The sequence below is a fragment of the Amblyomma mixtum genome, chromosome 9 (genome assembly GCF_055824585.1).
Source record: "Amblyomma mixtum isolate Tamu chromosome 9, ASM5582458v1, whole genome shotgun sequence".
NCBI lineage: Eukaryota > Metazoa > Arthropoda > Arachnida > Ixodida > Ixodidae > Amblyomma > Amblyomma mixtum.
The window spans coordinates 1,296,513-1,360,000 of record NC_143020.1 but is presented as its reverse complement, the minus strand read 5'-3'; the positions used below and the strand labels follow the sequence as shown (position 1 = coordinate 1,360,000).

Sequence of the window (63,488 nt, the reverse complement as noted above, 5' to 3'; positions counted from 1 at the left end):
CTATGATATCGTACATCGTTAGGCTATGATGTCATACATCATTAGGCTATGATGTCATAGATCGTTAAGCTACGATGACATAGATGGCCTATGACAAATCATCGTTAGCATGCTCACTCAACTGAAGTATAGCGTACATAACTGTGCAACTATACATTAATATACCATGATGTGATGTATTGTGTGCATGTCAGCTAATAATGTACAGTCATGGACAAAATATTGCTAGATGCAAGATTGCGAAAAAAAATTATTTCAGTGCAGGCAGAGAAAGGCAAGGAAAAGAATTGAGCATGAGGGTGCACATGCAAATTCCATCTTCCAGAAAAATAGCAGCCAACTGACCAGTGAGGAAGCAACACAAATTTTTTTCAGTGAATCCACATCCTGCAAAGTTTGGTCCACGACTGTACATGCACAATCAGCTTCCAAATGAACATAGAATTTGCAACTGCAGCACTTTATTAGATTAGCTGACATCACGCAACAAGCACGCAACATACTTATTTATGTTTCGCAGCCTGTCAGCAGCTGCCAGGTTTGCAGTTGGGTGCAGCCGGATATATTCGCCCAGACCATCTGCAAAGTTTAAAAGAAAACAACATTCAAATGACATGAATAGCCTGTTTGTTTTCCATGAATCGAACTGAATATTCATGGTTCTTAGACGAGTATAACCATTTGCAGTATGTACCTGCAGCAGTACTGAAGATTTCACAAATAAGCACTCATCAACTAATGAGAATAAGAACACTGTCTGAAATACAGACCCTAGCTTTCCCGCATAGCGAAAACCCTTTTGCCACAGTGCATCCAGTCGGTGCTTAAGTCTAGCTTCATCGAAGGGGACGTGCTGTAGTGATTCGAGCACAGGTGGAGAGGAAAATAAAGAGGGAGAGAGAAATGTAGCTGCTCAAATAAATTGGCCAAAGAAAAGCTTCACTGATACTATTTGTCAGTGTCAAAGTAGAGACTAAAATGCATTGAGAGTAAGAAAACAAGTATATTTGCTACATTTCACAATAATAAGACAAAAGCGCAAATTTTCAGCAGAAAAATCATCTACGAGGAACTTTAGCGGCTAAAGTGCTGAAAGGCGAAAGCCTGAGTGCTGCATTCTGCTACGTGATTGTTCACTGCACATTTTGTTGGTGCATTAATTAACTGCCAATTAATGACGCTTAAGCTTCGCCTTTAGAAGTGGAACGCGACAGCGTGTTGTAGCGCTGCCACGGAGTCCAAGGAACGCCACCACCCGTTCGGCGCGATGCGTTGCCCTTTGAACGCAACGCTTTTTGAGGAAAGGAAATGGGGCTGTAATTCTCTGTCATCTCGGTGGACACCTGAGCCGCACCGTACAGGAAGGGAGGAAGTGTGAGTGAAAGAAGAAAGAGGGGCCGTAATGAAGAAAATGAAAATTGTATTTGAGGAAAGGAAATTACGCATTAACTGTCTCACATATCTGAGTAGACACTAGTCGAAAATTGTATTTGAGGAAAGGAAGTTGCGCAGTAACTGTCTCACATATTTCGGTGGACACCCGTCAAAATTCGCGCGCGGTGACATCACGACAATTTGGACCAATCTGAAACGCGGACAATTACGCCTTGCTCGTTGGTAAATTGGTTTCTGAGGAAAGGAAATGTATCTGTCTCTCATATCTCAGTGGACACCTAAACCTCACCGTAACGGGAAGGGAGGAAGATGGGAGTGAACGAAGACACCGTATTCACTAGACGCACCTTTGTTCATTCCAAACCATCGTGCTGGCATGGCGGAGTGGAAGCGTGCTCGACTCGCACTCCGGAGACCGGGGTTCGATTCCCAAGCTCGGCAAATTTCTTACTTGGTTTTATTTATTTATCTGGTCGGACTAGAAAGGTTAATTAGACTAATTAGTTAAGTAAGCAATTAACTAAACTGAAACTTACTTGGAGCATCACTATACGACCCCTTTAATTGGTTGCATGGTTAGTAGCCAAAGTACAATTGGCCCCGATTGAAATTCGCGCGCTGTGACGTGACGACCGTTTCGACCAACTGAAAAGCGTGACATTCTCTGTCGACAGCTCCTGCTTACAACGATGAGGCATTAAAGGCTTCCGCCTTAAAAAAAACCGATTAAGACAACCCACACATCTGATTACGTCACACTAGAGCAGCCAGCAGCATTCACTATGGCAAGAATTCTTCTGCTTGCATCTTCACAGCAGAAGAGTAGCCAAGTTTTTCTGCTACAACTGCATTCAGCTGTTAGGGTTCTTTAATATGCTACCACTGCCAACATGGGCCACCATACACTGATATGCAGTTTTATTTTTCATTCACTTGTGACACTGGCTGCTACTGGCTAAAAAAAATAATCCTGGAGCTGTAATGTTTCTCTCTGAACTGAGACACTAGTCACAGCTGAGGGAGGATAAATTAGGTTTTCCTAACGACTGCAGTAAGCAGTATTGCAGCCATTACAGAGGAAAAAACTTCTCTCAGTCCACTAGACATCAAAGACCTCACCTGTGATCCAGCTACATTACATGAAAGGTATACTAAATGATATGTGAAATCTAATAAATCCCACAGCTGCACACGAGCTATAACAGATAGCATATTCAATTCCCAATTAAGCTGAACAATCTGGAATCCGCTAACATCTGTTGATAGTGCACAAGCATTTTTGCTTTCTGTCACCAGAAAATGCGACCTCTGTCGCATCATGGTATTAACTCCAGTGACCATGGGCTTGGCAGGTGAGCTCCCGTGCCTCTGACGCACTGCACGAAATGATTTTAAAAAACTGTATAGACTACTCACCCCGGACTGCGCCCAACTTCTCTGGAGTCAGAGCAGGCTTCGCTTCAGCTCCGGCGTGGACTTTCCTCGGGCACGCCCTCCCTGTCACACTCCGGTTTTTTAGTTCTTTTTCTTCCCACAGTGTTCTCATCAGCTGCCGAGTAAACATGTTGTCAGATTTGGACTGCTGCAGCCAGGCCCAGCGTTCTTCATCAATGAAACATCTACCGCCAAGGTAGACCTAAAAAAAGATAAAAGCATGCATATAATCAATGTGAATTAAACCATTCACTATGATTATCAGCCCCGTTTGCATCCACTACTGGACAAAGGGCTCTCCTACTGGCCTACAAACATCCCTACCATGTGTCACCTCTGCCTGCCACCATACACCAGAAAATTATCTCTCCTGCTCACCAGGCAGAAGACAGCTGTTAAACAAAATTTTGAAAGATACTACTCAGCCACTGTCAGTCACATACTTCAGTAAAATGATGAATGCTCACTCACAAAAGTTTAGTCAACTTATGGGCTCACTCACTCATGAACTCAACTCATCTAAGCAGCACAACTCATGTGGACTGACTTAACTGATGACTCATCCGGGGTCCCAACTCAATTGGGCTCAGCCTCTCATTTTGAGTCACGACTCATGAATTCACTCGCTCATTTGCCTCACGACTCATTTGGGCTCGCTCGCCTGTTTCAATTCAAGACACAGTAGGCTCTGTGTGGTGCCTAAGTGGCGCACCCCTGATCCGACTGAGACTCACAAAAAAGGGCCACTACCCCCCGTGCAGCTGCATGCTGAAACTCTGACAAAGCTTTCGATACATCCCCATGCGGCTCGTTACTACACCTGCACCCGCTTAAACTAGCAACGAGGTAAGAACAAAACGCCGTCCTCCTTGCTTCCACAGAATCCTCTGCGGTCCCTCGCCGACATCACCAAGCTGCCTCACCCTCAAACATGCTTGGTTGCGGCAGTAAATCACTCCTCCACTCCACAGCCAGCAAACAAGGAAAAAATAAAAAACTATGTGCATGCCGTCATCGCGAAAACACAGACCATTATCTGAACATCAGCCCAGACACACTCACGACTCAGATTATAATCTGAATGTGCACCTAGTGAGCCCTAGTGAGTCAACTCATGAGTTCACCAGTCTATGGTCAGTTATGAGGTATATTATGACCAAAGCTGCAGGCGTTCCTAGCACAAAATACATTGGCTGATGTTCAGAAATCTAGTTACTTTATCCTCTCCGGCTTGCTTTCCTTCAGCACTGCTTACCCTTATTCTCTTTGGTAGTAGCTGGCATTTCCTTTCCCTGGTGCCTCCAGTATTACCACTACTTCTATAATTACCTACTGTGCAAATCAGCACTGAAGTCTTCTCTTCTTGTTTGGTTTAGGTTTGGATTATGGGTGTGTACTGCCCCAAAGCGACTCAGGCTATCAGGTAGTGGAGGGCTCCGGAAATTTCCACCACCTGGGGTTCTTTAACGCGCATTGACATCGCACAGTACACGGGCCTCCAGAATTTCGCCTCGCAGTGGTCACAATAATGCTATAATCAAGCAGTACAAGTAAAACTCCACGAATGCAGCCTACCTTTCCATCAACGGCACCAAACAGCTCCACACTTGAGCTCGCAGCTAAAACGGGCATTACAGCTGGAGCAGGCTTCTGAAATTGATTGCAAAAGCTCATTTAACACTAACTGCATTTTAAATCAACAAGCCTCCAAGTGTAAACAGTGTATTAGCATGCTGACTATGTGCATACAACTCTAAAGCTAAACTTTTGAAAAAAGAGAATGCAGTCTTGGAAGCAAATTGTAAAAGTAAATGCACTGCATACTAGGCCAAAGAGGCTGATATAAACTTCAGCAGCTGAGAAAGCTGCAAATTGTTTGGCTAAGCTGATGACCACAAGCAAACACTTATGTACAGATAAGTGCACTAAGGTAAAAAATAAAAATCTGTTTGCAGGGACCGAAACAAAGGAACTTTAATAGCCACCACAGCTACTCAAGTACTGTGGCTTGATGAGTAGCACAAGTGCTGTAAACTCATTTTCTTGTTTTAAATTTTATTCATCTGTGCAAAATGTAAATGCTTGCTGCACCTATAACCAAATGCTCGTTAAGGCGGCGGTACCACGCTAGCGGCGGTCAGCAGCCGTTTTTTGTCATGTTTGTGTGAGCGGTGTGGCTCATCCGTTTGCGCTAGAAAAATGATATTGAGCGCATTGTAAAGATAATTGCATCTTCTTTGCGATGGTATGTGTCGCTAAAAGCTATTCACGTTAGTGTAATAGCAGTGAGCAAAAGAGCGAGGGGCATAAAACGATATTTTTGCTCGACTTGCCTTCGTTTGCTTTGCTGTTTACGAAAACTACTGCTCCGAAAAGAAAACTGTTTCTGCAGCTTTTAGATGAAGTGTGACTCGAGAACCTCACAGGCAAGTTATTGAGTTATATTGGGTAGTTATTTAGAACTGGTGCCATAAATAAGTGTGAAATTTAAAAGAATGACGCATTAATAACTCCTAGTCCAATTCATAAATCACAAACATATTTAGCAGGATTGTAGATAGTACCCATGTTGTTAATTCTTGAAAATTTGATTGAGCTACATGTCATAATTTTTTAGTTTTCATTGTTCAAAGTTGGTCGTAACCTAGAAACTGCGCTTTTTTTATCTGAGTTGTAGAAGCAAGTAAACGTCGTATAGGGAACAAATTCGGCACACGAAATATTTATGAAATATTCCAAATCCTCTCAAGTCGGCATTTCGCTATCACAAACAGAACGGTAGTACTGCGCCATTCAATTGCGCCACTTTTTGTGCGCCGTAACCTCCGCAAAATACATCCAGCGAGAAAGATCGCTGCTATATTCCAGGCTTTTTTGACAGGAACTGAAGTCGCTGGTCTTAATACTACCAGTGATGTAAATTTGGGTATGATAAATGACTCATGTTAGCTCGCACTCGCCCGCTTTGTTGGTCGACGGGGCTGCTGCATTTGAATCTCGCGGGCGTTTTGACTCAACAATGGAGTTCCGCCGGTCAACGACAGTGGCGCTGTCAAACATTTTGAAGCAAGGCGGTCGTTTCTTCGGCTGCTCAGCAGGCTCTCATCGGCGTATCGTGCTGTTTTGCTTGTTGGTGTTTTTTTTACTGTGCTTTTGTATTTATGTGCAGCGCCGTTTTTAGAGCGCAGCTCTTTGGCGTCCGTTCCTGGGTTTCGCGTCGTCGTCGGCCTTGTCGTCGGCCTCGTAACCAGCTCCGCCCCCCTTTCATCCGCAGCTGGGGTTGACTCACTATCGGCGTCAGCGGCATCAGTCAGTCGCTGCTATCTCTTCCCTCCTCCCTTTATCGTGTTGTCCGCTTGCTGCGCGCGCTTCTGCCCCCATCGTTTGCCGCTGGGTGTACACGCCGCCCCCCTCCCCCCTCTTCCTGCGAGTCTCCGGTTGTCAAAGCGCCGGCTCGAACTTAATTCCTTTCTTCGCTCCTCCTCCAATGCAACCCCTGTGCGGTGGCAATCAGAGAGCCAGATCGGTGGCGGCGGATCTGTATATGTGCACCGCCCGAGCCGAAATTGCCGCTGCCGTTCGCCCTGTGCGGTGGCAATCAGAGAGCCAGATCGGTGGCGGCGGATCTGTATATGTGCACCGCCCGAGCCGAAATTGCCGCTGCCGTTCGCCACTGCGAAATTATCTGCCAGTTCTTTCTGAGCCATGAGCGAGACGACCGATGGAAGTCCTCCGTCTGCTAAAAAAAAAAATTCTGTGATAGTGCATACATGTGTTGCTCGATTTCTTTGCCTTAATCTATCGAAAAGGTGAAACAGCTTATTTGCTGCGCTCAAATTTCGCATTAGGAAGTAACGTAATCGTCGGTAATTTTTTATCACGTTATCTTGCCAGCTTTTTTGTGTGTAAAAAGTGTCAAATGGGGAATCGGCGGCGATACCTTCAGTGCAAAAGGTCGACAATGACAAAGCTTCGTACGCGCATGGCTAATGTCAGGGCCGAACGCAGGTGAGTCATTCGGACCGCAATTTTGTTATTAGTATGTGCATTGAAGTCCCAACTGTACCTGTGTCGCATGCGTGAGCTACCTCGTAGTGTGTGTTATCGAGTGCGGTTTTTCATGAACACGTGTGCAAGATTACGAGTGTCACGGCACTGTGACATTTCGTAAGGCGAGTGCAGAAATCTGCTGCATAATTCTTTGTTCCTTAGCTGGGGTCCTTTAGAAGTGGCTCTAAATTGGAGAGTTGAGGGGCTTGTGTTAAGAAATAGGCGATGAGTTTTAAAAGTCACAGAGGGCATTGAGGGATATTTTATGTACCTATATGACGACTCTCGTCCTGAGCATGCGCACGTCGCGGGTTGTATCCCAGATGTGGCAGATGGAATTTTTTTCTTCACTCCGCTCTGAAGTAAGTCTATAAACTGTTGGCATTTCTAAAAATATACTACAGCTTATACAGGGCGATAAAATCACCTGCTGATTCTGTATTGCGCAAAACATTTCGCGTTTGCGTTTTGCATTCCTCCTGAGCTCCTTAGGAGCTCGCAGTGTGTGGAAGCGGCAGTTTACGTTGTGGGGGGATGGACACCTTTCTATGCGAGTGGCATTAGGCAGCACGGGGAGCCTAATTTGACAGGGAGCCTAATTTTTATACGCACCACATCTAGCGCTGGAAAAAAAGCTGGTACTGTATTTTCAAAATGGCATGCAACATGTCTGCACTCCCTGAAGACTTGCCGCTGCAGACCATCAGACCTCGCCTAGTCGTTTGCTCTTTTGCAACAATATAGTTTTTCTTTACGCCCTCCTGTTATGGCCTCGTAGGTGAGTATATGTTAGGTGAAATAATTATAGAGGGTATTTTTGCTATAAACTTATCACTTGTTTCATACAAATGCTTGAAAGCTACACAGCCCTCCTTGAGTTGGGTGTTTTCCTTAGCTGAAAAGGCGCTGAAGCACATTTGTGGATGAATGCACTCTAAATATGTTTCTAATTGACTTTCAAATATAACCATTGAGATCGCTGCTATATGAAACATGAAACAGTGTGTTTTCATTTTTTTCCGCTTTATATTTTCAAAAATGTGGGGCTTTTATATGTGCGTTGCAACGGCACTGTTGAGTTGTTTCTTTTTCCCAAGTATAGCTTAGTTGGACATGTTGTACTTCTTATGCCTGCCCATTACTTTCCTTTCTTCTGTTCTATAGCTGCGTCTTTTCTTTTGCTACTAGCCCGCTTGTGGCGTTCACTTTCCTTGGAAGCACAGTATCAATATACACTTTCAAATGATATTCAACCTCACAGCTCACATTTTTCTGCTTGTGTGTAATGGATACAGCCTTCTGCTGGTAAGCTTTTTCTTCGTGAACTGCTGGTGACATCAAAACAAGCAGTGTATCATTGTTCCAGCAGCTTTCTATCACCCTGTATGGCGTAAGCAGAATATGTTTCTGTCGTGCTCAGCAGGCTTTTATCCTAACATATCTGCTCTCATTGTTACAGTGGCAGCAAATTACTTAGAGGTATGTAAGGACTTTTCAGTCCACTTGCTATGTTTAGGCGCATATTTTCTTTCCTTTTCCATTACTGCCCTCACATTTTTGTATGACGGGAGGTAAGCATATGTCTTTGTGTGTTACTGAAACACTAAGTCAATGGAAAGTAACTGCAATGGTTGAGCAGTAAAGAACAAGCTAATACCCACTTTTGAGCATTGACATTTCCTGTCACTTCCTGGAAATAGACTCACATATGACATTGGTATGGACTTGTTTGCTTGCAGGCAGCCACCATGATGTGTGGGGGAGTTGTGCAAGGCATCTGAGCGTGCTTAGCAGATGTTGCAATAAAATGGTCCTGTTTTTATAAGGAACATGCGTTTGTCTTTTGAAAATGCACATCAATGGAAGTGAATGAAGCCTTCTGCTTCTGCCTCTACCACTGGCGAAGTGCATGTGTGGACAGTGCGATTTCACTAGCATTGTAGTGAATGAAAAGCATGCCCCCAAAATTATATGTCAATCACACAGTGCAAGAAAAAAAGAATGCACGGATAACATTCTTGAAAGGTATATGGGAGCGTAGCTGGTGATATGCATGCGCACAATGCAGCAAAAACAATGCCAGCATCTCTTGCCATTGTTTGCACTGCATAAAATACCAGTACTTTTCCTCAGCGGTGTGCAAACCACGGATACCAAAATCGCTAGAAATGCAATCAGTTGTCAGTCTCGGCTACAGGGTATTACGATTCAAAACTAGCTCTTGTAAATGGTGCGGTTTCGGGAAGAGCTGCTCCGCAATAGTACAGCGACATTTGCTGCGCATGGCGCTGCACGAATGCGCGTGTAGTGTCTAGATACGAGTAGGTGAGTTGCATAAATATGGAAGTCTGCTATGGTGGGCTTGCTGCTCGCACCGCTGGCACTTCCTCTATGTGCACGTGCCAATCTGCTCGCGGGTGCTCAAAAGGGGTGGTGTCCCTCATTGTTAGTCATGGCTGGAATTCCGCTCCGGTCAAGAATGGAGAAAATTGTGCTGCGGGCGTGCGGGGCAGCTTGGTGCATGCGAGTGAGAGGGGAGCTTGCGGAGCGGGCGAGCGTAGTGTAAGTGTGTGTGAGAGAGAGAGAGCGCGGTCGCCCTCTCCCGAAGTGCACGCCTCACGTGTCAGGTCGCCGGCAACGCGAGGCTGCTGAAACTTTTCGCGGTCCTTCCCACTGGCTGTATAGCCTCGCGTAATGGAAATACAAGCAGGTGGGAAGGTATTCCCTCTTTCCCTCTCTCTCTACCCTTTGTTTTCCCCTTCACTGTCATCTCGCTTTCCATTTCCATCCCCCAGCCCCAGCTCAGGTGCTTCTAGACATGATAGCAGATGCCGGGGCTGGCAAGAATCCTTTTACCTTCTTTTGCATTTGCAATAAAAGCCACTTACTACTACTACTCAGGATAGTTCCGTGAACACGAGGGGCCGAGAGCTTCCGGTGAAATTTCTTGGAAACCGGTATGAAGTCCTTTGGCTGCGTGGTCTGTGGATGACATTGGTGAAAACATTTCGTCTAAGAGCTATTTTTAAGCAGATTTCGAAGCCTTCTCACCAACACCATCAAGGACTTCAGGATAATTCAGCAAGGTTATGTGGGAAGCAGGTTTTACATCGCAAATTGTTTTTCGACCTGGTTTACAAAGCGGGGAACATAAAATGACGTTAGTGTCGATCCGTATTCACAAATTAGAAGAAAGACCATAAATATTTTCAAAATTGTGCTCGTCTAGCTGATAAACATTTACGACCAGATTTTCATTAGCGTGGTTATGAAAACCTAATTGGAAGGGGCCGGAACTCTACATTTTACCAGACTGACGAACGCTTCAGCCTCTTGCTCAGGACGGTTCCTCATGCTTGTTTACAAAAAAGCATACAGCAGCAGCATGCTTGCATTGTCTTCGCATTCCGGCCTTGAAATAGCATTTGCCACAGCGGTTGCTTTTGTGTGCATGGTCATGAAACGTGAAAAAAATCTGCCATCATTTACACACACATCTATTTTCCTCAATATTTCATGAAATTCTAAGATATTACGGGAGTAGGCATTGCTCTGGCTGAATGTAACTTCTAAGTCAAAATGTTTGTTTGCACATGAATGAGCACATATAGCTATGGCTCTGCAAATAAAGTGTTTCCGCATGCGCGGTAATCTCCTCAGCTTCGCATATCTGTTTAGAGGCACTTCATTTTATGCTCGCATAAAGATTGTGTTTATTATTATTAGCGCAAAACGTAACAAAACCCCATTGTATTGGCCTCGAATTTCAAGTTGATTCACTTAGGACACACACTTCTCCATTGAGGTAACAGCGTTTCATTGACAATCTGCTCCACTGAGTGCACGTGATCAATTAGCAATTTTCGCTCCTTCAAGTTGGCAGGAAAAAAATGTTTTCACTATTTTCTGGGATACACATCTTAGACTTTGCATTTTTCTCACCTGAAAAAGAAAAAAAAACGCGACTGCGCATACAGATTTGCATACAGGCCAACACGTGCAAAGAAAACTGACTTCCTTCAAGACACACGTCATCAACGCACGTGTTTCTGGTCCGATGGGCAAAACATGCGCCGTACCGAGAAGGCTCACACTGGGAGAAGAAAGGCTGCCAGGCGTTTCGAATCAGGGAACAAAGCTGGTGGGGGAATGCTCGGCACCTGAAAAACCGGTTCAGAACCGAAAGTCGACGATTTTGCCCATCGGGGCACACCTTTTTGACGTCACACTGTTTACATCAGGGAGAGGTCTATTATGAGGCACCGGCCGGATTCACTGGCGCCTGGAGCGCGCTCCTGCCACCTGCCCTAAGTCATTCAGCGCAAGCGTTCCCCTCTTCTATCCTGTGAGGGCAGGCGAGGCGTCTCGAATCGGGATAGAAAGGCGGCGAAGGAGCCCTCGGGACCAACAACACCTGCTCAGAACCAAAAGTTGTCAGTTCTGCCAACCGGGCCACAACTTTTTGACGTCACGCTGCTTACAATAGGGAGGGGGTTTCACAGTTCTGCGAAGCTGATGTTTTGCAAAGGCGATTGACATGCGGCCGTTCCAATCCAAGGTTCTTCTGCAGCCAAGGCCAGGCTAGAAAGAGGAGACAGACCTGTGTGCCTCTGCTGCGGGGAGTGGGTACAAGTTGTCAGGGCGCACCCGCCCTGGGCGCAGTGGGGTTTGTAATAAAAATCTTTAGCGCGGCACCCAACCCTTGCTCTCACCGTCGTGGTGAAGCGTTGCGTTGCGCGTTTCTTTCCAGGAACGACGCTTGCTCCGTCAACAACTGCGGGGGGTTGACGCGGAGCACGGTACAGTGGAGCACGGCTGCTGAGACTACACACTCGCCTTGCCGGACCAAGTGTAGTGTCACGGCCGCTCAATGGAAGCCTCCATTGAGCGGCCGTGGTAGTGTGTTCGCCAAACTCACTGCTGGGCAAATGCGTTTTGGTACGAGGCTTTTGTCGCAAGCTTTCTGGCACGGGGTTTTTGACACACGAGGTTTATGTAGTACGGGACATACACTGCAAGGGCGTTTGTCACGCAGGGCTAACAAGGCAGAGCTTTGGAAACGGGTGTTCTCCACTCGAATCAATCATGCTGTATCGTGCACATCGTACAAAAAATGAGGGTGCCAACAGGGGTGCCCTAACAGTGCTCATTTCTTCAGAAGGCATTATCTGGAGGGTACTGACAAACTATGCCCCTCGTGTGCCTCTGGAGTGGATGCCATTATCAAATTTTCTTTGCAAGTGGCTTATCACGCTTTTGTCACGTGAATAACCTTTATAACAACTATACAGTCAGGTGTGGCTGAAGAAGCAGGTTCGACATCCGTGCGCGTGGTTGGTAGATGATATTTTTTCAAAATGTTGATATGATCTGTTTAGATTTATGCCTTCGTTCCACTGTTGTTTCTTTTGGAACAGACATGTTTCTTCAGAAAAATAGTTGTCGCTACGGATATCGAGTATGCTGTTGTGCCGGGCCAAGATGGCTCGCACTTGACATTAGAGACTCCGGCGTACCGCGTGTCGCTGCCAAGGTGCAGGGGTTAGCGCATCAGGTGACGAAACACTTCGCGAAAAAGTAAAAAAAGAAAACCGTACTGCCAGTTGGCGTATTTATTTCTCGCTTCCTGGGTATTTTTCCGCGCAGTTTTTTGAACACGACCGACGAAATAAGTGTTACTGCAAAATTTGCAGTTGGACCCTTGAGGCCTCTTACTCAAGCGCTTTTTTGAACGTACTATCACGATCAAAAGAAATGCGGTCAGGGTGCAGGTCGAGCTCAGTATTCGAAAGAGCAACTTTTGAGAAGGAAAATCGAGACTCCTCTACTCTCTTCCTCGATTTTTTTTCGCATTCCCTCAAAATGCGGACTGAACTCGACTTCTGTCGGGCTTATGTATCCACGGGACGAATGCCCTGTGTTGGCTGACGCTCTGACAACCGGTGTCGTTGCGCAGTTTCCACAGCTATTCTAAAAGATTTTTTTTTTTCAGCGAGAGAGCTACCGGGCGCTCCGTGTTTGAAGGAGCACAGGGAACGCTGTGAGTAGCGAGACAGGAGGCGGCCAGAGATGATTATCCTAGGGCGAAGACAGGATCTTGCACCCCTGCCTCGCGCTATGGCTCATCGGTTGAGAAGCGCTGTCTTGAAACGCCGCCATATATTTCGCATCGGCTCCTGGACAATGCAGACCACTGGGAGGCCAGATCTGCGAATTTCCGCTACCTATCGCCGAAATTCACTAATTGTGCAAGGATCGATTCGCCCCAGACCTCAGGGTGAGCACAAAATGTTTTCTTATGCTAGGGCAAACACCAAACAGAGCAAACGAAACAGAGCAGCAGAAGCGATTTCAGTTGAAAAGTGACGTGAAAGCAAAAGTCCACTGATTTTGCGGACATCAGCTAGAGGACTACCACGGTGCGTATAGTTTTGACTTCCCGCATTCCCCGGAATGGAGAAAAAATGAGCCTTTTACTATACAAATTTACTGCACAAACAGTGCCAGTACAAGAAGATGGGAGGGGGGGGGGGGGGTAGTGCAATATCCACATTCGATCGCTTATTTTCTAGACAGATGCTGCCGCACGCTCACATCCGTGTTCACAAGACAGCAGGGAATTAGAACTGTTGGAATATCACAATTTCGTGCTGATCACTAACGATATCACAAAAGCAGGAACGTTGCCTCGTGTGGCTACAAAATGCAGTTCCAATGAATGGATGGAAATGCTATGCTAAGGCCACAGTAGGGAGAAACTCGACGCGATTGTAATGAGTACTTATTAGCTCTTTCCAGCTATGTCCCGCAGTCTCCAGTCGAAGTTTCACAGCCAGTGTTTCCTTTTCGTTTTTCGAACCTTGGTGGTGGTAGCAGTTTATTTGACAATAAAAAGTGAACGAAAAGAATGTTGCCGGCTGCGGCCGTAAGCGCTTTCGGGATTTTTGTTATCATGCATGGATGCGCGGACGGAAAAAAAGAAAATCAGCATTATTTCCAACGTATCTCAACGTCACAGACTACCTCTCCCAAGCTATTATCGGGAACGGGTGGGAGATGAAGGGAGCTAACACACTGTGACATTGCTTTCTTTTCCTCTCCGCAGCTACTAACCCAACAACATTAGTACTTGAACGCAATATGTTTGTACCATTCTGATATGCCTTATTCTGCCCATTTTCTCTTATTTACTGTTACCATATCAGCTTTCTCTTAGAATTCTACATAGCACTGGCAGTGTGTGAGTAAACAATAAAAACACTCGCCATGCATCGAAATCCCGGGTTGATGTTTCACTGCAGGTGTTTTTCCTGGAATTGCGAAATAAACGTCTGCATGGCGAACGGTAATCAATAGCACACAAGCTACGCACCACGCGCCTTTAACAGCAGAAAAGGCTGTGACAACACACATGGAAACCGCCCTTTGAAACCAAGAGGTCATCTACTATTCCGCTGCATCCATCTCGACATCATCCATATTGTTTTACGAAGGCCATAGCCCATAGATGTCTTGTGGCCCTTTGTTTTGGATTCCAGTGGAACCTACGAAGCTTTATTTTGTTATATTGCTTGCCGTGGCTGCCGCTGCTAGTCATCAAATTATTCAGGGTCGTGAGAAAAGAATAACTATAAAACAATGTGTACATCTCTGGAAAAAAGGGAAACAAAATATAATTTCTGTAAATGTCAAAGATATGGAGACTTTCCACATTCGAAATAGTGCCTCCTAAAAAAGAATCGCCAGGCACCATGGCAGGGCCGCCAAGGGGTGCGTAGGGGCGAAAGAAGCAGTACGGGTGTGCCAAACACGTTCGAGCGCGGTCGTCATTGTTGTGGCGTTTATCCCCCCTCCGTGACTAACCGCCTCCTTCTGCCACAACGCGAGGGAGAGGAGGTCAAGGTAGCGCAGAGAGGAGGACCAGACCGTCTCGGAGGAGCGCTTTTTCGCTTCCACGGACAAGTGGAGCCGCCCTGGTGGTTGAACTAACGTCTTGTCCAAGATGGCCGCCGTGGTACCCCCGCCTTAAAGGTCCAGTCAGAAAAACATGTTCACCATGCAGCATGCATGCGGCTGAAAACATGAAGAGTTGCGACTCAGATTCAACCTCAGTGTGACATATTTTGTGCAATCCGACTTCTCAGTCATATTTCAGCACTAAAGGATGGAAAACAAGAGAACTCTGGTGACACGCCAGCAAAATTTTAGAGTAGCGGTCTGTGTACCTTCTCATGGTTCCCCTTACTCCATTAAAATGTTTCCCAAAATTCACTCCAATTAGCCACCCTCACTAACAGTTTCTTGATCCCTACAGCTAGCTATCAACATGATGTTGATGACTTGGGGAAACTAAGAGCTTCCCAATGAGAACTGTATTAAAAAACGTTATGACTAACAGCAGCACCGCACTGGTTAAAACACTTTGCTGCCGAGCACACGGTTGAGATTTGGCCTAGCCACAAGGTGTGCGTTGCATTATGTTCTACAACGCTTACACACAAGGCATATGATGCATAGAGAGACACCACAGCAGGAATACTCATTGTGTTGTCCCTTGTGAAGAATATCCAATAACAATGAACTGACACCCACAGCCTACTGACAGCACTTCAATGAAGAAAAATGAAAACATCCTTGCGTGCAAGGAGATGAAAAATGGCCGTCTGCTGTGCGTCTGCCCTACCCAAGATGCAAGAAACATTAACCCTCACATTCCACTTGAATGCGTGCGATGCTACAGTAAACAAAAGTGAAGCATTTTTTCAGTCTCATCCTCTGCAGTCTATGCTGCAGTACCCATCATTCAGCAAAAAAAAAATAAGCTTGGCATTTTGAGCATGCCCACAACACTATAAGAAAAGGAACTGGAGCAATTCTAAAACTGCACAAATCAAGTTTGTAGTACCTGGGGCTGCACAATGCCGCCTGGACGCTGGACACATGCTGAAGGGTGTGGCACCCCGGACGGCCCAGCTGTGGCCGCTTCGTTCACAGCGGCTTGAGGGCTCTGTGCCAAAATTAAGCCCTGAAAATAACCCAGCAAACTGATTGCTACACATGCAAAACAATGAGCCGGCAATTAGGATTCTTGGTAATGCAATTTTTTAGCGCAGCTGCTCTACTATTTGAACCATCAGCGATCGCAGAACATGCAATGCCAAACAGGGGTGGGTAGTGTGCACAGTGGTCCACTGCCGCTGAGCCTCTCGTTGGACAGTGCATTTCTCAGAAGCTGCCGCTGCAGATGCTACAGAGGGTAGGCTTTTACCTATTCTCACTGTAACCTCCTCCTCAAAATTTATGCTCTCGCACTAGCCTCCTCTTTCTCTGTCCTTCTCACAATCTCTTTGCCATCACCACACTTTCATCCCAAGCTGTGCTCCTAATTCACTCAGTGAGTTGCAATGATGCCAGCTGCAATGCTGACACACAAACCAGGAACGGGTGCCTTCAAGAGGTGCACTCCGAAACAAAATGACAGAACCGCAACAAAGCATGCTACAGGTGCACCCACAGTAAACAATGCTGCTGGCATATTTATGAATGAGTCATGCAGTTAACAGGAAAGGAAGCATGTCACCTGCTGTCAAAATACTTTTGACTTCCATCTCTCATGGCAACAAACTGAACAATTAGTGCACGTGCCAATGCTTGGCAAATGACTGAAAATGCTTGCAGACCAGCAGTGCACAAGATGATGGTTATGCACAGCACTAAAGGGACACTAAACGGAGCCCTCCACTACGGCGTCTCTCATAGCCTGAGTCGCTTTGGGACGTTAAACCCCAATAAACCAAACCAACCAACCGGAAACATCAAGCTAATTAGCAAGACTGATAATTATTCCATGGATACACTACTGATGTTTTTCTGATCGGAAATGTGGGTGCTGAGGTATGCTTAAAAGAGATGATAATGTAAAGGAACTGAAGAAATTCTACAAGTGCGTAAATAAGGTCTGTGATACCTGAGGCTGTTTGATGCTGCCTGGATGCTGGGCCAGAATAGAGGAAACCACCCAGCCAGGCTGCAACACGCTTGATGGCGAAACAGCTAAGACAAGCTTGCTGGGAGTGGCCTCTGGACTTGGTGGGACAAAAATGTCCTGTACAGAATGCCCCAACAAAATGTTTATTACACACAGCAAGAACAAACTGACATAACCAAACTAAAGTGTGCTCCAGGTGCACCCACAGCAGACACACTGCTTCAACATAAGGTATGAATGAGCCATGCAGTTAACTCTTTCCTTACCATGCCACATGCCACCGGTCATATATGACTGATGTTTTGAACCTGCGCCCAAGAATTCAAGTAGGCGCTCTTGGACAAGCTGCGGCATCGAGTTTGCTTCTGTATTACCATTTCTTAGGTTTGAGTCTTGTTTTTCATTTTCTAATGCAAATAGGCGACACGAGACACAAAACTTTGCCGAGACGTAGTCCACCAGTCGCCGATCATGGCGTGTTTCACCACGGGCTCCTCAAAGGCTAAAGGCTGCACTGACCACTTCATTGGTTCTTATGCTGTCTTTTTTTTACCCAGTGGAGAACTGCACATCAGTGGGGTTCAAACTCCACTCCGCTTGCACGCGAGGCAGATGCTCTAGCTGTATGCCATCACTGCATTTTCTACATTGTACAATATGTACCTATTAAACAATGACAGCAGTACAGCTCTTGCATTTCTCAAGTAATGCAATGCAGAACAGTCCTCACCCATATTGGTCGCATGGTGCCAGTTTAATTCAAACCACATGTCAATTTAGTCACAACCCTGAAGCAATGTGACACTTAACAATAATGAACTGCAATGGTCATCAATACCAAACACACAAGCCTAAATCGGCTGTGGTAGAAAAATGGTTAAGCAGCTCAATATACACATACCTCATCCTCATACAGCAACGGTGATGGACTCCGGTCCATGCCACCATGTCGACCGCCATCATTCTGCAAAATATGAGACTACTGTGTTATTGGAACTGTGACTACTTTCAACACATGGCTAACATGTGGCTAACACGTCAGCAGGCTCAGTGCTACGACAGCCATTTTACGAATCATTTGGCTGCCACATGCACTTTGTGGCATGCCTCAAATGTCGCACCCAGTACTACGACCAGCTCATTTCGCATATGAGCTCCTCCACCTCCGAGTACAGAGCCTTTACAAGAGTGCTTCAACATGCTGCTTACTGGATGAGCACATGTTTATTGCGAGGAAAAGGTACAGCAGTGCAAACAGCATCAACTGCTCATGATGTGCTGGTGAACCCACAAGCGCTGGTGTTGGCCGGTTTCTGAACATTTCCAGCAAACTTGGTGACCCTAAAATTAAGGTGTACATAACTGCATTCATTTCACAAGTGTGTGGGGGCTTGCTAGCAGAACAGTTTGAAGTCTCTAGTACTGCTACATGGAGGGATCAGCCCAACATTTTTTTTCTTCATTTTCGGGCTTTCTGAGCTGGTAGAATATAATCGGAGGCATTAACGTAGCTCAGCTTATGTGTGCTTATTTATTCCCATCTTTCTCGATGGTGGAGCATAGTTCATGAAAGCATCGATTCCTTCAGTCAGCTGCAGTATCACGAGAACACTGACAAGCAGTATCAGTCTTAGCATTCTGTTCCTGGGCCTCAGCTGACCACATATTCTACACAGCCTTTTGTTGCATGTTGCCTGCATGCACAATCTTTATATTTTGTACTGCAGGCAAGGAGAAGCAATACGGGCATCAGGATTCGTCTCCTTGAACTACATAGGTTTTCTCCATTTCAGTAACCAAGTATCACATGCATGTACTATACTGAAACAACACAGCTAGCGTGAGGATTCCTTCCATACATAAGTGCAGTAAAGTCAGCACATCTGCCACGGGTGAAAAACAACACAGGCAAGCACTTAAAAACTAGCAAGCAAATTTATTAATTTAGATTGCCTAGCTTGTCATGGAAGTTTTGCGCCTAAAATGTAATGTGGCAAGTTCGCTGGTGTTAATTGTAACAGAGCACGAATAAGACTACATTCAGGGTCCAAAGTCTCCGACCCCGACTGTAATTCTGCTACTCAGGTTACTTACATATTCATTAGAGATTGCAAAAAAAACTATGTCGTCTTGTTTCCACTATGTAATAGTTAATACATACCAACCTGCCTGTCACCTGCCAACTGTGCATGCGCATGGCTGCACTTTGTAAACCACTGACTTTCAAGGTGGAAGCAACCAGGTAGTTCATGCCAAAAGGTCAAAGCCCAAGTTGTTTGCTTCTCGGCCATGCCATGTAGCTTGTTATGCATCGCCAGTGTTGCAAATTTCGTGAGGTAAGAGGAAATCTCGTCCTTACTCCCCCAAAGGCAGCACTTCCAAGGATGCCCCACTGCATGGTTACACCTACAGCTACAAACTTTTGACCAAGGCTGTATACATTTCAGGGAATTCCTTCCTAACACACGTCCCTGGCAATCTATGCAGTTCAAGACACCTAACCACCACTGCAAATGACAACCAGATACTACAGTACAATAATTAGTTTACCTTCTCCCATTACACTGTAGTGCCAATAAACGCACATAAATGCTTATGACAAGAAAACCTATGCAAAGAAAAAAATGAAGCATACCTATAACCTGCAAACACTGTATTCCTGTGCTTTGTGTCTTCAGCACTTTAACATTAGTACAAGGTGTTGGCAAGCAGCATCTTGATCTTATTTTTCAACACAATAACTAACAGCAAAAAGCCACCTAAACATTCCGCACAGGACACTACATACTTTGACAGGCCGCCTCGGACTTCCTGGCTCCTTGACATACACCAAGGCCTTCTCGACGGTCGCCTCCAACGCTTCTGCAGAAATGATGGGCACATATCAAGGACGCACCAATTTTAATAGAAATGTGACAAGCAATAGAATTTGCGTATACGCATATGAAGCATGCAGTATTTGGAATCAAATTTAAAGGAAATAAAAATGCTGGTGGCAAACTTTGGTACAGTCATGGCGCCAGTGCTCTGATTAAAAATAAACACCTTAGCAAATGGAAATAAGACTAACTGCTATGCAGAAGACAGGAACCTTCCCCCTGATTTAAGATGTGTACAATACAACTACACTTGAAGTTATACCAGGACGCAGGCTGTATATGACGTCAGCCCATTGATCTGCCTACCCACAGCAAGTGTGAGGCTGACGTTTGCATCTTTTCTATATCATACTTCTCCCACACTGCAACTGAATACCGCGGAGACCTGCCACTACCCTCCATTAATTACCACCCTCAACGTGGTAATTCATCCCTACTCCCTTGGTAACGTGGTAATTCATCCCTTGCCATGTTCGTGCTCCTGAACAACGTTTTACACATGCAATATGTGGCCTGGCAGCAGTGAGGTCTTGCTCATTGCTCCACACCTATGCTCGACTGTCCTCTAACAGCTCCATGATGCTCCAACGGCAGGTCATGCTAGCATATCCCTGATATATGACTGCGTGCCCCAGCGCTTCTGGCCAGGTGCCTACTTCTCTGTCCGGAGCTATGTGGACAACTGCAAGCTTTGTCAGTACTGCAAAAAGCCCCCAGTCCTGCCTTCCAGATACCGTCAGCAGACTGCCATCCTGGAAAGCCCATTTGCACGTGATGATCTCAGTCTGCTTAAGCATCTTCTAGAGTTTTAGTGGCCTAGCGGTTTGGAACCCGCTTTGCATGCAAGAGGTGCAGGGTTCAATCTTTAAGGCCCCGCGCACCACCAGTGACACAATGGGCACGAGCTTTCCCCTGGCCTGCTGATAGCGCTTTCGCACTATAAGCAGGCAGGTAATTTATAGTGCTTTCACACTATAAATTACCTTGTGCCAAGGCACTCTTAGGCCAGAGCTGCCCTTGCGCCATAACCATTCAGCACTATCATCACGCTGTGTTCACCTTGGAGGAACAACTGGATTGCAAATGTATTCAGCCGCTGAAGGATGACGGAGTGGCTGAGTCAGCGAGGGACATTTCTTTAGTCTCAAAGAGTGCCTCCTTCTGTAAACTGTTCCATGCAATACCATTGCACATTATCTCACTCACTCATTCGGCTGTCCAGGAGGTCCTGCAACCTGCTGTTGCGTTGCCGCTCCTCCTGCCAGAGTCTTTCAACTGACTCTAGCTCTTTCTCATGGGCCTTGACCCTTTGCTCTGCATCATGCAGCAGCCTCTTAGGCACAAGCTCGCAGTCATCATCACTATCCGTGTCGGACTCAGAATACTGGGCTTTGCGCTTTTTTTTCATTATTCTGGCCATCGCAGCCTTTTTTGCAGCTGCTAATTTTTGTTTTTTTCTTTGGGGCCAACCTAATGAGTTGGGAAAAAAAGATGAAGGAAAAAATGTATGCAGTATATAAATACCACACCTATAGCATGCTGCACACTTCATAATAGAATGACTTCCCCACCTTGGAGGGCGCTGTGTGCCCGTGAGTGCTGTTTCCGTCAAACACAGCATCTGGAACAGCCTTATGGCGCTTAGCCATCCTTGAAACCAGGTCAGCTTTGGTCACTGTGAAACAGCAAAGTGTAGTCGTTTCTTTTTGCTTCCATGGTAAAGGAAGAGTGCACTGCAATAAATACTACACACAAGCAAGCAAGAAAGACTTCACGCGGAAAGCCAAAGTAGCCGCTATTCATGCGCTTGGTTTTCGTGCCTTTCACAATGTTTTTTTCTTTATACTCTTTTTGCATAGTCTATGGAATGCTGCAAGAGGCTCTTCCGCAGAGCATCCTTTCAATGCAGTGAAGCCTTCTTTATTCAATTTTTTTTTCACGCAATTTGAGTAATGAAAAATTTGTGCTGCATTGGAAGAATGATGTCGTCTTATTCAGAAACAAAAGCTCTATTAAATGAGCTAAAAAAATTCTGGTATATTTGGCACAGTATACTGCATTTTGCGTGATAGGGAAAGGGTCAAAACGCATGGTTGCTTTGCCACTCTCAAAAGGCAATTATAAACGCAGCATAACACTGGCCGATTTGTGCAGGTAGTCAGTGCATGCAGCAAAGCAGGGAGAAATTACATTTTCGAAAAAGGGCATGCTGCATTAATTTACTTACGTCCCAAGACGACGACGTCTCCGTCGTAGTAGCCCTCCTCAGCTTCGCGGCCTGCGGCTTCGGAGCGCCAATAAACTTTTTTGTTTTTTTCTACATCATTTGTATCGCTGGGCGCGTAGTCCTTGATCAGGCTGGTTGCGACAATCGCCTTGCCGCCATCCTTATACTCAACGTACGCGTAGGTCGGAGCGGTAGGAGGCATAGTTAATCCGAACAAAGAAACACAGCGGCGAGCGGCTGAGCTACGCTTAAGAGCCGAAGACCGTTGCGAAGAGTGCGGTAGAAGAGGAAACGGATGGCTTTGGCTTCACGCGGAGCTTCGTACTGCCACGTGACCTGACAGCCTGCGCGCTAGATTTGAACGGTGTTGGGAAGTGCGCGAGACGCAGGCGCAAGGCCTTTAGCGTTATGCCTGTCACGGGAAATAATTAACGCGAATTGTTACAAAATTGAAGATAGACCTAAGGTTCAGCGCTAAAATCCTCACGCCCGCGCCTCCCAGACTTCCCAGTGCCGTTCAAATCCAGCGCGGTCCCCGTGGAATTCCTGCGTGAAGTGAAGCCACCTGTACCTCAAGCAAGCACCTGTTACACGCGCCGTTGCCTTGAGATATATCCCTGAAGCTAAAAAATGCGCCGTCGAATGATGCATTTATCGAATAAACGAGTTATGTATATCGCTTCATCAGCAGCAGAAGAAGCAAAAAATCGTATTTCTCTGCCTGGCTGAAGCGGAGATAGATTTAAGAGGGAGGGGGGGGGGGATTTTCGCCCAAAGTGATAAATTTATTTACGAAAACCATGCTTAATACCACTTTTTCCGACGAAACATACTCAAGAATTACTGGTTTACTGGTTCCAAGAGCACCGCCATCCTCTCCCTCCCTACCCCCTCCCCACCGCCTGCCTATATATAGCTACTTTCCTTTCTACAGCCTCCTTTCTACCTGAGTGCATCTCTACGAAGTGCGCTCCGAGTTTCACTCAAGCACTTCGTAAGTGGACATGTCCTGCCTTTGAGCTATGGAAGGCCCCTCCGCACCGAGGAAACGAAAGACGTATCTTCACGAGAGCCAACCATTCGATGTGCCACTGTCAACTCGCCACTACTGTCGGCGTCAGTTGCGCGAACATCTGGAAACTGCAGACTATGACGGCCATATAGCGTTTCCTGGCACCCCGGACTCAGCTGCAGGAACTTCTGCGTTCGCGCCAGCATTATCGGCGGAACACGGCGGCATGTCGTGGACACCTTCCGCTGAAGGGTCGACAGTACTGTCTTCCGTCGCCGCGAACCCAACTTCTGCGCCCAATGCCACGAACGCAGAAGCTGGGGACGACAGTACTGTAAACACTTCAGCGGAAGGTGTTCACGACATGCCGCCGTGTTCCGCCGATAATGCAGGGAACGAAGAGCCCCCTGCATTCGCGGCGAGCAGCGCAGACTACAGTAGTGGCGACCCTTCAGCGGAAGCTATTCCCGACATGCCGCCGTGTGCCGGCGAAAATGAAGATCAGCCCTGTGGCCAAACGTTAAATGTGCACCAGGCGCTCAGTGAAGCTCTGCACGAGTATGGCACCGCGACCCTTCCTGGCTCCACTACTACAAAAGCGGCGGCGATCGTCATGATTGTGGCGTTCATCGTCGCCCACGGTCTCCCATGGGACACCGTTGATGGCCTTTTGCGCCTCATTGACGCATTGTTCGGCTTCAATGGCAACGTGCTGCCGAGGAGCAAGTATCTGCTCAGGAAACTGTGGAGCCCGCAGTTGGGTTCTCACGTAAAGCACCACTACTACTGTGCAGTCTGTGGCAGCGTGCTGGACCCAGCACATGGCACGGACCAGGTCCACTGTTCACTTTGCACTGAAAGCTCACAAGTTTCAGTGCTGAAGGAGAAAGGATGCTTCTTCAGCATTATGAATGTGAAGGAGCAGCTTATACAGCTTATTTCTACATGTAAAGAGGCGTTGTTCAATGAACTGAAAAAAATTGGCGAGGTCCTCCAAGGCACTGATCAGATCAGTGACATCACCAGTGGTAGCCTCTACAGGAGGCTAAGGAGCACTGGTGGCCTCACTGATCAAGACTTGACAATCACTATCAACACGGACGGCAGCCCAGTGTACAAATCTTCGAGAACTTCTGTGTGGCCAATTCAGTTTGTTGTGAATGAGTTGCCACCTAAGCTTCGGCAGCAGCATCCTGTGTTAGGTGGACTCTGGTTTGGCCATACCCACCCCAACATGACAGTCTTCATGGACAAGTTTGTTGAGGAACTAAATGGAGTTGGAACAATTACCTGGAACTTTTGCTCCGAAACTGTCCAATCCAGTGTTCATGCTGTATGCTGCACAGTAGATGCTCCAGCTCGGGCTGCTGTGGGAAACCACATCCAGTTCAATGGAAGGTTTGGCTGTCCGTGGTGCCTTACATCAGGAACGCAAGTTGCAGGTATGATTGTTTTTACTTAATTCTGCAAGTGATTCTGCTTGCATATGAGCAGCCAAACTCAAAATGTCGGTCCACACAACGTGTTGTTAGGCAGGTTGGTTCATATCAAATAAAGTGGTGCGGGTTTCGCTTAAGGGACGTCCACAAGGGAGAATTGAGGGAATGAGCATTGTGCAACCCATTGAAAAGGTCGAGCTTTGAGACATGCTAGCGAGCTGCTTTGTGGCTGGCACTCCTCTGAGTTCCTATAATTAAATTCACTGCATAAAACACAGCAGTCAATAAAAAGTGGTGCTCAGACCATACGAAGCAAAGCTTTGTCACAGAAAAAGGAAAGGCATATTTTTTCCCTGGGCTTGACATGCATGCGATGCCTACTGCTGTTCTTAACATGTTTTGTCAGCTTCATTGTGATTTGAGGTAACTCATTTAGCCATTCAAAATGAACACAAGGAATTTCCCACAAAGAATAACTGCGCAGAAAGGATGGGACAAGAGAGAAGAAGAACCACACGGAACAAACGCAGTTGGACGCAGTGTGGTTCTTCTTCTCTCTTGTCTCGTCCTTTTTGCGCAGTTATTTTTTGTTCTCATAATGTCGTACCAATTAGCCCCTCACTGCACTGTTCTGGATTTCCCGCACTATAATGGTTTTTCAACTTTTATTTAAACCTTGTAGTGAGCGTGTGAAACCTTATTGATGATTGCAGGTGCTCGCCGCTATCTTGAGACAGCAGCAGTTCCAAGAACATCAGCGGGCATGGTTAAAGATATGGACCGCGCCCTCGAATGGAACGTGACTGTGAATGGCCTCAAGGGTCCATCTCCTTTGGTGAACCTTCCGCATTTTGATCTGGTGTGCAGCCAAGCAGTAGATTATATGCATTGCGTCCTGCTTGGAGTTGCAAGGCAGCTCACGGACCTCTGGTTGGACTCATCAAACTCGCACGAGCCTTTCTACATCGGTATGTGTTAATTCCTGCTTCATACAATGAAAGTTTTAAAGAAACTGCAAGACTAACTCTGACTGGGAAATCATTTGTGTGGGTGGAATGCCAAGATGAGTTAGGGTAAAAGAACTTATGAAAAAAAAGTATACACATTATTGACAAAGGGGGCAGATTGATAAGAACAGGCACTGCACAAAGTGCTTTCAACTGAATTTTATTTACAGCTCCGCAGCATATACACAGAGGCGGGGCCACTAAAGAAAAAGAAGAAACTGAGTGCTTGCACGTACTGAAGCGATGAAGGAGGATTGTTTCTTTTGTCAAAAGGTTAACTTATTGCGCACCCTTGGACCCCACTCGTTCATTGTGCATCAGACGTGCCTCTATAATGTTGCTCACCACATGATCCCTTCTTCTTCGACTATGCATTCTCTGAACAACACCTTGTACAATTCGCTGAGACAGTCATGGCAATGCGCAGGCAAACAACCATTTCAGTGTTGTGCCACGTTACAATTGTGTTCACCTAGCCTTCACCGGTGCATTTTCCGGTTTGACCCATGTATACTTTACTACATGTCAATGGAATATGGTACACCAGCCTTTCTGTGCACTGAACAAACTGTCACTGATGTTTCTACACCCTTGTGAGTGGCTGCAGAATGGGGTTTGTCGTACTGTGAAACTTTTCCCTAGACATGCGGTTTTCAGAGTTTTGCAAATCGACAAACCCAGTCTCCAGCCACTACAACCCATTAGGTTTAATAAGCTGCATTTGCTGACTTTGTTAGCCATATGTCAGTATGTGTAGTCTGATGCTGTTCTTGATATCATTCAAATCTGTAGTAGGCTTTTGCATGTCTATGATGGCAAAACAGGGAATGGGTTCTGAATTTTTGTAACATAGTCCAGTTCACTGCAATTGCTATGCAGGTTGCCTTCTAGTTAAGTGCTCGACAATTGACCATATTCACACTATCAATCAGAAGATGGAGAGTTGCGCAGAATGTAACCAACCCCTATATATATAACCTTCGTTGATTATGAGAAAGCATTTGACTCAGTGCAAATCTCAGCAGTCATGCAGGCATTGCAGAATCAGGGTGTCGAAGAGTGCTATGTGAAAATACTGGAAAATATCTATAATGATTGCACAGCTACCGTAGCCCTTCACAAAGTCAGCAATAAAATTCCAATAAAGAAGGGTGTCAGACAGGGAGACACGAACAGGAGGTGAGCCTGTTTACTGGGGGTGTTCCAAGGCCTAGATTGGGAACAGTTGGGGATAACGGTTAATTGAGATTGGTTAAGAAATCTGTCATTCACTGATGACATTGTCTTGCTAAGTCACTCAGGAGATGCAATGCACAGTCAGTGAGTTAGAGAGGGAGGGCAGAACGGTGGGTATAAAAATTAACACATAGAAAACCAAAGTAATGTTTAACAATCTCTCAAGAGAAAAGCAGTTCACAGTTGGTAGCGAGTTGCTGGTCAACTTCGGGCACATAGTGGCCGCTAATTTGGATCGTGAGAGGGAAGTAACTAGAAGAATAAGAATGGGGTGGAGCACATATGCCAGGTTCTCACAGATCTTGAATGGCAGTTTACCAATATCCATGAAGAGAAAAGTATACAACAGCTGTATCTTACCGGCACTCACCTATGGGGCAGAGATGTGGAGGCTAACAAAGAGGGTTCAGCTTAAGTTAAGGACAGCACAGCCAGCTCACCTCACATATAGTAATTTTAATTTGCCACCGAATAATATCTACAGCGAAAAATTGGTGCAGTTGTCAGGAGCCAGGGTTTGGAATGCTTAACCCCCAGAAATAAAAGAGTCCCATGAAACAATTAAAACATTAAGAACATACTTTATGAGCTTTATTTGACCTATGTGAGAGTCGTTCTTGGTTTGTGTTTGTTGTAACGTGTTGTACATGACAGATTTTTATTCATTCTGCTGTAAAATACACATTGTTTTCTCCTCATTGTATGCTGTATTTTGGTCTTTCGCCGTGATTTTGTGCTCTTCATTTTACACAAGTGCTGTGTCACTGCCATCATGTATATTGTTTCTAAACCCCACACTAGCCTATGGCTATGGGTTCAGTCAGTGTTTTGATAATTTGTATGGCAAGAGTAGGAATAAAATGAAATGATGTGAAAAAGAAAAAAAAACTAACAAACTGATAGGTGTAACATTAAGAGACCGGAAGTGTACAGAGTGAGTGAGGGAAAAAACGCAGGTTGATGACATCCTAGTCGAAATCAGGAGGAAGAAGTGGGCTTGGGCAGGGCATGTAATGCAAAGGCAAGATAACCGCTGGTCCTTAAGGGTAACGGAGTGGATTCCACGAGAAGGCAAGCGTAGCAGGATGCGTCAGAAGTTAGGTGGGAGGATGAGATTAAGAAGTCTGCGGGGATACGTGGCCACAGCTGGCAAAGGACAGGGTTAATTGGAGAGATATGGGAGAAGCCTTTGCCCTGCAATGGCCTGCAGTGGGCGCAGTCGGGCTGATGGTGATGATGAATCACTTTCACTCTGACAACTACAGTGCAAGTAATACAGTTCAAAACAGATAGTCAGGTATTTCAAAGGCAGTGAATCATGGCAGACTGAGCATGTCTGTCAGAGTAGTTTTAAACTGAGAGCTGAACCAAAATCCTCCTCTGAATTTTTCAGGCACTCCATCTACCGTAGCCATCCTGGACAGGCGTTTACTGAGCATATGCCCACCTCACTCTTTCACACGGCTGCCAAGGACCCTGAACGACCGGTGCTTCTGGAAAGCCAGCGAGTGGAAAAATTGGCTGTTATTTTACTGCCTTCCAACATTGTATGGTGTGCTGCAGCCACGTTTTTGGAAGCACACTGTATTATTGGTTGAGGGTGTCTTTGCCCTGCTTCTCGACAATATCTCGCCAAGAGACTTTCAGCAAGCAGGTAACTTGAGCTTGTTTTGGAAAGTATTTGTAGGGCGGGAGACTAAATCAATAGCATCACAATGCATGAAGCTACGTCGCCAGAAACAGGTGCCATGGACGATTTCACACTATTTTGATTCATATTCCAGCAAAAAATTCACTCTGAGATCAAAAGGTTGCTTCCATGTGCAAACTAAAGTGCAAAGTGCAGTGGCAACTTATTTGTAATGAGTTTCTTCCCAAAGGGAATACGGTATTTCTGGAAGAAGCTTTTTTCACTTCTCACAGCTGTGTGATGAAACGGAAGTGTTTGAAACGTAATCTTTTCTAATCGGTCACCTTAGTGTCTATTCCTTTGTATCTCCCTTTTATTTTCTGGTTTTGTTTTCAGCCCCCCTTTCCTCTCTGTGAAATATTTGGAATTAAGTGACAAGGCCAATAGCAGGCAGAGCATTTCACAGATTGTGTGAGAAAAACAGTGTATTTGCCTCATGCATGCGGTGGAATCTATAAATAAACATATAGGTCCTGAATTAGGCTGCAGAAATGGCAGAATTTGGAATTAGTACATCCAAAGATACCCTCTTCACGAAGGAACAACTTAAGTGTTTTTTGAGATTGCTGGCTGATGAATTGCTGCTAAGCAGGGCACTGCAAGAACGAAGCACCATGTAGCATGAGCCATGCAGCATTCGCTGTTCCAGACAACTTGCAGGCATCTGGGAAGAGGGGAGAACTTGGTGTGGTTCCACGTCTTCGTTGCGAGATATTTCTAAGCAGTGAGTTAAACAAAGTTCACGAAATATGGAGCTCTGACATAGTTAATGGGCCATCAAATGGACGTGTCTCCAGCTTGGTAAAAAATGAGCAGTGCAATAGTAGCTGGGAGACATTCCTTTGCATTGAAGGTTGCCTTGTATCACAGCCTAACTGAATTCAAACATCGAGTGTTATAGCAAAGCCTGTCTACATTTTTCAGGAAGCAGACTTCATGACTTCGTGTCCAAGGCAGCAGGATATTATGGACAGCGCTTCATGACGTTCAATGTCCATCAGCTCCTGCACCTTGCCAAGAATGTGGAAAACCTGGGACCACTGTGGGCGAATTCTGCCTTTCCATTTGAAACTGGAAATGGAAAAGTGGTGAAGATGGTGAAGGCAGCAAAGGGGGCCCCCATGCAAATCTTGGAAAGAGTTGTTGTCGAGCAGGCACTGGATGTAGCCCTCCATTCAATTTCTTTGCCCAGTGAAGTGAAATTATTCTGCACTCGGGTTTTGGGCAATGGTGGTACGCAAAAGGCCCTTCACATTGGAGACATTTGCTTGTTTGGGGCACCACTCAAGCCATGCCTCACATTGCAAGAGGAGCAGGCACTGAATGAATTTTTAAACAAGCAATGCACCAGTGTGAATGAATTTTTTAGAATGAGTTTTTAGGGTACCATAATCCATAGCCAACTATACAAAAAGGCAAAGAAAAGCAACAGCTGTGTAATTGTAACGCATAATAATGACTTTTTTTTGTCCGGCGGATTCTGGAAGTCCAGCCATCTGACAATCTTTCGGGTATTGTGGTTCTACTTTGTCAAAAATTGGGACTCGATAGTGTTGAAGGCCTGCCTCCCCACATTACAGCATGTTTTAGGTCCCCATTTACCACCTGTGCCGTACTCACACCCGCGGATGTGGCAATGCCATGCCTTTTCATAGACTTCGCTGCCGAGTCCACATCCTATGTGTGTACTTTGCCCAACTTAATTGAGCGTGACTGACTTCAGATAGTCACGTTCGTTTTTGTGGCACTAGAAAAGGGTCTTATGTGCAGTTTTTGCACAAAAGCAACTGAGCAGCCAAGCCGTCAGCCAGAGCAGGCTTGCAGCTGGCAACTGTTCCCAAGTGCACAATAGCGCTGAACATATGCTACCCGCTTACTTATGATCTACGTTGTCATAAGCTTTTGCAACGTCAAGAAACATGGCTAAGGTCGAAAGGCCGAAAGCTCTCTGGTGTTCAGTGTGAGTCACCAAGTCTAAGACGCTGTCTTGGGCACTAAGACCTCGGCGGAATCCTGTCATAGATGATGGCAGTGCTGTGCTGTCCTCAAGCCACCACAATAAGCGTTCATTTGCCAGCTTCTCCATCAACTTAGCTACACAGGAGGTCAATGACACAGGGCGATACGAGGCAAGGTCTGTCATAGCTCAATTCTGAACAGTTTGCAAGGCATGGGCGTACAGGGCCAAATGTTAAGGTTGATTTACTCGTTTATCAGTGACCGTGTGGTTCGTGTACGGTTAGGGAGTACCATAAGCACCGAAAGGGTTCTATCACGAGGTGTGCCTCAAGGAAATGTTCTTTACCCCACGGTCTTTAACGTCATAATGGCTGGCCTTCCGATTCGTTGAAAAAAAATTGCACGCATGTGTGTATGTCAATATATGCTGATGACATTTGTATTTGGGTTACTGGCCTTAGTGTTCCCAGAGACTGTGATGGGGTCCGATTGATGAGATTGGGCGAGATTGATAAAGCGCGCCTGTTACTTAAGCCGCCATGTTTTATTCTTCCATAGTGGCCAACAGAGTGCTAACATTCGGCTAGATACCGATTACAAACACTACACTACCCTCCTTGGGGAAAGTTAAATGGATGTGCACACACTGTCACAGTTCACTGTAGAGGAGTCTCTCACTGGCAAACAGTCACAAAGTCAGGTCTCAAAGTGACGTGGAGGTTTTCTGTTTCTCTGTGGATAGCGCCGTGTTGGAGAACTCTGGTGCAATGCAGGTGGTGTAGGCGGGTGCAATATAGGAGGTGCAGGCTGGTTCACTACAGGTGGTGGATATATGATGTCACCACGGTCGAGCTGTGTTGTGGCTGATGCTTGTTTGAGGCTAGAGACATCTTTGAAAAAACTTGAGTTGCGCGTTATTACTCTGTTTCCTCTCGATGCCTTGATTTGTGATCCATGAATGCTTACAATGGTATAAGGGTCTGGATCATAGTATGGAGTGAACTTGTCGCGTCTCTCTTGCTTGCACAAGACTCGTTGGCCGATACAAAAGTGATGTGGTTGAGTATGTCTTCGTGCGTCAGCATGATGTTTGTTGTATGCCTTTTTCTCAAGCACGGTTGCTTTCAACCTTGTTAAGTCTTCATTGTGCGAAGGAGCTTCAGTGTAACACGGCAGAAGATTCCTCATTGGTCTGCCAAACAGCAGTTCATATGGTGATCTTCCTGTTGTTAGGTGTTTGGAAGATCTATATGACATCAGGAAAGTGTCAAGCTCTACTTTCCAATCTGTGTTCTCAATCTGACTTGTGTGAACATGCTTTTTCAATGTTCTCATGAACCGTTCTGCTTCACCATTAGCTTGAGGCCACAAAGGTGTGATCCGATGATGTCGAAATCCTAACTCTTTCGAGAGCGCAGCAAACTCTCTGCCTTGGAATGGTGGTCCATTGTCAGTTTTTACCTGTGCAGGGACTCCAAACTGGCAAAACACTCGTCGCAGCAAGGGAGCACATTGTTCGCACTTGTGGAATGTGTGACTTGTACTACTGGGTATCGCGAGAAGTCATCTATTACCACCGTAGCGTACTTTCCATCTGGGAACGGACCACAAAAGTCAACCGAAACTTCCTCCCAGGGACCATTGGGTGGTTCAGTGATGGCAAGTGGTTCTTGCTTTGCTTGGGGAACGACTGCTTGACATGGTAGGCAGTTTTTAATCAAAGTGTGCACTAGTTTATCCATGCCTGGAAACCAAACTTTTTCTCTCAGCATTTGTTTTGTTTTGACGATCCCTTGATGACCCTTGTGGGCGAGCAGCACTGCTTGCTTCTGCAGGCTAGTGGGAAGAATTAGGCGTGTTCCTCGAAGGATGATGCCCTCAGGTGTTGTTAGTTCATTCTTTATGGATGCAAATGGCTTCAGTTCAACTGAGACCCAGCTGCTAGGTGTCGGGTGCTGGATAGCACTGACAAGTAATTGTAGCTACTGGTCTGCTTTAGTTGCTTCAGCCACTTCTTGAACTGAGAAGGCATTTGGGATGCTGTGGCACTGGATGAAGTTAACATACTCGTTGGGTACTTTGTCGATGCAGGCATGTATTTTCATCTCAGGAAGCGGATGCCTGGAAAGGTAATCGGAAGGGTTGCTACTTCCTGCTGTGTGCTGCACATCAAACTTGTACTGTTGAATGCGAAGAGCGAGGCGCTCAATGCGGGCAGATGGTGATGATCTTGGGTTTCCCAGTATGCTCACTAAAGGCTAGTGATCAGTCAGCAAAAGAAAGTGAATTCCACAAAGATAAAGGCGAAAGTGTTCCATTGGCCATACAGCTGCAAGCATTTCATGTTCTATTTGGGAGTAGCGGCTTTCAACAGGTGTGAGCGCTCTACTTGCATAGGCTATCCCTGCAATGTGTTCACCGACACGTTGTCTGAGGATAGCACCCAGTCCATGTGGATTTGCATCTACTACCAGTTCTGTCGGCTTGGATGGGTCAAAGTAAGCAAGGGTGGATGCATCTGACATGGCTTGCTTTAAGCTCTCAAAAGCATTCTGCTGTCGTTCTGTCCACTTCTTCAACGTCAGTTCACGTAATGGCTGTGTGAGATCGGCTAGATTTCTCAGGAATCTGCCTGAATAGTTGATCATGCGTAGTAGGCTCTTCACTTCTTGCGGTGACTCTGGTGTTTTGATTTGTAGGAAGGCTGCTATCTTCTTGGGATCAGGACGAACGCCGTCAGCTGAGAAAATAAGTCCAAAGAAGTTCAGCTCTCGTTGATGAAAGTGACACTTTTTCTCGTTGAGTATCAGTCCAGCTTCTTGGAGTCACTGCAGAACTGCTTTCAATGAGGCGTCATGCTCTGGTTTTGTTTGTCCAAAAACAAGGATGTCGTCACTAACATTCACGACATTGGGGATGCCATTGAGCACTTGGCAGATGGTGTTTTGAAAGATTTCAGCCGCACTGCTGATGCCAAAGTTGAGACGTTTGTAGCGAAACAAGCCAACATGTGTTGAGAAAGTTGTGAGCTGCCTTGAAGAAGTGTCAAGTTCCAACTGATGATATCCATTCTTCAGGTCAAGGTTGGAGAATACTGTTGCTCCATTCAAGGCAACAATGATGTCATCCACTGTCGGACACAAATGTCGTTCACATTGAATGGCACTGTTCACAACACGCATGTCAATGCAGATTCGAATTTCGTCAGGCTGGTGTGGTTTCGGCACAATAACCACAGAGGACACCCACGGTGTAAGTCCGATGGCTGGCTCTATGATGTCTTCTGACACAGGAGGCGTTTAAGTTCTTTTTCTGTGGCATCCCGTAAGGCAAACGGAATACGCCTGTGTGGTTGTGCAACAGGTGGGACTGTGTCGTTCACAAAAAGGTGGATGTGCTGATTTTTGAGTTTTCCAACTCCACTGAACAATTTGGGGAATGCTTCCACGATTGACTTGTCACCTGGATTGTCAGAAACTTGGTACGTGATCTGGACAAGCCCCAGGTTGGTTGCTGCTGTGAAGCTTAAGAGTGGTGCACAGTTTCCTGGAATGACAAAAATGTCGTCTTCAATGCACTTATCTGTGTATCGCATTGTAACAGAGACTTTGCCCAAAAGTTGAAGTGGAGACTGATTTGTATGGGAACACTCTGATGGATGTTTCTTGGAGATTCACATTTAGGCGACAGCTCTTGAAGTCATTTTCGCCAACAATTGACACTGTAACACCTGTGTCGATTATGAAAGTGACTGGCACATTGTTGACAGTGACAACAGCCTTTGGAGATGAACTTGCTTGAGGGGAAGTCATGGCAACAAAAACGTACTCGTCACTGCTTGGACTGGTGTCACAGGTGGCTGCAGGCACTCTAGTACTTGAACTCTTCTTACTGCAGGCCAACTGTGCGTTTGAGTCATTGTCATAGTCCACTGCATGTACTGTTCTCCTGGTTGAGCGACAGAACCGTGCAAAATGACCAACCTTGTTACATGCCTTGCAAGTCTTGCCCCATGCAGCACAACTGGATCGACCACCTTGGTGAGGCCACTTGCCGCCACAGTTGCGACAATCTGCTGACGAGACACGAGGTCGCTGCGGTGTGTAGACCTGCCGTGGCATCTGTCGTTCATTTCTTTGGTGTTGGCCATGGTGGTGTCCTTCCTTGTGCACTGTGAACACTGCCGCGTTGTTATCGACGTGCTTTTCGATTTCGGACACATCCCGTTCGACATCCTCGAGCATTCTTCCTTGCTTAAGTAAGTCCGGTAACGTGAGGGAATGAAGCATGGCATACCTTCGGAGGCGAGACGACGTTGTGGCGAGAATGATTTGGTTCTTGACTTCAGAGTCGACGTTTTCGAAGTTACAGTGGCGAGAAAGCTGCCGGAGGCGCGCGTAGAAGGCGTCCAGTGACTCACCAACGTTTTGCTGAGCTTGACAAAATTTGTAGACAGCAAATGTTGAGTTCACTCGCGGCGCAAAATATGCATTCAGTTTCGCTCGAGCGGCATCGTATTCCGGCGTCGATGTACTCTGCGTAGTTTGGGTCGTGCTTGTAGCCGTTGCACCTTGCGCAGCACTGTCGGGGAGCGAGCGATATATGTCGCAGACTTCTTCACCGACGTAGTGCAGGAGGAGCGCCTTCTTGCGTGCATCTGCCGATATATCGCAAGCTTAAAGAAAGTTTTCGAACCTTTCTATCCACTTCGTCCATTTGTGATCAATATTGTTGTCGTCGGTAGCGCGAAGGTGAAAACTCGGGAAGGCAGGGAGCACATGTGCCATGGCTACGATTGCCGGTAACCGCTTGTTGCTGATGGGTGATTGGACGGACTGACTCTTGATGTAGTGGTACTCACATGAGATAAAAGAGCACTTCTGACACCATCTTAGTGTTCCCGGAGACTGTGATGGGGTCCGATTGATGAGATCGGGCGAGATTGATAAAGCGCGCCTGTTACTTAAGCCGCCATGTTTTATTCTCCCATACTGGCTAGCAGAGTGCTAACATTCGGCTAGATACCGGTTACAAACACTACACTGGCTACCAACACAAACGATTAGCCCTGATAGCTCGACAGGCTCCACTTTTGGTGCAGGCTTACCTTCAAGGTGTGGGATTGTCTCTTCCAGTGGAAGAATCCGGCTTTATTCTGTTTCCAGGTGTAGGAAGACGTCAAGCGCGGTTGCGGATAGACCTTGGTCACTCTTGCATCCGTCAATTAAATAACACGCGTTTTCTGGGCGTCATTATTGACTCCCATCTACAGTGGCAAAAAGCTGTCGATGCGATTGTCTCATCTCTATCTTCACTTCTCAATGTGCTCCGTAGAATTGCTAGTGAGCAATGGGGAAACCATCCTTCCTCAATGGTCAAACTTCATGAAGCGCTGGTGGTCAGTCGCATAATGTATCAATTACCTTTAATTTCCCCCTCGGCCTCACAGCTTGAACGTCTCGTAGAAAGGGCCTAAGAAGAGCCATTGGAGTTCCTCAGGTAGCTTCGAACAAGGCAGTCCTTCATGAGTCACTATCGAAGCCACTTAACCTTGTCGCTTCACAGAGACTAGTAATGCATCTTAGCCGCCTAGGAGAGATGGTAGCTTGGCAATCCCTTCTCCAGCCGCTCTGCAAGAGATATGAGTCGAAGGCCTACTTGGCACTTAATCCTCTTAGTTCTTTAGGCCTTAATTTCCACGGCAAAGGAAACAATTGAAACCACCGTGGTCTTTTCCGACCTTCGACTTTGAGGTCACAATTCCCCATGTGGGCGCAAAGCGCAGCTCTCCTTTGGCAGCAACGCGTTCGCTCGTACTTGAACATTTGGAAAAAGAGTATGTCGGCCATCTTCAAATTTTCACGGTTGCTTCTGTGGACATGCAAGGTCAAACAAGCTAGCGAAGTGCCTTTCGCATTCCTTCTTAGACCTGTAAGTGGTCTGCACGCATTTCTGCTGTCGTATCCTCCACAACGGCTGGAGCTGTTGCTATTGAGGTGGCTTTACGGAAGTTACGGTCTTGTCCGGCTCAACCTGTTGTCATCCTAATTCAAAATCTGCCCTTCAGAGGTTAGAGCGCGGGTTTCGTACTGACACCTTGTCTATAAGCTCTCTACGCTTGGTAGAGAACCTGCACAACAGAGGCTTTACTCTATATTTCCAATGGGTGCCCTCTCACATAGGAGTCAGAGGCAGTGAGGTGGCAGATAGTCTCGCCCATAAAGCTTTGTCAAGAAATTCATCAAAAAAAGACCCTCCAGATGCAAAACCTTTCTTCAGAAAAAAGGTGCTCGATTTTTTCAGTACCCTGTGGAGTCGCCTCACAAGCCATGTGTGACCAAGGGTCTGAGAATATCCCAGGCCACTCTACTACATTGAATTCGAACGGGCTCTGCTCGTACTCCTGCCTGGATGCATAAGACGGGCATGGCATCGTCTCTGCTATGTTCTACATGTGGTGTGTAGGGATATGGAACATTATATTATGTTCTGCCCAGAGTACAACGCGGAAAGGTCTGTGATGTTGGCTTCCTTCAAGAGCACAGGAGCCCTTCACATTACAGTTCAGGACATTCTCTACCCGAGTGGAAACCAGACATGCAGAAGAGAGGCTTCACGCCTTCCTTTAACATTCATGCAGGACACTGATCTTGTCTCTAAATGGTGACAGCAAGGACGGTCTATTGCCTTCTGTGATTTAATGTGTGTGTAGATGGTGGCTTCTGGAGTGGTGTATGTTATTCTGTGAGTGAATGTGTGCATGGATGGTGACTCTGCATTGGACTATGTTCTACTGTGACTTCTGGATTGGATACTGTTGTGTTGTTACTGAATGTGTGCATAGATGGTGGCAGTGGGAGTGGCCTATGTTCTGTTATAAGTGTCTGTGTGTATAGTGGGGCAGATTTGACCAGTTTTAGGACATTGTTAACATTTAATTGACACTATGGTGGAGCAAATGCTGGCAGAATAAGCAAGGCTAATTCCACCTCTAGCACCAAACAACTCAACTCATTCAACTCAACTACTTATCATCTAAGGAACAAGAGTGAGGGTGTGCATGCAGCTTACATCAGCCACTTTGCACTCTCAGCAGAGGGGCAGGGGCTAGCGTTGCAGACTACAGCACTGCCCTCAGCTGCGAGCCTGTTCTGGCTGCCAGCGTGGCTGCTTAGTTAATTTTGGAAAGACGCTATGTATCAATGTGGTTGTTATGCAGTGGCTCTTCAGTATAACTTTGCAACTTTGGCCGCTTACACTTTGATGATGATTATTTTCATGACGCAAAAATGTCTGCCAAAGAGTGCCGTAATTGGGCTTATACATTCTTGTGAATGGGCACCTGGCGGCTTTGAGGACTGAACCATGTACCTCCTGCTTATGAGGCGGATGCTCTAACTACTAGATAACTCCTGTGACATGTGCACATTGGCCAACTTGATCAAGACAACATTGCTTGCTTGAAAGAATTCGTGTTCATATTGTGTGACCCTGAAACGGAGGCATATACATTGTACATATACAATACTGAAGAAGCTTCTGTTTTGTGCCTTTTGCATCTGCAGCTGTGACAACATGCTATCTGCCCTGTTTGATTTGGTGTGACTGATTTGAAACTTTTTTGAGATGCTGAAATGGAAGAATATTGTACGGTACCTTCTATTCTGTCTGTTGATATCTGACTGAGTGCTTGCTGTATATATTTGTTTTCTCCAACTTCCGTTATTGCGACTGCTTTTAAATGATTAAATCTGAAAGGTTCACTTATTATTTGTGTTTCTGAAGTATTTGGTTCTGCACTCACTTAACATTAATGACAGACGATGTGGCTACAATAACAGAGGCATGATGTGGTGCTTAATTAAGCACCACATTCACAGTTGTCATGGCCTGGCATTGCACATATGAAATGAAAGCCGCACCTTGTGCATGTTGTTTTTCACTCAGCACACCAATCGCTGGTCTGCTGAAACCCGGCCAAGTTTCATGTTGGTTAAAAAGGCATCATGATGGTATAAACAGTTTGGTTCAGAGAGTTACTAGTTTACTTGCATGATTCTTGTCTTAATTATCTGACCTTTGCGACGTGTCATAACCTTTGCAACAATATTCATGTCACCCACCCCACACTGCTTCATATTTACTTGTCGCACCAGCTTCACATCATACATCATTAAACTCTATGATTGCGCTCACAAGTAATATCGTGTCTGATTTTATGACTGGTAGCAATCTGAGTCGTACATCATACAAGCTTCATCATAAGTCATACATTCTGCAATGATATCGTGTCTGACTGTATGATGTATGATGCGATCTGAGTCGTAAATCATAAAAGCTTCGTCATAAGTCATAGATTCTGCAATGATATCGTGTCTTACTCTACGACATATCATACATTTGAGTCGTACATCATAGAAGTTTCGTCATAAGTCGTATATTCAGTATGATATATCATTCATCTTGAATGAGTTGTCGTACAATTTTATGATTTGTCATAGAAATACTGCCAAGATCATAGATCGTAGCCATAGATTTTTTCAGCAGGGCACACACTAGCGCAAGTGTGTGTGTACGTGTTTCTCCCTTTCGTCTTGTGTTATTCTTCGCAAAGTTTTCTTGAATATGTCAATCCTGAATCTTTCGTGACTGCACGCTGACACTTCGGCACGCGCGCACAAAGACGGACTATGTCTTCACTTTCATTAGCACACGCTACAAAAGTGACGTTCACAGGGCTGCAATGAAGTTATCCTTGCTCTGTATGCGCATAGATTTCCTGCTTCAAAGCTCCTTCTCACAGACTGACAACACACAAACACGAATATGTAAAGCAACAGATAAGGAACGGGCACAACCGGCAACACAGGAAAAGCGTGCGAGTTTTGATGCCGCCCGCGACGCAGCTTTCGCCGTCACACAACTTGCCTGCATGGTTGGCGTGGGCGCATTTAAAATACGAATGAACATTATGAGCATCAAGTAGACAACATAGGATAACTATATCTTATATGAGGCTGCAAGGTTTCACTCGCGCACAAGGTATAGTTGATTGGAAACTGGCCGTCAATTAAGGCAAGAGAAAAACCGAAACTGGACGCTGTTTGCTCTTGGTTTCGATATCGCATTCGGCGGATCGCTATCCTTGCAGGCTTTGAATTTTATCCGGCTTAACTTGTACGTACGACGGTTTATTAGTCCTATTAGTGCTATTAGTGCGCCAGCTTTTATCCGATGGATACCCACCCCGAACAAAATCGTCCTTTGTCAGCCTTGGCACCTGGCCTAGCGCGAGTGCTCCGTCCCGCGGCACTGCCCACTCATCGTCGTGTTTCCCTCCTGACAGTGCAACGCTGAAAAAAGCGTTCCAACTAAAAAAAGTCTATATTTAAAAATTGTGCAAAGTTTTAGGTGGAACATCTTGTATATGTCGTTTACTTGAACCTAAGTGAATGGTTAACGTCCCAAAGCGACTCAGGCTATGAGGGACGCCTTCGTGAAGGGCTCCGGAAATTTCGACCAGCAGGGGTTCTTTAACGTGCACTCACATGGCACAGTACACAGGCCTATAGAATTTAGCCTCCATCGAAATAGCTGTGGACATAAATGTCAGGCAAAACACTATACTCCTCAGGCCAATAAAAGATGGCAGCATGAGCATACATTTTATATTCTTTGAATGAAATAAATCAGCCTGGCACCTATGTATATGCCTCGTGGGGGTGTCCACAAAGAAGTAGCTGCAAAGGAGCAGGCAGCACATGCAGTGTAACTGCGCTTGAGTTTCACATAATAATTAGTGCAAGGCATGGGGAGGACTGCACAATATGTGCAACACAACAAAGTGGGTTATTTAATTTGAATTCACCAAGAAAGTTCTTCAACATTCTTTATTAGAATGGATGTATGAATAACACGTAAATGCATGGTGGTTGAGAAAATGAGAGGTTCAAACTTTTCTACAAAGCAACCAACAAAACTACCTGACATTGTCGTGCCACTGGTATTGCTATGCCATCAGAGAACAGCACTGAAAGCTGAAGAGAGTGGTGATAGAAATTCTTCGCTGGATGAAAGGCATAATGTTGTCTGTGCATGCTCGAAGTAAAATTACGGTAAAAAAGAGAAACAGCAGCTTTTTGAAGAACAGCACAGCAATTCCATTTTAATGCACGACATGTCAAAGAAGTGAGTCTTACAAACAGCCAGAATGCATGTAAAATTTTGCAAAGGCTACTGTAATAAAATACTCATGTGCACTGAGCAATTTCACGCAATTAATCAAATTACGAGCTTTACAGTACACTACAACATCGCAATGTTTCTCGCCGACACCAATCACGGTATGACAGTTGTGACCATCCAACGCAAAAATCTCATTTCTCATAACGCGGGGTGGTTTCCTTTTATGACAATGCAAAAATGTTATGTGTCTTCCTTGCAGCATTACAATGTAGTCAGTGAGGCCGAATTTGAAAACTGGACTCCAGACAAGAGTGCGCAATCTTTCTGAATGCATAAAACGCACAATACATAACCAACGCAATGCGATCCTTATATAGAAAAAGTTTGGACCCTCTTGAATCTACGTTAGCAGGCACAAGCGTTTACAGAATAAATTTTGAGTTTCAGAACAAACAAAAAGCGGTATTCTACATATAGGACGCGAGGCGTATATGCGTTAACTGTGCCTGACCTTCAAAGAATGCGAATGCAAGATATGGAAAGGACTTACTGCCGTGCAACGAAGAAAAGCGGGGGCTATTTAATTTGAATTCCCCAAAAGGTTGCTCAATGATTCTTATCGGAATGGATGCATGTAACGGCATGAAAATGCACAGCGGCTGAGAAAAAGAGATTTTGAAAGTTTTCTCCAAAGTAAGCGACCAAACTACCGCCCATTGTCGTGCCACAGGAAATGCAATGCTATTAGACAGAATAGACTTGCTGTGGGAACCAGAACCAAGTGCTGAAGCAAGTGGCAATAAAAATTCTTTCCTGGATGCAAGGCACAATGATGTCTGTGGAAGCTCGAAGCAAAATGCTAAAAAAAGGAAACATCAGCTACTCGAAGAAAAAGGTTAACGAAAGAACTGCACTGCTTCTGAATTTAGTGCACAACATGTCAAGTAAGTTTTACAAACAGCCAGAAGGTATTCAACATTTTGTAATCGCAAATGTAATAAAATAATCATCTGCAATTTCACACAACAAACCTAAATTACTAACTTTACAATACACTACAAAATAACAATGTTTTTCATAGGCGCCAATCAAAGCACTTTTTCTTTCAGCAGCCACGAACCTTGCAACTAGTTATCATGAACACCTTACAAACAGCCAGAACGTATTCAACAATGTGTAATGGAAACTGGAATAAAATACTTATGTGCACTAAGCAACCTCACAAAAATGACCCAAATTACGTGCGTTACAATACACTACAAGATTACAATGTTTGTCTTAGGCACTAATCACAGCATTTTTGTTTCAGCAGCCATGACCCCTGCAGCTTGTTATCAAGAACACCTTATGTAAAAAAACCAGGCTTCTTCAACACCAACACAACAAAGAAGCTAGCACAAAATGAAATGGTGACAAACACCTGATATTCTGACAACCACAACAGATAAAAATGGTGTGAATATAATGCTCCACAAATATTATGCCATTTATATCCAGCAGAGATAGTGGTCTGAGAAATGGTGATGTAGATGCTCGTAAACTCTTTATGTTGGCTTTGATACCGAAGTACAGAGAACTTTTATAAAACGTGCACACTAACACAAGACACATCAATACGAGGTCGGACACTTGCCGTTCGCCAATCATTCCAGCCACTAGCACTGCCAGAATAAACACACTAAGATGAACACAAGAGCAGGTTTTCCTGTGTTGTCACACAAACAGAAATCGGTTCAATGATATTAGTGAGTGAATTTGTAATGACGATCACAAAAATACGCCCACTCAGACTGCACGAATAAAAAGAATGGTTGTGCATGTTTTACCCCCTTGAATCTTTTCACTGAAGCAGGCAGATAAATGGCATTAGCAATAGAAATTTAGCGCAGTGGAGACGAAGTAGCGTAGATGTAGACTGGTTTACTGAGCGCCGGCTCCGAATGCGCAGTGCCCTGCCTGATTGTAACCATGCCACAACGCGTGCGTCGTCAATTTGCGGTAAACTGGCATACGTCTATGCTATTACGTCTCTGGTATGCTACATCTCTTTGTAATATTGGGAACAATGTTTTTAAAATCTCTCTCCAACGAGAAGTGATGCCATCCACGTATGACCGAGATTTCATTTCCATTCATGCGAGTTTACAAGCATAGCAGGATTACTCTCTGTGTTCAAGAAATACTTATCGCGAGTGTGTGTCTAGCCTAACGGAACAATAAATGTATTTTCCCGAAAAAACATTAAACGTGAACAAAACATACAAATGTAAAGAAAGACGAAGGTTAGCTACTACCACCCATCATAGAGCATTCTGCTAGAATCTCATTAGATCGCACATAAAAAGGAAAATAGGAAAACATATCGACTAAGGGCATTTGAAATCGCTGCTATTCTTTGTGAATCGTCTTTTTGTGGAGTTTTAAATGTTTTCCCTGAGCGAATGTCTTATGGCACAAATCACATTGGAAGGGCTTTTCGCCCGTATGGGATCTCACATGCCTCGCAAGAATTGAATGTTGTAAAAAGGCCATGGGGCACAGCTGGCACTGATACGGCTTTTCACCCGTGTGGGTACGGATGTGTGCCACCAGGCTGCTTCTCTGTGTAAAGCTGCTACCACAGTGGTCACAACGGTAAGGACGCTCACCTGTGTGAGTTCGCTGGTGTTTCACTAAGTTGCTCTGGTGTGCAAAACTGCTATCACAATAGTCACAATGGTAAGGACGCTCGCCTGTGTGAGTGCGCTGGTGTTGCACTAAGGTGCTCTGGCGTGCAAAGCTCCTACCACAGTGCTCACAATGGTAAGAACGTTCACCAGTGTGAGTGCGCTGGTGTGTCTCCAGGTGGGCCTTTTGTGCAAAGCGCTTTCCACAGTCATCACAATGGTATGGGCGGTCCCCAGTATGGACTCGGAGATGCACCACCAGCTGAGATCTTTTTTTGAATCCCTTGCTGCAGTGGGTGCATTCGTGCACCTTCTTTACTGCACGTTTACCCCGGTGGTTACCACTGCCAGAAGGAGTAGATTCCATGCAGTGGCTCACTGGGCGCCTTTGACCAGTTGAATCTTGCACAGGAGGTGCACCATGGTCGCTGTGTGTGACGACTGAACCTGTGTGGTAAAGGAAGAATACTTTCAATCAACAGCAGGAACCAACATTGCACAGCTCACCTGGAGCTAGGGAAATGAAGATCAATGTGCAGGACATAATTAGCAACAGCTGTGGATGTTTATGAAAAGTTTTATTGAATAGGTCGGCCTTAAGAAGAATTCAGGTCTGAAGAAATATATCCCTAGAATGAATTCTGCAAGCAGCTGAAACCATTTCAGCTGCAAAAAATGTCATCCTTGCCAACAAAATAGGGTAGCATTTGAAATCCATTCTAAGCACTTGCATTACTGCCATCATGATAGACGCTGTGCTAAGCCCACCCATGTGGGCCTAATACCCAACAAATGACAATTAGCTAAGTTTAGCACACTGCCATTTTTGTTTTCTTTATTTGCTCCTTAGGCAGGGTACAAGAGGAAGCAAAAGCTAAAGGTTAAAAACCTGATGAGGCCTTGGACGCCTGCGCAAGTCCTATCATCAATGCATAGAACTCACAGGGGTGACAGTTTGGTCAACAGTTCACATATTCTGGAAAACAACTTTCCAGAATATCAAAGGCAAATATCATCATAATTCACCAGAGCTCTATGAACTGAAGCTTCTGTATTCTTCACACTGCTCTTTGAAAGACAACATTCAGGAACAGATTAATGAAGAAAAAGTGAAGATTATAACCTGATGAGTTTTGTCCAGAAAATACACCGCATTTGCGGCCTCTAATGGTCAAGCCTGCAAGTGAAAGACAGGTTACGTCCATAAGACACAGGATTACATGTGCAACAACTCACATGGTGTTATGTGGATCAGACGGTGAAAATAGCATACCATCTCATACAAGTGTGCTAGGTCAGGTAAGATGAGTAGGACAGGCTTAAAAACAATCAAGTTCCAAAGCAAACATTTCAAACTTTTAATTCTGCCTCCAGACGAGAACTATAATTATGCTCATGAAAGAATCAGTTACCTAAAAATATCAGAAAGCTGTTGCAAGCAAACCAACAGCCACATTATAGACCTGTTCGCAAGTACAGTAACTGGCTTCATGGGAAGGACTGTACAAGTCTGCCTACGTAGGCTTAAAAACTAACGAGTGTGAGTTATGGTTAGAGACAAAACACATTGGGACAGGATTCCTTCTGTTTTTATGACACCCCTTATACCCTTTGTACAGCACGTAGGAAAAAAATTTCAAAGCTTGACAACTGGTAAAAAATCGTCAGGAGGCTTGCTTGCAGCCAAGATTACAGCCGCCCACAAGTGTGGCCAACATGCCCAACACGGTGTTTCCCCTGCAGCAGCTCCAAGAGAGGCATTAACCAAACCAGTAGAAGCACATCTGAAACAGCACACTACTGTGTGTCAAGTGCAGTTAGTGCGTGACATATTTACTCGTGTAAGGCCCACGCCTCGCATGTGGGATGAAAAATTGTAATGAGAATGAAAGCTGATGACAACAATAGGTGAGATTGTGAAAGGAAAGCTTTGGCTAAAGAGGGCCATGGCTCAAGGCACTTTCTTCGACACAGGTTGGGGTTAAAGGCCCATTTCCAAGCACTGCACCCAGCACAAGCTAGGGGGAAAACTTGCTTATTGCATCACTGGTGGGTACCCAGTTCTAGTACTGAGATTACAACCCTGCACATCCCACATGCGTGGTGCATGCTCCAATGACTATGCCACTGATGCGGGGAGAGTGAACGCAGCAAGACATAAAGAATTAGAGTACAACTTGTCATCACTTATCAGAATCTCAGCAACACTAAATAAGTTTTACAGGCATTTTGTGAGGCATTAAGACCTGCCACGTGTCAGGAACTCACTCCGGCAAAATCAGAAAAAAAGGACAGAAACAGTGTGGTTCTTGACGAGTAAGTCTGCTACAGCTTGCATTGCCTTGGGCAACACCGCAAAGAGCACTGCATCAATAGGTCAGCACCGCACAAGGTAAACAGGGTCAACAGAGCACAGAGCTATACAGAAACACTGGGGAGGCAATTTTTTTCAAATGCCTTCACATCATAACAAAACAATTTCCTCCTCAAAGATAATTCAAGGTACATACAATCATCTCGAAATGAAGTCCAGACCTGATAAATTACAAATGCGCACAACAGCACTGAGCACTAGAAAACTAAAATGAACATTGTCACCCCATACAGCCAAATGTCGCCTGCTCTAAAAAGAGCCTCAAAACAGAACGGAAGACGTCAGAATGCAGGCTAAATGCACACAGCAACAAACATAGCTTGGACAGAGTCAGGAATGCTTCGCACATGACGAAGTGAGGTCAGTCACCTGTGACCAACCACAAGGAATCATAGCGCACTCTTCAGCAAAGCCATAAAAATGCCCATAAATCAGTGAACGGCAGCAGATACGATACCATCTAGAATTCACCACACAATACTGGCAGCAAGGTTTCTCCAGAGCCCCAATGTTCATAAGCCCCACCTAGCGGACAGAGCAAAGTGAAACCTGGTGGAGTCACACCGAATGACGACAGCAAGCATTTTGAAAATATGTGTGGCTGTACAGAACAAGAATCAATATAAAAATTGATGTGTCAATCACACATTCATCAAAAGGGAAATTATTTCATTGCATGCAATATTCACACGATGTTTCTGCTTTAAGTGAAAAACACGAAAGAATTTGGTATAAATGAAATAACCAATTTGCACACTTATCACAGCAACCACAATGTCCAGCACAATTACATTGTTTTCTTTCGTGTGATCTCGCACACCGTCTTGCGCAATGACCGTCTCTTCAGTTCCAGAGATCCTGCTTTGATCTCTGAATAATAGAATGGAGTCAGACTCACCCCACTTTGCACCAAAAGTAAAGGCGTCATTTTCTACCGTTTGTATGTTTAACCGAGCATAATGTCTTGGAACCAATGCCTCTCGTTTATTTAAGATGAGCACCAGCTGCTTATTTTTTTTCGACTCTCCACATCCCAAATGTTAATTGACAAACTGACATGCAACACCCTACAGACACCGGCCCGGCACAGGCCATCTTCCAAAAATATGCGAAATCACCTGAATATAATAACTGCCCTGAAACATACCCCAGTTTCACTCACTGTGTTGTAGAATGCAGGACGACCACTCAGTATCCTACCATCTCCTATCCAACCCTTTTTATGTGGAGTGCCTGGCTTGGCTAAGATAGCTGGAAGACCAATGTCCTTTGCATGACAGGCATAATCCTCTCTTGGTGCTTGGTTCTGACCGACCAAATATCATGATTCTAATACTTCTACTACTGAGTGCACACCGCAAGAGTACATAGGTAATAGGCTGCGTTCAACTTCAGGTGTTCTCTTCATACCACGACAGAAATGGGAATCTCACCGAGAGTTTAATTTAAACTGGTCAACCATTACACAGCAGTGATTTCTGCTCAACCACTATCGAGTCAAAACGAACAAAAAGAACCTTGCGCCTCGTCACCAACAGGAACCACTGTTAGCGACAACTATGCTGCCACCCGTTATTCCCTCCTTCCTTCTCCTTTAAGCGAGCCTGTTGTGATTACAGGGGAAGGAACCATATTGCTTACGAAACAAGTTCACTAAACAAAATTTTTGTTTTCACGGTAATGACCACTTTCCTCATTATTAAGATCCCTGTAATTGAAGCAATTACATCGAAACTATTTCCAATCCACTTTGTGATAGACACAATGCACTGAGATCACTGCACATGGAATTTTCCAGGTTATAAGCATGAAGCAATGGAGTCATGAAAGGGTGGCAGGCGTGGAACCTTGTACGCATTGGCTTTTCTGTCATGGCCTGCAAAATAACATAGAGCAAAGGAGTGTCACTTTGGAATGAACACAAACGCCACAGGCATCGGAACATGTGCGCTTTTGTGTAGACGGCAATGCACAAAAAGCGCATTTAACAACACTTTCTGTAGCCTTTCTTCTCTAGACACAAAATGTGAAAGGATATGGATAGGAAATAGAAGAGCAACTTGCAATGTGCTGTTAACTGCGAGTGAAAAAAATTGAAACTGATGTTTTCCCCCAGCTGAAATGCAATGTCAGTTACGGTATCTTTAACAATGCTTGTCACTTCGGCCCAGCTGGTCAGGCTAGTTCTCTTCGCAGATCCAGGTGGATTCTCATGAACCTAACTTTGCAGATGCAAATAAGTGAAAGTAAGGTTCTGCCCGTATTCGCAGCAGAGCATTGCTTTCGAAGGTTCATCCTCAGGCACATTTTACCCTGGCCTCGTAATACTGGTCCTCATGTCTGAAAATCGAAACAGAGCACAGTAGACTAAGCAGGAGTCTCCAAAGCCACAACAGCATTGTTTATACGCTTTGTATATAGAGCACATATCATGCAGCAGGCACCTGCCTATTTTAAATGCATCTGCTTGTGTCTGTGGCATGATGCACGTGCAATACAGTAGAGCTCACTTATAACTGCCACAGACACAACAAACAATTGATTGAGATGAACAAGTGTGGTGCCACCATCAAAGTATGTCTTGGGCAATGGCAATATGTTTCAGATACAACTACGGCCGCATCAGTCGGTTATAGCAAACAAGGAGGTTCCGTTAATACCCCCAAATATGAAGGGGTTGCGCTTCCAGTATGCGCGGAGATCGAAGAGCATCTCAGCCCTCGCGAGACCGCCCCGTAAAGAGCATGTCGACCTTACAGAGAAATAAAAAGGCAGCTTTGAAACCGTAAGTGGACGGCCTACAAGGGCCTGTGCGCTCACCAAATGGGCAGCATCCAAAGTCGAAAAAGAAGAGAGAGAAAGGGAAATTGTTGAAAGCGAACCGTCTCCCCATGGCTACAGCCTCCATGAGGGAACCCAGATAACCACATACAGCCTTTTGACATATCTAATACAGCACTTGCTGGACATTGTGTATGTCCGATAGATCACCAAATATGTCTGCATAACACTGAGGGGATATCCACAGGATTATCAGAAATGCATCCGTACCTCTAAAATAGTATGTTGTACAGATGTTACGGCTGGACATTTGTCGCATATAATGGATGTGCACATAGGGCAGTAAGACACCTATAGTGCTTCCTATGCATTGCAACAGATGCCTCATTGGCAGTATATAGATCTTTCCAAAAAGGGCTCCCTGTGCGCTGCCATATTGTTCCCTGGACTGCAGTGGGCACCTCGCGCTAGCATGGTGGAAGCGGCGAAACACCTCCTCTCTGGATTGCTGGAAACCGGTTCCCCCGTCGCTTCCACCCTGCTAGCGCGAGGTGCCCACTGCAGTCCAGGGAACATTATGGCAGCGCCCAGGGAGCCCTTTTTGGAAAGGTGTATAGCACCTGGTATCTACCTGAAGCCTCTGTATAAACTGTATTTAGGCTAGCTAATACAGATAGCATGTAGGTTGACTGACAATCGCTGTAGTAAATGTAAACTATAAGATTTGAATGATGTGCAATAATTAGGATCTCAATCATCTAGTCTAGCTAAGGTCAAGAAAAAACTTACAACAGATATTCATTGTACATCAAGCTTTCCAGAATCTTCGCAGCCGCGTTAAATTAGCATCAATATCTTCATTGTTTAGTAAAATGTCTTACAACAGCATATAACACATTTTAACAGTAAGCAGCAAAACACTCGAAGAAAACCCAAATGGAAAGGGATTGTCTTTAGTGTTTATAAAATGAGCATACGAAATACAGCTACTACACTACAGAAGAACTAAACATCAAAATGGTCACTTAAGTCAGTCAGGTCAATAACTGTGCCTATTGTGTTTGGTAGGTGAGTATATAGAGCACAGCTCTCAGCAAAACACTACTAAAACATGCTAACAGTGGCTACTCTTCCTGTCACAATTAAGACACATAGCACTGTAATAAAAAAGGCATACTCAAAAAGAATACAAAAAGCAAGCAGAGTGCTACTTGAGTTCACTGTGAAATGTGCATACAGCCACCGCAAAAGACTGAACACAACGATGAGTACTTATATCGGCTGCCGATTAAAACAAGTCATAATAATAACACAGAAAATGAAACTAAAATGAACATGCAGACAGTAGCTTGTAGACCAAAAAAAAACAAATTGCTGTCCCAAAAATACGGCATGAATGTGCAAACAGAAGCTTGGTTAGTAGATACTTCTTTCAAAATGAATAGAAAAGGAAGTAATGTATATGACAACATCGATGTTAAATGATAAGAGCCGGAACGAAAAGAAACACAAAAATTCAAATAAATGCGGACAGGCTAGCTTTCCTCCTAGCCAAATGAATAGAAAACAAATGTGTGAAAAGTAACAAATTCACTGTTTACTGCAAGTATAAAACAATCACTTAAGACAAATGGCAAAAGAAATGCAAAGAAACATAATAGCTGTTACTGTTATTTGCAGACTAGGCGCAGCACTGTACAGAAAGGACTAAAACTACTTAAGTGAGTGGAACAGTGACAACTTAAGGCAGATAGAAATTGCAGTAAAAAAGCACATTTTCAAAAAAGAAAAGATGACGTGAAATGCTATTCACGTTAGCTGTGAGGTGTACATAACAGAACCACTGTACACTCGCCGTCAAAAGTAAAAGGAAGGCGACTTTGTCAAAAAATTTTAATTTCTTTAAAAGCATAATGGTCCATGCTTGTTTGGGCACAGTGCAATTCGCACAATCACAATTGGGCTGCGCATATGTATTCAAGGATGCATGAACTGGGGGCCAATGATTAAATTTTTTCCTGAATATTGCCTTCCATTTATTTTTGACCGCACCTGTACATATAAAAGTCCAAATGAATGAGGACCATATGGCATATTGCTTTGCTCTCTACCATAAGAAATAAATGCTGCGTTGAACAAAAGAAAGCTTAAATGAATATGCAAGCAGGAGCTTGTAGAGACTAGCAACAGGAGTTGTCATAAAAATCTCTAGCATAACACTTCATAAGCAACTTTAGCTGTGTTGGTGGATATTCAGTTATCAGCTTATTCAATAACATTTTGTACTCTGTCCCTGCCAGCCCATTCACTGTGATTTGAATAGTCATGCTAGATTTTTTTGTGACAAGTCCTGTTTCTAGTCTGTCTACAAGCTTTTGCTTGCATACTGTTTCCAGTTTCTTTTTTCACGCATTTATAACTTTTAGAAATATGCAGTCCCGTAAAGACCTCTTGGCAGCTCTTGCTTCAGCCGGTCCTCACAGTACAGCTATACATGGGCCACTCCAATGGGCAACAAAAGCGACGAGGCCTTGCAGCTCTTGTTCTGGCTTGAAGTTAGTAGGTTCACTGTTCAGCTGTGCATAGGCCACTCCGCTGGGCAGCAAAAGAGACAAAAAATCTTCAGCGCTGTGCCCAAAATAAATAAAATACCTTAAACGTCTAGCATGCGGAAAATTTAGTTTCCTTAAACTAGCTGTGTGCATCCTAAACTGATTACAAATGAACAGGGTCCATGGGCATGCTTGGACTAACTATAATACAGCATCAACGCTAACTTTTACGCTTTTAGAAATGAACAATGGAGCCTGTTTCCTCATGTGATCTCTCTGTCCTGCTTCGTTGTACAGTTTCCGAATGCCAAATTAATAGTAAAAAATGAGAACACACCACCACTGGTTTCGAATTTTTCAGAATGTCCATTCACCAAACATCACAAACACAAAATGCAAAACAATCTTTACATCTATGTGGCACTACAGTAGAAAGAAGGTGTGGGAATATTAGATTTTCGACAGCATAAAACGAACAAGCCAATCCAAAAGGAGCCTTAATCTGCTATAGCAGACACAAACAGCTATCCTCTCCTCCAGCTTGCCCCTTGTTCATTTTATGCCTTAACTCTGCACTTCGCTATAAAATAAAACAGGCAAAATATCTCGCACCAGTTTACAAGCCAGCTATTTTGTAATGGCAGTTTGGCTGAAGTGAATAAACAAATTTTCCTCATGGTTATGTGTCACGTAGGCACTCCAACTCATAAAACACTGCAGTAGACTACACAAAAGTTGTGCTTGAAAATCAACTCAGTCATGACATAAAACCTTTTTTTTTGTTTTAAATTTGCCCGCTTAAATGCAACTGTAGTTCAGTTGGGACAGACACTGCAATCATCTAACAAGCTGAATGGCTTGCCTTCTGGACTGTCGCAACACATGTAGGCAATCATATGCTTGCACCTGAACAGAATGTTCCTGCAGCTTAAATTTTCAGGTATAAGAGTGAGAGGTATGTGAAAAATTAGGGTGATGGCTAAGCTTCACCTTAACAGTAGACAAGATAGCGTCCACACTAGTAGACACTAAGAGCGCCATCACAAGTGCTCCCCCAGTGACCAGTAGTACTAACTGTTTATACCTCATGTGATATGTCATCGCTCCACAGTACCCCCAGCTGCAAGCACACCTGATGGAAACTTCATACATCATAACAGCCTACTCCTTCCCTGATGGCCTCTGTGAAAAATTGACACTTTCTGAATTTATTAATTTTCAATGTTGAATCACACCATTGATGAAAATTATCGATTAACAATCTCTATAATCAAACAACGCATCCGCTAGCTGGTCGCTCCTGTAACGCGCTCAGCCGACAGCACATCATTGCCTTTGTGTTGCATGCCCACCTGGCACACGAAGGGCCTGGGTTTGAGCTGCAATACACGAATTTAACAAATTACCTTTAATTTACGAAATACCCCCCAGAGCAACCTCCTCGCTAATTGTACCTACATTTGGACCCTCCCCTACCTTCATTTGAAATTTCTGAGATTTTTTCCAGAGTGATGGAGGGGTTTGCCGGATTTTCAGCAGAACGAGCTCGTTAACTATAGTGTAAAAAGGCGGATTCTCTACATGTTGAGGCAAACGTTTTGTAGTCTTAGGTAAGAGACTCCAAGTTCTGACAATAAAAATTGGTTATCACAGTTGCACTAGTACAAAATTCATGGGACACTATCGAGAACTTCCAAGTAGAATCTTCACTGCTATATAATCAGCACAATATCAACAGATTGGCGTATGCCCCATGCATGCAAACTGCATGCTCTGCTCATTTCAGTTTTTGTTAGAACAGCTGAATGCTCCCTTGCCTAGACATTGAAATGTTTCCAAAGTTCTATCAGAAAATATCACGCGCCATGTCAAATAGTTCCACTACTTCAGCCCATGCAAAAATATAGCACAAATTTGGCAACAAAATGAGAACACACAATGAAAATTTTGAAGCAAAGGAAAACTGAGTGAAATACCTTTCCAAAGCATCTCGATGCCTCGCAGGAGCATGGCGAAGCCAATCTCTGAGGGCAGTCTCAACCACGAATTCACTGCAGTTGTGCACAGCAGTCGTGGCAGCTACCAAAGACCACATGAAAATTAATGAGCATACCAAGAATGTCTGATTCATGTCTGTACATTCAAAAACACCAACATCGCAATGCTGAGCATTCAATTACAAATTACAAAAACGAAAAGCAAAACAAAACTTTCTAGCGTCAGCCAGAGGTCTACATAGAAAGAGTGGCTGCTTTCGCAGCCCACATCGCAGCCCACATTTCCTGCATTTACGGAGTAACATAAGAAGGCAAGGCAGTATAACATATGTAAAACAGGGCAAAATAAGGGCACACATAACGGGGAAGAAATAACCTGCAATGAATCGACTGATTACAGATATGTACCTTGTTGCAGTTAGAAGGTGCTTGTCCCTTGCAACGGGTCGACGCAACCTGTGCGACTTTCCACGGCTGTAGAAAGAATAATCAAATGAGATTTCCAGGATAAAAAAAGACAGCGTTAGACATCTTATTTCAAGGATTACAAACAGGTGGTTCCTTCCGCATCTGCACTCGACGTTTGGGGGGCACAATTAAAGGGTCCACCAAACATCCGTCTCTGCAGAAAATGATCTTATAAATTTATTTGATGACTAAGTTGTACCTTGCAGCAGCTAGGCGGCACTTCGTTCTCGCAACACACCGATCGAAAATATATGTGGCAAATCACACTTCAATTGAGGTAAAAGGGAATACAGCATCAAACGGCGGGCTACTTAATCCTCTGCGTGAATTACGGACCGGTGGATATTTCAGCCGCTAATATTTCCCGCCTTTTCGAGTAATCACGACAAAAGCAAGGAAGGTAATGTGGCTGGCTTCGCGTACGCGATACAGGTCACAATTAAAGGCATTCACTCAAAACAGCACCTTCTCTGGAGAAAATATCCTGATATAGAACTCGTTGCTCGATGTCTGAGTACCAATTGCTGCAATTGACCATACGACAGAGCAAGTAAGCAGCTATCAATTCATTAATTTTGCAAGACGACGCAAACCGTGGCACTTCGATATGGCTCTGGGTATAACAAAGAGCAGTAAAACTTACTGCATCAAACGGGGGGGTGACAGAAACTTCCCGCCTTTTCGTCACACGAAGCCAACCTGCACAAAAACAATTACCGGGAACTCAGATGTGCCTTGGAGCAGCTAAACGGCAGTTCGCGTAGCCACGTCCCGTACGACGCACCTCAGGGTGCTCCGGCTGCCAGAGCTGCCACACACACAACCGCCACTACCAGCACAGATTCGCAACAAAGAACGACGGCGTAACGCCAGTGCTACCGCATATCCTCGTCGCTAGCCCTAAATGGACCCGCCGTTACTATGGTTACGAGCTAAAGCCAATAAGCCCCTCTGGCCCCTCGTTAAGGCCGATTCACACTACGGACCGTTCCCCCCCGGGGCCCGCGCACTGCGTGTGCATACATCAGCACTTTGAGGGGCGCGCTGTCGGCCGCCATCCATCCATGCATCCAGCGCGCCTCTCAAAGTGCTTTCGTATGCACACGTAGTGCGCGGGCCGCGGGCGAACGGTCCGTCGTGTGAATCGGCCTTTACGAGTGTTAACTTAACCTACACAAAAACAATTACGCACGACCCCAGATGTAGTTGTACATACACTACTTACCCATAGAGAAAGATATTGGTAAAGAGCGGACACTCCCATAGGGCCCTGCGGCCCATTTGACTGCAGCGCCCCAAGCGGGCGGTGCTACTCAATGCAAAGCAGGAAGCAGTAGGAGTTGTGAAACGACAACCGTATGCTCATTTCTTCAACCTGCAGAGCAACGGGGGCCACTACAAAAAGCGCTTATGTGTAAAAACATAACGGAACACATGGAATGCACTCGATAAATTAGGCGGCACCTAGAGCAATCCTGCAGAGGCTTGCACATTGCTTGTGCACTTAAATCCAATCCCCCCACCCTTCAAGTCCTGTGGGCTGACCTTCCATCCTGTGTACTTCTCTGAAAGATTATGTTGAGGCACGTTGGTTACAAGTTCACCGTATGCTTCAACGCAACATTAACTTTTAAATTTATCAAGTTGTACACCATAAACTGACGACTGAAAGCGAACTTTGTCTAAATTTCTGTTCACAAATCTCATATACCAGCATAAACGAATTCTACAATACATTTTCACAAACTTCTCCCGGCACTCAAGAGAACAAAAATCAAAATCCCATTGCATTAGAGATGTCGCAGCAAAACATCACAAACCCTTTCTAGATGTGCAGTATCCTCAACCAAAGCAAAGTGGGTCTCAAGTGCTTGCACAAATGTGCATGCCCTTTGCGATGCTCCAGTTAAATATCCAAATACTTTGCCTGGTACATGATATGCTTTCAGCATCGTAAAATAATGATGAGAACCACTCAATGTATTGTCTTCATCTTTCAACAACTGAGGGCAAATGCAATTCTTTGCATATTTACCAACAAAATATTTTACCAAGAAGCCTGCCACGTAATAGACAACAGAATCCTCAATAACATGAGAGTGCTTATCCGCGGCTAGCTCTGAAATCTCTTGCAAGGACGGAAAGTCGTCAGCAGGAGGCTGCCCAACATTATCAACTAGAGATGCCCGCTAACAGAGAATGGTGAACATTCCAGTAGAAGTTCACATCTAACCTCCTCAGCATTACCTTGTTTAGAAATTTTAAACAGTTTCTGAATGCAAATATGCTTTAAACCAGAGATAAACTGGAAAACATTCGGATTCATGTTGCAGCCTTGCTTCTGCCTAATGTGCCCAAACATTCTCCAGCGAATCCGGCTGCAGCCGAAGGGTGAGGAGGCACAAAAAATTATGATTTTGAGAAAGATCACTCCAAAGAAGCAAAACAGCCTGGATAGTTATCTGCCAGCCTATGATTGTTTGTGGCTGACGCTTGACAGCAAACTTCCACGTTTTAATCCAGTGAGGTTGATCTTCAAGGCAGTGAACAAGTTCGTCATCACCTCTTTTAATCGCATAGCGATATCTTTGCGCTATTGTTTTAGGAGTTGAGCTGTTCAGTGCATCAAACAGTTTATCCATTCTTTTGCAAAACTGCGCTGTAGCCACTGCTGCGGGCAGCTCCCCTGCATATATTAAAGCCATGATGGCCACACTCACTGAAGCACCCAGTACTTGTGCTGCTCTGCTTATTTTCATATTAGAAAACGATTTTTGAAAAATGTGCCGCTCGGTCAGCTTTGGGGCTAAACGCAAGCGCAACTCGTGGGACAAATTGCAGAGGCGCTCAATGTAAGCCCAGTCCACAACCTCTTCCCCAATTAGCAACTTGTGAGCTTGCACATTATTACGAGTAGTTTTAATGAGATGGGGCAAGTCAAAAGTAAAATATATCCGCTCACCCCTTCTTTCAAAGAAAGGCCTGTCAACAGACACATCCAGCTGATAACACAAGCTGATGTTTGACGCCCCTTGGTCGCAAACAAGTGCTTTCACTGTCAGTTTGGCTATTTCTTTAAGTTGATGAATAAGGGACATGAGCAATTTACGCATAATAGGTGCTGGTGTTGACAATTGTAAATGCTATTGGCTGAACTCACCTCTTGAAGATTCCATCCACCAGAACAGCCAAAGCCTTGTCTGCAGTGGTCGATGTCCGCAGATTACCATCATCCACAAAGCCATGAATAACATCCTGACTGGAATCGTAGCACAAGTTTTTTTCTGTACTATTTCATCGAAGATCAAAGTGCATGCTTGATCTCTTTTATCCCAAGTCTGACTTGTCGCTGAAAGCGACTCAATGACCCCAGGAATCACACCTGGTTTCATGTTGACGTTAGCCAACCATCGTCTTAGCGAATGCTGGGTTGGCAAGGTGAAAATGGGTGCTAAAAATCTATACGCCCGTGGTCCACAAAAGTTTAGGTGCAACGCAAACTTCTTTAGCCACAAAGGAAATCGTTTGCCTTTGCCCCTTGGCTTTGAACGCGAGTGTGCAGTGAGAAGTTTGAACACTTCGTCAGTGAAAATGGCCGGATGACACCTAGTGCCCTCGAAATAGTTGGCGGCAAGCTGTGTTGTTGTGTGCGCAACCTTGTGATGGTCTTGCGGCAGCTCTTCACCTTCGCCTCCAGCCTCCTTATAGTTGCTGTGGCCCTGGACTTGGAATACTGCAGACAATTTGTGTATGCTGAGCCCATTGCAGGATCGCTGCCAAGAACTATAATACAAGAAAAAGGGTAGCAATTAAGTCAGTCTTGACACAATGCTTTTTAATGGTTCCGTCACAGTAAACATTGCTAGCAGTAAGTGCAATGTATTGCATTACGGTTATTTTTCTATGAGCATAATGCACTCTGCGCGATTCATTCATACAACCCATGTACACGACTATCCCGAATATAACTTGTCCCAGAGTAAGATTCCTGCATGTGAAGTAAACGCTTCGAATGCCACATTATGCATTCAATGCTATGGTTAACACCCCTAGTTTCCTGTGAATGCACAAAAAGACGTCCACTTAAGCATTTGCCGCACATTTGTGTAAAGAGCCGCCTTTACGTTTTGGATGATGCTGTCACCGACATCAGTAGGAACACGTCAGACAAATGACTTATCTTATCTGGATGAATACAATGATGGGAGCTTGACGGTTGAGGAGATATTTAAATTAATTGAACAAAAAAAGGCACTGCTTCAGACGCATGTACCAAAACAGTGAGGACAAACCTCCGACACTTTAATGCATGCAGCTCCCCACACAGCACCAGCAGCATTCGCTACTGTTTCCAGACACCCAGTGCTTTGCTGTTCTTTGCTGCACTAAATTCTGCCTGCGTCTTCTCTTTCTGACCAAAAGGTACTATGGGTATAAACTTTTTGTATGTACACAGCCACCTTCCTTGCACTTGCACACCAAGTCGCAAGCTCACTGAAAGCATGGCCTCTCTTACTATGAGCCTAATCGCAAAGGTTAGTTTGCCTACTGTGAATCGGTAGGGAAAAATATGAAACCAATAGTTCTCATTATTACATGAGGGGCACTGAAGCGCATTTTGACGTTTTCTGCAGAATACTGCGGCTTGTTTGTTCTTAACGCATGAAATTTAAGATTTTCTACAGTGGAAAGTTAGGTTTCTGAGGTCTAAAGGGAACACAAGAGCCGAACACAATGTCATGGAACACACAAATTTTCATTGGCACATGCAATTAAGGTAGTACCAGTGGTGCTGAGGCAAGCACACATTCCTCTCTGTTCTTGTTTGCATTGCCTCTGTAAGGGATTTCCTGTCATGTCTTGTCAATTGTAGTTAGTGTCCTCCATATTGCACTTTCACTGAGTGATAGCTTAACTCAGCGTGCCAACCAGGTTGCGGGTGACGGGACCTTGTCCGGCGCATACCAATTACCTACAGCCTAGGCAAGGTCAAGCTCTACTTAGTGACAGGTCAACCATATTAGTACAGGATATTGATGATTTGTGGAAACTACTAAATAGTCGTCTAGCCTAATTTCAGCATTGGGAAACACGATGGCGACAACTAAACTTTACCCAGGCCACCTGAAGTATAAACTTTATACATAACAAATATACTATAAAAATTTATTCGAACTGCATATACGAAACATTAATGAGCATGTACCAGAACAGAAGTGAGGAACTATGTTTATGTTTACAACAGTTCACAAATCTATCGAGTGAGCTGTACCAGCACTTAAACCATAGCATGGAAACTTTACCATCAGCGGAAAAACGGTGGACAGACGTTCCGTATGATGTAACAAGACACGATAAACATTAAGTTCAAAAGTCACACAAAATCAACGCTTCCCTAACTAATTTTAAACTGTCTGTTCTTACAATGGGCAAAAATGATACAGTGTACACTATCCGAAGAATATGTTGCATATGCTACTGAACACTACTACTGAAAATGCTACTAAGCAGCTTTAAAGGAACAAGCGCTAACCAACGCAGCTGCTTTCTTGAGGGCTTGCACCGCTTTCAGCCAAGTCAGGAAAGCGGCTGCTGCTTGGGGGAAGAGAACACCCATGATCTGCCACGTCTGTTGTGCTATGGCCATGGTCGATGAGCAGATGCGGCGCTGCAGGCAATGGCAGAAAACATGAGCAAATGTCTCATTTGTACTGCTTTGTCTCAAAGCGAATCAGGCTACGAAAGACATCCTGGTGAATAACTCCGGAAATTTGGACCACCGGTATGCATTGATGCGTGCTGACATCACACAGTACACAGGGCCTCAAGCATTTTGCCTGCATCGAAATCTGAATGGGATCGAACCCACTCCTTTCAGATCACCAGCTAGGCACCACCAGCCCTGAGCCACCACGGCAACTAATCAATGTTCAGAATGAGTACGGCAGTCATATGAGCGCACATCTGTGAATGCAGAGCATCTTGCTTGAAAAACTGTGTGGAAAGGCTCAGCAGAAGAGTGAAATTATTGACCACGAAGCAAAACAAAAACTCTCAAGCCAACTGAAGTTAACTGCAGCATAAGGAAAGATACGAACTAGGCACGTATACATTATGTACTGTATAGCACGTCAGGTTAATTCTTGATTACCTGCTACAATATTTATTTCATAAATATATATGCTGTGACCAGCTTGCCTTGGAAACCTGGACACACATAAGGCACAGCCAATTTAGTGAGTCGCGTGTGCCCGGGATCCATAAAGTCCTTTGCTGTGAAGTGGTCAGTGCACATCCAGTACCTGGTGTACACTGAACTGGGCGGTTTTTCCAAAAGGTCACTTCTTCCGCTGTATGACACTCATGCTGTCAACCTGCGTACGTGTTTAAGGCACTCCATTACTTCATTGCTGAAACTCTGCTTTGCTTTATATGGCGTTTAACGTCCCAAAACAACTGAGGCTATCAGGGACGCCGTTGTAAAGGTCTCCGGGTAATTTAAACCACCTTGGGTTCTTTAACTTCACTGACATCGCACAGTACACGGGCCTGTAGCATTTCATCTCCATTGAAATGTGACCGCCATGACCGGGATTGAACCCACGTGTTTCGGGTCAGTAGCCGAGCACCATAACCACTGAGCCACCGCGGTGGCGTCATTGTTGAATGTATAATCATGAAGTGCTTCACTAACATCCAAACAAGTCGCCGCAAGTGTTCTTCATAACAGACCATGAGACATTTGGGGAAATAGTACATTGCCCGATTGTAGAAAAGCGCCGTCGCAAAGGTTTTCAAACTGGTGCATAGGTGCTTCAGCCTACCTAGTATTCATCTAAAAACAAAAATGTAACACTTGCAAAATTATTTCTATCCACAGTGCGCAACACTTTCATTATTCAAATGGCTGCATTGTTATACATGTCCTAGATAGCTTGAGTCATTTTGGGACGTTGCACCATACAAAGTAAGCAGCCTTAGTATGCTAATTATCACATGACGAATTTGCTGCCATGTGAAAATATTCACTTCTACTCATATCTGTCAAACAACGTCACGGTCATTTATTTTATGCCTATAAACACATTCTCAGTTACATCGTTGTGGAAATAGACGATTATATGAAACTATGACAAATGGCAAGCTGAAAACCACGACAGACCTGCTGTCCCGTGGGATGCGGAAGAAGATGGATCCTGGCCTCTTGCTCAAGGTGCTCCTGTTGCGGCACCACGGCACACAGCAGGTGTTGCCGACGGGTGGCATCACCTGAAAAATTGGCAAGTATGGTCATTCTCAGTCTCCTTATATTGTAACTCTGTAAACAGTGAAAAGGTGCGAAAGCGGCGAGGGAATGAAATTACGAGCGGAGTCAACACGTTTTTACGAACCTGGCGTGCTGAACGCCGTTGCGCAAAGTACAATACACATACCCTACTACACGGCAGATACCAATCAACTTTTTTCAAGCATTTCTACATTCCCCAACATTTTTGTCTACCTCCTAACACCTAGGTGGACAGCAGAGTACGCGATTTGTTCGAGAAAATTATTTCGTATACGAACGGCCACTACATGGACTACGAACCACAAGTACACAATGTGTTAGGAGCACTGAGAAATACACGGGTGCAACGTATGTTTTAAGAAGCATAGAAAATTAAACTATCGGCGCAACAGTTCTTGGTTTTCAAGCACTTTAGAGTTTAGAAAGGCCGACGCGTTCCCTTTTTTTGCCGGTTTTCAAAAGCGCATTCCTGTGTAGTCAATGCGCGGGTGAAATGTGCGTTTCCACGAGCGCAGATAACGGAGTCTTACAGTCCCGTACTTGCTGCGCGGGAACGGTCGTCTTCGCCGTTCGCCCACTTTCAAAAAAGTACGTTTTAACCTTGCACCGACAAATGGCACCCAAAAGAAGTTACATATTGTCGGGGGGCATACAAAAACGTCACGTCCCGAGAAACTAAGCACGAAACCAAGCAAAACTAACCGCTAGGCACAGCGCGTCGGGCCACAGGCCGTGGGCAGGTTTTTTGTTTTCTACGCACTGACCGGCGAAGCTGCATCATGCATCATGCACCATCATTCCTCCCGCCGCTCCCGCCCACGGCGTAGCATGACCCAGCGTGCGCACGCCCTTCACAACTGCGCCGGCGTACTAAGCTAGACTGCTTGAAATGCAGCGTAATTTTGCATGAAGTGCTTGAAATGTAGTGTACTTTTGCAAAAACAAAACATTCCTTCCTTGACTTTGTCACAAACTGCAATGCCGTGAACAACAGCCGGCAGGCCACAGAGCGAGCGCGCCGCTTCACGAACTGCAGACAGGCACCGGCGGCCGCCGCGGCCGCCTAAATTGCTTGCAATGCAGCTTATTTCCACAAATAAACATTTCTCACCTTGCCGCCGTCATAAACAGGGGGAGTTCTGCGTCGAAGCGCAATAGAGACGAAAAAAATTGCGGCCTGCCCGCACGAACGAATACGCCGCACGCTTTCACGCGCACAAAACTGCCCCCACGAAGCTCCGTCGTCTGCTGCTCGGATGGGTCTGCCGCCGCGCCGCAGGGTTGCCAGATGGCTCCGACCTCAGGTAGCCAAATTGGCCTCCGTAGTAGCCCAAACGTAGCCAACAGCGAAATTTTTGCGTAGCCCAAATGTAGCCAAAAAAATTTGCTTTCTTTTTCTTAAGCATATCGAATTAATTTTCGGCAAGAATATTTACATATTAGATTTCTTTCCCGCAGATGATGTCTGAGGGGGTGCGCACGGCGTGTTCTTTCCGTTGTTACGTTTCGCATCCGTCATGCGCGCTAACCAGTGCGGCTAACAGGTGCGCTAACCAGGTCCTAAAGATGGGGCCGCAGTTCCACTTTGCAGGCGCGGCAGTAGGCCATATATATCACCTGAGGCGGGTGACGACAGCCAGTCTGCACGCGGAAAAGAACGGGGGCGCTATATAACGCAATCGAAGCTCTAGTTGCGGAATATTTCACCTTTTAAATGTTCGCGCGCTGATTAGACTTGTCGACAGTGAAAATACCTTACTGTATACTTACGCAGCCTCACTTTCAATTGCATGTTTTAAGAGGAAGGTTCTCACTGAGAGCGTCACCTCTTAGCATCGAGCGTGCGCCTTCTTGAAGCTACATTCTACGATATGCATGAGCTCAGAATAAATCAAGGATATATGCTATTAGATGATAATCTATGTCGATTTTATCCTCAGTCTAACAGCACCTTCACAATAACCCTTGAATTCCCAACAATTACCCTTGAATTCCGGCTCCTTTTTCCATTTCTTTTTTAGTTCCGGTTGTACATCGCCCACTTGCCCGTTCTGAAAGTTCTCGTAGCGACGGATCTAATGCCATGTCATGTCACTAACTTCCGCCGCCTTCGTTAGTTACAGTGCGTTCCGCGCCGCGCCGTAGGATGGCTCCACGGCTCCGCATGAGTGCAGGCAGATTACGCAACGGACACGGCGCTCTCGCGACGCTTGCAATGAATCTCGAGGGCTGCACGTGTGCCGCTTGAGGCTGCAGAAAAACGGTAGGCTCTTGCGAGTGGCGCGCTTGCCGTGTCCAGCACGAGAATAGGAAGAAACAGAAAAAGACTTTATTAATGCCTAAGCATTACTTGCCTCATGCGCGAATCTTGAGCAGAATGTGTCCGCACAACCAGAATGAACAATACAAGAAAACAACATGCCTGGCGGTGGGTTTCCAAACAGCCACCTACCGCAGCCGAAGCGGACGTCCAAACCACTAGGCCACGTCTATGGTTAACGGTTAACACGTGAGGATCACGAAACCAGGCAACAGAAGCGAAATAGTAGCATTTAATGCTTACGCATTCGCACCACGTAGGGAGCGCCGCCGTGGCTCAGTGGTTATGGTGCTCGCCTGCTGACCCGAAAGACACGGGTTCGATCCCGGTCGCGGCGGTTGAATTTCTTTGGAGGACAAATTCCAGAGGCCCGTGCACTGTGCGATGTCAGTGCACGTTAAAGAACCCCAGGCGGACGAAATTTCCGGAGCACTCCACTACGGCGTCTCTCATAGACTTAGTCGCTTTGGGACGTTAAACCCCATAAAAAAACAACAAACAAAAAACCACGTAGGGAGACTTAAGTTCTCTTATGTTTTCT

At 45.2% G+C, this 63,488-nt stretch overlaps 2 protein-coding genes and 2 pseudogenes across 2 annotated transcripts; 1 reads left to right on the top strand and 3 right to left on the bottom strand.

Moving 5' to 3' along the window:
• Positions 1-2,803: 2,803 nt before the first annotated feature.
• LOC149328046 (uncharacterized) lies at positions 2,804-22,175 on the bottom strand. Its single transcript, XM_089561340.1, has 7 exons — positions 21,974-22,175; positions 21,292-21,421; positions 20,953-21,203; positions 19,656-19,729; positions 17,769-17,831; positions 4,405-4,479; positions 2,804-3,031 (listed from the first exon to the last, which is right to left on the bottom strand). The coding sequence occupies exons 1-7, from the start codon at positions 22,173-22,175 to the stop codon at positions 2,804-2,806; spliced, it is 1,023 nt and encodes a 340-aa protein (XP_089417466.1).
• Positions 22,176-22,995: 820 nt separating this feature from the next.
• On the top strand, positions 22,996-30,074 carry LOC149328045 (uncharacterized; annotated as a pseudogene).
• A 2,224-nt stretch (positions 30,075-32,298) lies between these two features.
• Positions 32,299-35,103, bottom strand: LOC149328044 (uncharacterized; annotated as a pseudogene).
• A 7,786-nt stretch (positions 35,104-42,889) lies between these two features.
• LOC149328043 (uncharacterized) lies at positions 42,890-43,645 on the bottom strand. Its single transcript, XM_089562040.1, has one exon. It carries the CDS (start codon positions 43,532-43,534, stop codon positions 42,890-42,892), a length of 645 nt encoding a protein of 214 aa, XP_089418166.1. The 5' UTR covers positions 43,535-43,645.
• Between the last annotated feature and the right edge of the window lie 19,843 nt (positions 43,646-63,488).

What these genes read in the sequence shown, in the direction of transcription:
- LOC149328046 (XM_089561340.1), bottom strand. Translation starts at nt 22,175, where the DNA reads ATGCCTCCTACCGCTCCGACCTACGCGTACGTTGAGTATAAGGATGGC. An exon ending in CCTCCTGGACAGCCGAATGA is followed by an intron (nt 19,730 to 20,952) that starts GTGAGTGAGATA and finishes TCATTTCTGCAG; the next exon opens with AAGCGTTGGAGGCGACCGTC. An exon ending in TTGGTGCCGTTGATGGAAAG is followed by an intron (nt 3,032 to 4,404) that starts GTAGGCTGCATT and finishes ATCTTTTTTTAG; the next exon opens with GTCTACCTTGGCGGTAGATG.
- LOC149328043 (XM_089562040.1), bottom strand. Translation starts at nt 43,534, where the DNA reads ATGGAATCTACTCCTTCTGGCAGTGGTAACCACCGGGGTAAACGTGCA.